The sequence below is a fragment of the Lissotriton helveticus genome, chromosome 10, assembly GCF_964261635.1.
Source record: "Lissotriton helveticus chromosome 10, aLisHel1.1, whole genome shotgun sequence".
Lineage (NCBI taxonomy): Eukaryota > Metazoa > Chordata > Amphibia > Caudata > Salamandridae > Lissotriton > Lissotriton helveticus.
The window spans coordinates 261,449,237-261,521,325 of NC_136071.1; the positions used below are offsets into that span (position 1 = coordinate 261,449,237).

Here is a 72,089-nt window from a genome sequence, read left to right on the forward strand (position 1 = left end):
TGTTTATTTATTTATTTATTTTTAAATAATTTTAGATACCCCTGAAGAAGGTCAACATGACCGAAATGCATTGGGTGAAGTGAAATAATGGATTAACAAAGTTTCTACACGTGCCTGAGGATAGGCCCGGATGGGCAATTCGAGAGCAATTAATATGCGTGAAAATTTGGAAACTTATTTTCTGTGACGCGACGGACTAACATGAATAGAACATTGAATAAAAATTGGATGAACCAGAGTTTACTATGGAGTACGTGTTTAAATTTGAAACAAATGCGCATGGGGCTGTGCAACTCCTTTGTGACACGGAAGTCACGTGTCACAACTTCCTACACATAAACAATCACTGGCGTTTAGCTGTTTTCAAGTGTGCTGCACAATGCAGGCAATGGCTATTGAAAGAAACACATACTCATGGACAACTCATTAAAAAAGCAATGGACTGTAATGATATCAAAAGGGTTGATTTTTAATATAATTATAAAAGATATGTGGATACATCTGATTCAATAAAAAGATAATTGCATGATATGAATAAACATGAATTATTCGAACAATAGATATCAAACAAACATATCAGTATACATAAAAAGTGGAATAGAAGACTTTTTCTTAAAAATAATTTCTCCAATGCAGGAAGTATCTAAGGCTGTATGTCTACGCGTTTCGACAAAAACATTTGTCTTCCTCAGGACAGTTCGATATCAGCCATTATTTCTAAAATAGAGAAGTTATAGATTATTGGGTACGTGGTAGATGGGGTGGGTAAGGCACCTCTCCTTTTATATCTGGAGACGGTATGTGATGGCTGTTTAGACAGTAATCACTGCTGTCTTCCTACCACTGCCCACAAATACTCTTCACGCTTTTTTTAATAAAAAATAAAGGACAGAATTCCTCGTTGTTTTCTTTAAAAGAACGATGTTTCAATTTAGGCTTTTAACCGGTGATCAGAAGAACGCTAGGAGTAAAGAGAAACAGTGGTATGCGTTTCCTTTGTTGTTCTCTCAAACAGGCGGCTATATCTCGTACATCAGCTGTCGTGTAATACTATATGAGAGGTGAAAGGTAACAGACGCCGGGCTGTAAAACGCAGTCTCCCTCCGTTCCGCTTGTTTTTCAAAAGATGAAAGTGATTCAAAATGATTGCAGGTTCCAAGTAAATACCTGTCTTGCAGTGATCACTGGAACACGAGCAAGGCGGAAAGCATGGTGGTTCTCAGCTCCGCTTGCGTTCCAAAGGGCGGTTACAGCTCAAAGGAAAAAGCCGATGTATGAGACGCGGATTTCGAAGTAGCTCTGTCCTCCTCAGCAGTTCGTGCAGGAAACAATCGTCTGTTACCTTTCACCTCTCATATAGTATTACACGACAGCTGATGTACGAGATATAGCCGCCTGTTTGAGAGAACAACAAAGGAAACGCATACCACTGTTTCTCTTTACTCCTAGCGTTCTTCTGATCACCGGTTAAAAGCCTAAATTGAAACATCGTTCTTTTAAAGAAAACAATGAGGAATTCTGTCCTTTATTTTTTATTAAAAAAAGCGTGAAGAGTATTTGTGGGCAGTGGTAGGAAGACAGCAGTGATTACTGTCTAAACAGCCATCACATACCGTCTCCAGATATAAAAGGAGAGGTGCCTTACCCACCCCATCTACCACGTACCCAATAATCTATAACTTCTCTATTTTAGAAATAATGGCTGATATCGAACTGTCCTGAGGAAGACAAATGTTTTTGTCGAAACGCGTAGACATACAGCCTTAGATACTTCCTGCATTGGAGAAATTATTTTTAAGAAAAAGTCTTCTATTCCACTTTTTATGTATACTGATATGTTTGTTTGATATCTATTGTTCGAATAATTCATGTTTATTCATATCATGCAATTATCTTTTTATTGAATCAGATGTATCCACATATCTTTTATAATTATATTAAAAATCAACCCTTTTGATATCATTACTGTCCATTGCTTTTTTAATGAGTTGTCCATGAGTATGTGTTTCTTTCAATAGCCATTGCTTGTTCCTATTTGTCTGCCTGGGTAGATACCTTTGCACAAAAACTGTTTTCCCTGACCCAGGAGTACGATCCAAATCAGGGGGTCCTTGTTACCCACAAAAAAAAAAAAAAAAAAAAAATGCTGCACAATGCAGCACACATGGAAACAACAAAAACAAGGCAAAATTAAACATTTATTCTCATTGCGAAAGGTTTTCCCTGGTCTTAATTTTGGTGCTGCCCCATATTAACATCACCCTTGTAAATATGGGGCAGCATCAAAATCAATGGGTGTTGCGGAGGAACGCTCACTGCTACACCCATTGCCCTCCCCTTTCACGCTAAGCATAGCATGAAAGGGTGCCTTATTTACAAGGCAGCGTTAAGCCACACTAAGTGGCTTAATGCTGCCTTGTAAATAAGCTGAAGCCCCTATCGCCACCACAGGATTGGGAAAAGTGATATTGTGGTGCAATAGGGGCTTGGAAATATGCCTCTCAGTTTGTTGTGTATCAAAGGGGGGATCTTTGGGCAGGTTATCAAAATGGAGTCTGACAATGGATGGCACAAAATGGTACCATGCACCAGGCCATGTGCCCGATTTGCCCCCCCAAAATCGTCAGTGCACACACACAGAAAAGTTGGAGCACACAGGCACACAGAGACAGATTAGCTGCTACGTAATGCTTATGTCCAAGCTCCACCAAACTTTAAAGGTGGTTCTTTAGGGTTCAAAAATGTTGACTATTGTGCTCAACTGCATATATCTTTGTTTGGCTTCAAGACCACCATCAATCATAATATAGCCCAATGCTTATCCACAGATGCTGATAATGGCGCCACTGTGCACCCTTAGTGCCCCAGAGTTAGGGCCCACCTGAATTTATAATGCGATTTAGGACCACCTGAACTGTGGGTAGTCTGTAACTGTTTCCTCCTGTACTACAGTTTCTGGAGAGTCCACACAACCCCGTGTCGCCCTTCCAAAGGGCACCTTGGAGGCCATGCAAAAGGTGTTCCACATCTTCAGTGGTGCACATTTGGTGGCCCTCTTTAGTACTTTTGGCCCCAGTGCCTGTTTTAGTAATATTAGGACGGCATACAGACAAATGTATTCCCTTGGTTTCATTGGTCACTCCCCTCTGTCACTCACGGAAAGCCGACATATGAATATGCATTCACTGCTGAAGCTGGTACTCATTCACGTTTCAGAAAAGATCATAAGGTCTCTTCTGGAATACAACAATTTAGTGCATCTATCTTGCAGAACACGTGTTGGTAGTACTAGGACCCCATTTCTGTAATATGACCCCTCTTTAGAGTTGCAGGAAATGAACGTCAATGTTATGGCAATGGTTGGATGTCAAGCAGTAAAACAGAGAATAAACAGAGGCAAATTTGCTGCTCTGTAATATAGCTTGACTTTGGAGAAAGTAATAATGGATAGTGGAGGCCTGCAACATGCTGTGAGTAATGACGTTTAGTACCTTCTCAATGAGTAGAAAATATTAGTAGAGCGAAAGCACGTAGTATTATGCCTTCCAATGGTGGGTCTGCCGGTGTTGCCGCCTACAGTTAATAGATGTGTGACACTGCCGATTATGCCCTCCCGGGGGAGAGCGAGTGGGGGGGGGGGGTGACTAGCTTCACAAGGTTTCAAACTTCTGGTTAGCCAATCTTTATTGATAGCAAGTGGCTGTTGGGTCAGTGCTCTTGATTCATCGTTTCAGTGGGATGTGCTTAGATTTTAACAAATGATCTGTGGTTATCATTTGATATGGATGCAAAACATTCCATTTGCTCAGGTGAAAGAGCAGTTCTGAGCTATGAAGTCCTGGCTCTTTCGATCTCTAAGATGGGTTCAGTCTTCCATTTCCATATAGCATTTTCGATGCCCCAGGAGGACTGCTTAGTAGATTGAGATGAAAAAGTTGCACACACTTGATATTTTGGGTGTTAATCACCGGTTCCTTTGCAGACTAAGGGCCTGATTTCGATTGTGGGGTACCTGGTCCAGCTGTCGCTTTTTCGACAGTTTGTCCACCTTCTGTATTTAGATGCTGGTGATTTGATGGATGAAAGACTGTCGGAGTGCCACCAACTCTGCTAGGTCTGTTCACCAGCGTCGATGGCGCAATAGGCAAAAGCAGCTGTCGGAGGGAGTATCACCAGTTTGTCCACTGAGCAATTCATGATGTGCCTTCCCACCGACGTGACAGTGGCGGTAAACTTCAATAACTGAGTTAGCAGATTGGAAGGAATATATGTCTGAAACTCACTTTTTAACACTTCCTTTTCCGCCAAGGACCTGATATTCCAAGTTCTGCCACTGCTAGTGCTGCATGATGACAAACAAAATCAACACCGCCGTGGACGGAATTGACGGTAAGCTCTACTTTTACCTGTTACCTTTTGATTTGTCTGTTAACATTTGCACTGGATTTGGACATTTTTAAATCTCTCTTGCAAGCAAATGCATACCAATGTACAATGCATATGTTTGTGATGTTGATGTATATGAAATGTAAAGAAATGTAATGTAATGTGCATTTATATAGCGCAGCTGTCACCCCAAGGGTATCCTGGCGCTTAGATTACTGAGCAGCGAGTAGAAAGGCTGAGAAGGCACGGTCTACTCTGTAGGGAACAATCTGGTTTACAATTCCTTCCTGAAGCATGACAGGGAGTTCAATTGTCTAAGCTCCAGGGGAAGTGCGTTCCAAAGTCGAGATGCTGTGAAACTAAAGGATCTGCCTCCAATTCGGACTTTCTTAACATGGGGAACACAGACCAAATTTGCAGAAGAGGAGCGCAGGGATCTAACAGGAGAGTACCATACAAATTTCCTTTGTAGTACTTTAGGTCCGATTTTGTTTACTGCCCTGTAGACAAACAGAGTGCCTTAAACTGCACTCTTTGTGCAACAGGCAGCCTTTGAAGGTCCTTGAGGGCCAGAGAGGCCGAGGCACCACCTGCCCAGTTTAATGCCAGCTTAGCCACCATAGTCTGTAATCTTTGTAATTTCTCGGTCAGAGAGGCTGGGGCACCTAAAAGAAGTGCATTACAATAGTCTATTCTGCTTAAGACAATGCTCCAAACCACTTGAGGTCTGGTGATAGTGGGCAAAAACTGAAGTATCTTTCGCAAGGCTCGAAGCAGAGATAGACAGGTGCTCACCATTCTATTCACATGGGAGTCCAGTTGTAAATTGCTATCCATCAGTACTCCTAAATTGCTCTCTGTGTTAGCGGACATTAAGGAGTTATTGGCCGAGCCAGGTCAAAAGTCTGCTGGAAGAGGACGCTGAATTCTACCTGCCGTACAGCATAGTACTTCAGTTTTTTCCTCATTAAATTGTAAAGAATTCTGTTTCAGCCAGTCTGCCATTTGATGCAGACAGTTGTGGAACTTTTCCAGAGACACTGCGTTATTGCCCTCAACAGTGAAGACAAGCTGAGTGTCATCGCATAATTGATGACATTGATGTTTAACATCTCTGTGCTGGGAGAAAAATGGCGACATAGTCACCGCCTGCTGCCTATTGAAGAGATAGGAATGTAACCAGTCTCGCGCCCTGCCTGCATCCCCCAATTCCTCCAATCTCCTAATCAGGATCTGGTGGTTAACCGTGTCGAACGCGGCCGACATGTCAAGCAGCACTAAAAAGGCTGTCTGACCGCTGTCGGCCCACATTCTCAGGTCATCCAAGACTGCCACCAAGGCAGTCTCGGTCCTGTGTCCAGGGCGAAACCCAAATTGGACTTCATCCAGCAACTCATTATACTCAACATACTTTGAGAGAGATTTGGTCACTACCCTCTCCAGAATCTTGATTGGGTAGGGTAGCAGGGAAATGGGTCTATAGTTAGAGGGACACTAGGGATCCAGTGTGGCCTTTTTTAGCAGTGGGGAGAAAACTGCCCTTTTCCAGCGATCCGGAACTACAGCTGTAGTTAGAGATTGACCACAGATGTGATATAAAAGCGGGAAGAGTTCACCTCTGAACAATTTCCAAAACTTGTGTGGGAGTGGGTCCATAGGGGAACCTGAGGAAACGCCGGCAGCAATTGCATAAAAATCCTCTCGTGAGGGCATCGGAAAATGGTCCAGAACAGTCATGTGTTCCTTATCAATTATACCATAACTTAATGAGGTGTCATTCTCTGTATGTTGGTACCCATCCCCATCCACCGGGGATTTAAGTCCTGTTAAAATTTTACTGATTTTTTCCTCGAAGAAAATTGCCAAATTATCACAAAGTTCTTGTGAAGCTGGAATGTTAGATTTAGCACAATCTGAGTTGGACAGGCCTCTAACTAAGTTAAATAAAGTTTGTGATTTGTTAGCTGAGTGAAGAATAGTCTCCTCAAGGTATTTAGCCTTGGCTTTGCCTATTGACTCTTTATAGGTATGAAGCAGATTTTTTAGAGCTGCCTTATCTGTCTCTAAGTAGTTCTTCCTCCACTTCCTTTCAGCTTATTTACAGCTAGTCTTCATCAGCCTCAGCTCTTCATTATACCATGGGGCAGAAGGCTTTTTACAGCTTTTAGCTTTTCTCAACGGCGCTAGTTGGTCTAGCGAGTTAGAAATCTGATGACATGGTTTCAAATAATTCACTTCCGCCGAGTTGTGCATGACATAGCTGTCATTAACAAGCCGGGGGAGGTCTGCTAGTTTGAGTATTTTAGACCACTCTCTACTAGCTCAAGTGGCTGACCTGTAACCATCTTTTTGATGGTGGTTGGCTGCTTTCAAGGAAAAAAGAACCAAGAAATGGTCGGTCCAACATTGTGGGAGTATTTCTTGTACAACTATATCATTTTCATCTGCAAAGACTAGATCAAGCACTTGGCCTTTCTGGTGAGTAGGATATAATACCAGTTGTTGAAGACTGACATTCTTACAGGCCTGACAAAGCTTTTTAAAAGCAGTGTCAAGAGTGCCATTCTCCAAGAGATTAAAATCTCCGATGATCAATAGCTTAGAATTTGAATTCGCTAAGCTATATATCGCATCAATCAGTACTTGATAGGCATGAGCATCTCCCCCTGGTAGTCTATAGCAAAGTAAGCCAGTACATAAAACACCACTGGTGTCTTTAAGTAAGAACCCTAGTGACTCAATCCCCGGGATGTCCTCTACGCAAAGAGGGGTGAAGTTCCAGGTTTGCTTATATATAAATCCTACTCCTCCCCAGTTCCATCCCATCTAGGTTTATGGCAGATTTTATAGCCTGGAGGGCAGGCAAAGCAAAGCTCGATTTCACTATCCACTTGCGTCCAGGTCTCAGTAAGAAAGAGTGTGTCGAGGTTATAGTCCTCCAGTAGATTAAAAATCTACGTGTGATGTTTGACCAAAGATCTAGCATTAATCAGCCCACAGTTAAGAGTCCCTACTGTAGTTTTCTTTGGGGTGGTTCATACCTGACCCAATGCCTGTATAGCTAGTCATGGTCCTATCCCTCTGGTTGTCAAGCCGAACAAGCTCATTTCTGGAATAGACCAATCGAAGGGTATGTCTGGAGCACAGACGGGCGCAGACGGGTTTGCCTTTGGTGCGCGCACGGCGCGCTTGCACCACCTCCATTAAATAGGGAGAGTGCAAACAATAACTAGAGCGCTAGCCAAGATGGCCGTGCTCCAGTGACTCGCTCTCACAAACGAGTACACCGGCACATCGAGGGAGCATAAGCAGCAGCAGAAGAGGTAAATAGTGCTGTTAAAGAATAGTTTTAAAAACGTACAGTGCCCACTAAAAAGAATTAAGCAGCTTTGATGTCAAAATCACAATATAACTGTTGCATTTAGAACAATGGATTGAACGCAATGCGAAGTAATCATAAACTAACCACGCGCTTGCACCACCTCCAATAAATAGGGAGAGTGCAAACAACAACTAGAGCGCTACCCAAGATGGCCGTGCTCCGGTGACTCGCTCTTACAGACGAGTACACCAGCACATCGAGGGAGCGTGAGCAGCAGCAGCAGAAGAGGTAAATAGTGCAGTTATTAAAAGTGTCTGTTAAAGAATAAATTTAAAATCGCACAGTGCCCACTAAAAAGAATTAAGCAGCTTTAATGTCAAAATCACAATATAACTGTCGCATTTAGAACAATACATTGAACGCACTGCGGAGTAATCATAAAATGGAAATACACCTTTATGATCACATTGTATGTGTAAATGTGGTGCAAGCTGCCTTAAAAAATGGACACTTGCACAAAAAAAGGATATAAATTCCAAAAATCACCATACAGATGTGTTTAACTACATTTCGAAAATTGTCACATTAAAAAGAAATGCAGGACTCATAATTGGGATAAGTGCAATGTAACATGATGTAGAAATTGCAGTACACAAGGTGTAACCTTTACCTTATAAATTATCGGGACACTCTCGTAGTAGTTGTGTGCTTTATACATCTCACAATTCATTCATTCAAATTACCAGTAAAATCTATGTCAGTCCCAAATTTGAAGTATTCAATGTCTACATCCTTGTAACATTTACCCTTTTCTAGTGCAAGTATTGTACTGTATCTAATTTCAATTGTCACAATATTTTTTAAGGGATAAAGCATATGTGTTCAGTAATCAAAGCGAAACAAACACACCTGTAGTAACACATCCCCAAAAAATTGCAAACATTAATTGGTGCAAGTGGCCATTACTATGATGAATGCCTGCACCCAAATTCAAATGACCATCACAAACAATGTTAAACAATGTATGCACTTAACAAAGAAGACATTAAATAATCTGTTGTATGACCTGCCAGCATGGTAAAGAAAAATAAGTACTTCACATTTTCGTCAGAAACATTACAAGAAATGAAACAGTTGCAAATGAAAATTAATGACGGGACTAACATGATGAAATCAAAATTATGGATTTATTCCAAACAATGAGATACGTTTCTCAATATACATCAAATGCCAAATGGCAGACCATAACTTTTCAACAAAGTCCAGTGCACTGTTGTGCGGTGGCACAAAGCTTGCCTCCTGATTCACATCCAATGGGAACCTCCTCAGGAAAGGGCATCTAGAGGTCAGAGCAGGCACCTCAAAGATCCTACTTGGGAGGTGGTTTGGGTTTTGGAGGGTTGGTCTTGAGTTTGAGAGGGGAGGTTGCATTTCGGAGGGGTACTTCTGGCTTTAATAGGGGTTGTTTCTGGTTTGGGAGGGGTGGGTTGGGAGTTGTACGGGTAGCTTTGCATATGGTAGGGGGCCTGGGGCTTGGAATGGTTCAGGGCAAGGGCAAAAAGGACATCTTTTATCAGCAAATGGGTAGGATGTTTGACAGGGAGTTGGAGTTGGGAGGGAGAGGGAGTGGCAGTGTCTGATGTGAATGTTGTGAGGTGACACAAAGCTTGCCTCCAAATTCACAGTCAATGGGAACCTCCTCAAGAAGGTGCATCTAGCAGAGCAGGCACCTCAAAGATATTACTTGGGAGGGGTTTGGGTTTTGGAGTGGTGGTCTTGAGTTTGAAAGGGGAGTTTGCAATTTGGAGGGGTACTTATGGTTTTAGTAGGGGTTGTTTCTGGTTTGGAAGAAGGTAGGTTGGGATTTTGTAGGGGTAGCTTTGCATTTGGTAGGGTGTTGGGGTGTTGTTGGGGTAGCTTTGCATTCAGTAGGGAGGTTAGGGCTTGGAAGGGCAAAAAGGACATCTTTTATCGGCAAATGGGTAGGATGTTTGACAGGGAGTTGGGTTTGGGAGATAGAGGGAGTGACAGTGTCTGATGTGAATGTATCTGTTGAGAGTGCAGGTGCCTTTGAGTCTGGTGTATGTCATGCACATTTGGGTGTGTGTTGCTTCCTAGGTGTCTGTGAGAACGTGGGCGTTTGTGTTTTCCGGGTGTGGATTCTAGTGTGTGTGTGTGGATGGGAGTTCTGTGGAGGTGCTGGGTGTGGTTGTGGTGACTGTGGGTGTGCTGATGGTGGTGCATGTGGGTGTGACGATGAGTAAAGTGTCTGGGTGTGCCCGTAGTGGTTTAGGTGGGTGCAGTGTCTGTGGGTGTGCTGGTGGTGGTTCAGGTAGGTGAGGTTTATAGGTGTGCTGGTGGTGGGGGCTGTGCATGTGTGTAGTGATGGGTGCGGTGTCTATGGGTGTGCTGGTGGTGGTGCATGTGGGTGTGGTGGTGGGTGTGATGCGGTATCTGTAGGTGTGTTGGTGGTGGTGCATGTGGATGTGGTGGCTGTATGTTTGGGTGTGTGCCTGTGTTTTTTCTGTCTCTGTGTATAGGTGTGTGTGTGCTGCTTGTATGTGTTGAAGTGGGTGTGTGCAAAGGTGTGGGTGTGCTTGGGACAGGGCTGGGAACGGGGAATGGGGAATTGGAATGGGTGGGAGGTGGGGCACAAGATTGGGGTGGTTGGAAGCCTGCGGTCAGTGAGGAGGCTGGACCTTGAAAAGATCGCTGTAGGCCAGACAAACCACTGTGAATGCTTTCCAGGTGAGCTAACATTTGTTGCATATGGCAACTAAGCCCCTGCATAGGATTCAGGAGTGCTGTCTGGCCTGCAGCAAAGCTGCAGAGAAGGTCAATAGACTCCTCAGTCAGCGTAGGAGGGGGGCATTGGAGGGTTGAGGCGCCTGTGACAAAGGAGACCCCAGCCCTTTTAAGGGGGAGAGATTGGCCAACTGGGGGGCGAGAGAGGTCAGATAGAAATGAATATTTGAGTGGCAGACATGGATGCAGGTGTAACTGGAGCAGTAGCGTCCGCCATCAATAGGTGCTCGTCGCTTGGGGAGGCGCCAAAAGGAGATATCGATCTGGTGGACTCTATACTAGTCCCCTCATCCTTTGTGCCACTATTTCCCTCGGTGTCGTGCCTCTCAATAGTTGAGACACAGTTGCTAGCTGCTGCCCCACCTACGTGGCCAATATATCCTTTGCCTGCTCTGGATGATGCTCAAAAGACATATGCAATACCTTTATTATAGCTATGTGAATAGAACTGATCAATAACGTTGAACTCAAAATATTTTCCTAGGTTTCCATATTGCACCTGCTACAAAGCTCACAAACTTTTTCTTTACATCCTCATCTAATGCATCTAGGGAACATCTTCTGAAACCATTTGGTCACAATTATGAAATTCCCTATGATAGCTCCGACATCATATATTATCTTGTCTCTTAACCATATTCAAATCTCTAAATGAACTGTTGAACACCTCTGAATTGTTGGCCTTTCTTTACAGGATAGTGAACTAATGTTAACAATAAGGATATATGCCCAAACTACCTTTGGACACTGTGTCTACAATTTAAAAAAAGCTGCATGACATACACTAAAAGTAAAATATGAATCCATGTGAGTCAACAAATAGTGCAATGTTGTACCAATATTTGTAGACACTGAAAACCTGTCTCCTTTGTTTGACAATTTCCCCATGGTAATACTTACCTCAAATAACTCAAGTACAGTACAAATGAACAACGCATTATGTAATTTCCATACTGAAGTAGCTCATCAATGTATCACACACTATATATTTACCTATGATGTTTAAAAAATGTAGACATCTTGTTACTGTGGATTTACAAGTGACTCCAATAGCATGAGTTAATAAATAGGGCTTGATACATTTCTAATCCACTTTAGTACAGCACAATTACTTATTCACATTTGACTCCAAAATATAACAATTTATTTCAAGGTTGTCTCACTATTGTGAAATGTTTTAACAAGATATGGTGGCTTTCACCTTAGGCGAAAAGTGGTACCATATCACAGTAATATGACATATGCTGCTTCACGTATGATACCCACATCAAAGAATCAAATACAAGTCACAAGATGAAACAGATCACACCTTGATGCATTTCATCATTTTCCAAATGAGTCATCAAGATCAGACACTACAACATCAGTCAGAATACTCTTTATTCGATTTTTGTTAAAATCATAAAAGACATAAAACAAACACAAATACAATTACTATTATAACATTACACAATCATAGTAAAAAACAGATTTCTACATATTGATTACATTTCCTCAGGTTATTTCTCCCTAATACAAATATATTTACAAATTTTAAAAAGTATCCTTTAAGAACAATTTTAAGTTTAAAAATGGTCTATCCGGGGTAATCTTTTTTTCCTCGATCTAAATGCAGCAGTTAAAAAACTCGCAACACTAAACATAGTGTAAGTATCCGCTAGCATTTGGAGAAAGATTAACGCTGGCCTAACTTGAGAAAAGCCCGCCGCTTTCAACACAGGGAATAGATATTTTTTCCTTTCACTACTAAAAAAGTCACAAAAAAATAAAAAATGGAGGGTGTCTTGGACTGAAAATTGATCACATCCGCATGGTGGGCCATCATCAGGTTTTGACCACACCGGAAAGTTTCCTAGGGAGTACGGAATTAAGTTCATCCTAAATTTAGTTAAGAGAAGTCTATGGAGAGGATTAGTCACAATTTTTAAATAGGGTTCCATGGTGGGCGAAATAGTTAGGGCAATGTGTGCCCTCACCATGGGTTTCCTCAATTCCAATTCTTCTCTATCCATACAAGCCCTTTCCAGAAACATCTGCTTAATCAAACTGACATCCTCCCTCCTAATACTAGTTGGGTCATTAAAAAGTTCCGGCCTCCCCAGCATAAATAATGTAGATTTAATATATTTTAGCCAGGGGATTCTCATGGCGTTATCCCTTGCGATGACGTCCTTAAGGATGGCGTGGTTTAAAGTTAGCTCGGGGTTCAACCATGTTTTGACCCAAAAAAGGAGGGGGGCTAATTTTAATTTGTCAGAGATATATGGTAAGCCTATTTCCTCATGAATAGAAAAAATCGGTGTGGAGTCAGGGACAAATAAGATGTTCCTAATGATGCCATTTTCTATCCTTTGTAACTTAGCCGTCTCTACATAGCCCCAAATAGCAGATCCATACATAGCAATTGGGACGCACTTACTATTATATATTTTGATTAGCGCCTCCAATGGTTTGGCTCCCAGTCTTTTTGCAAAAGCCAACACAGCTGATGTGGATCGTGCTAGACTAAGACTTTTTGCTTTAATCTGGGGGGCCCAAGACCCTCTTTGGTCAAAAAGGACTCCCAGATAAGGAAAGACTGGAACCCTAGAAAGAATCTCCCCTTTGCAAATAAAAGATTTTTTCTGGCACATATTCACTTTGCGACCAATAATCATAGTATGGGACTTGGAGACGTTAATTTTCAAATCTAGGTTCTCCATGAAAGAACCAAAACGGTCCAGAAGGATCTGTAAACTAATCCCTGTGCGGGCTATCAGGACGGCATCGTCCGCGTATAGGAGGGCTGGGATCTGCACTCCTCCTACACGTGGGACATCCGCCGATCCTGTTTCTAAGTGTTTCTCCAGGCCATTTATATAAATAGTAAAAAGAAGGGGGGCCAAGATACAGCCCTGGCGCACCCCTTTTTCAGATTTAAAACTTTCCGTGCACCTTCCATCCCTGGTGACTCTTATTTTTGCCTCAAGATCTTGGTGTAGCCTTGCCATAAATGCCACCAAGGACTCCTCTATACCTAGCTCCAAGAGAATAGACCATAACTTACTCCTATTCACCAGATCGAAGGCCGAGGAAAGGTCCATAAATGCCAGGTAAACTGACCCCTCCCCGGCCACCGTGTACCTGGAGACTAGAAGATGGAGATTGGAGCATTGTTCCAATGTCCCTCTATTCTCACGAAAGCCGTATTGAATATTCGAGAGTCCCCCATTCAGATCTAAATTTTCCCTTAGTTGAACCAATAGGACTCTACCTAAGATTTTAAAAGTAGAGTCAATAAGGGAAATTGGGCGATAACACCCAGGGTCCTCTCGGTTTCCCTTCTTAAAGATGGGAACTATTATGGATGTTGCCCATGTTTGAGGTAGGAATCCTTCGGCTGCTGCTCTAAACACTCTGGACAGGACTTTACTCCAGATTACTGGGCAGAATTTAAAAAAGTCTGCCGGAACACCGTCAGGGCCAGGGGCCTTATTTTTTGTGGTATCCATAATGGCCTTTAGGACACGCTCTTCCGTAAATGCCACCCTGATTGCACCATGGGCAGTTTCACTAGCAGTTAGGCAAGTTGAAGGTTCACCCCCATAAATATTGCTAAAATGCTGTACCCATCTCTCATCAGGGATGACACAGTCTGTGTTCAGATTGTTCTCCCCTGTAAAAAAAGGATGATTAATAATTTCCCAGAAATGTTTACTATCTTTTAAAACATCAACGTTGAGTAAATCATTCCAAGCATTATTCTTAATCTCATCTTTCCTTGCCCTCACGTTGGCTTTATAAGCCCGTCTCAGATGAGAGATTAGCTCTTTGTCCCTTTCTTTAGCCTTAAGAGCCAATTTCAATTCTCTGTATGACCTTGAGCATTTGTTATCGAACCATTTGTGGGGCATTGTAGGGTACTTTGGTTTAGGTTTTAAAAGGTCCTTGACGGTTTGAGCACAGATACTATTAAAAGCTGTAATAACCTGAAGATTCGAAGCAGTCTGATCAAGACAAGTTTCTATCGGCTGCTCAATTTTAGGGAGTAGGGTTTCCATAAACCGTTCCTCCATAGCCCTACCCCATCTAAGCCGTCTGCCCTGATCACTGGGCACCGCCATGGCACAAACCCGGGGCTGATCCACCTGTCTGCGCCATAAGTCACTCCAGTGAACTACAGTTGACAGAGGGTTGTGATCACTATGGGGTGAGACAGTAGCCTTATATTCACTTGTCTTGGCGATTAATCCTATGGACATAAATATGTAATCAATAATCGTCCCCTTAGTCGTTCCTTTAAAAGTGGGGACCTTCTCATTAGAAACAGTTTTATACGGTTCATATATATTAAAATTAGCACACAGTAAATCAAGAGACTCCCCCATTTTAGTGTGTTCGAAGTGGGGGATGCAGGCTCCAGCCGGGGTATCTGCATCTATTGAATGACATAACAAATCACATTTGTGGCTATTAAAATCGCCCATTAAGAAAATTTCGAATGGAGTATTTGAATTTTGACTGTATTTATTTACCAGGTTCTCCAAGCGGTGAACATGTTCCAATTCATTTAGTCCACCCCAGGCATTGTAAAAATTAATTACTAATATAATGCAGCTAGGTGAGACTAACCATTCTATCGCTAAAATATTTGGAGAACCTGAGTTTAATAAATTAAAAGAACCTACTAAATCTAAAGAAAAAAGTGTGATAAGCCCCCCTTTTGCTCTCCCCGCATTACTACTGCTAGCAGGTACTGTGAAACTACAACATGTATGTGGTGGAACATGCAATCAACCAAACTCACTTCAAGTATTCCATTTTTCTCCATCATTGTGTTCACACAAGGACATAGAAAAATAGTTCATTCTGTATTGCTGTCTGTGTTTCTACAAAAACTTGTATGACTATCACAAGGATTTGTACAAAACCACACTGGCTTACATACACATTTGTGAAGAAGGACACCATGCACATCTGTCATTTTTAACATGTATGAAACAGTATATCTGATGCAAAACACAATTGGGATGCATGTAGACTCCAAAATGTAACCATTCGTTCTGATGTGACTAGTGATTTTGGCTCACATGCTCACTCTTGTTTGTGTAAAATCCCAGCTTACCAATGTGACTGTTAGACTTGGCATCTTTTAGCATGTTTCCCATGGACGACTCCTCCGCTAAGGCGGAGGAGGATCGCCCCACTGGTCAAAATGAAAAATACAATGATAATAACGTATTGTTATTATCGTTTTATTTTCTCTATTGCAGTCAGTGGTGGGGCGGGGCTGGCAATAGCAGGGGAGGAGTGGTGTGCACCATGAACTGTTTGGCCGGCCTCTTTGGCTGACCAAACAGTTCATGCGTACTTTGCATGTTCCTACCAGGCTGCTTTACAAAGCCTAATCAGGAACATACATAGGTGCCCTATTTCAGTGTGAGTGCCGATCCACGGCACTCAGACCAACACCAAACCCTGCATTGAAGCATTGTGATTGGCTCAGGGGAGCCTATCTGCCCAGGTGCTTCCTGCTGTCGCTGGCCAGGACAGTAAAATGAAGAGGATGAGGAGGAAGGATGGAGGAGAGGTGGCGGCTGGCCAGCGGTTAAAGGCAAATTCTTTTTTTATTACATTTCTCCACCAATCACCCCCATCTGGTAGCAGCTGCTACTGGTGTTTTCCCTGAAATTGTGCTCTCTGACCTCCTGTTTTGATAGCATGCTGGACTTTGTTTGTGCTGGTTTAGTGCCTCTGCACACTTTTTCACTACTTTTCAGTGCTAAACTGCAAGTGCTACAACTGTAAATTGTATTATGATTGATTTGCCATGATTGGCATATTCAATGTACTCTTAAATCCCTAGTACAGTGCACTGTGTGTATCCAGGACCTGCTAATCAAATTCTACTAGTGGGCCTGCAGCACTGGTTGTGTGTGCCACCCATACACGTAGCCTTTCAAGTGTGTCTCAGACCTGCCTCTACAGTGTCTGCGCGCAGTATTAACTGCCATTTTGACCTGGCACCCACTTGCCAGGTCCTAACCTTCCCTTTTACTACATGAAAGGCACCCCTAAGGTAGGCCCAAGGTACACCCAAGGGCAGGGTGCAGTGTATGTGAAAGGTAGTACATGTAGTAGTTTGTTTTATATGTCCTGATAGTAAGATACAGCCAGTTTCATGTTTCTCTATTGAAAGGCTGTCTTTGCCATAGATGATCATTGGAGCTGCCCTGTAACCTTTCACAAGTGTAACTTTCAATTGGGAAAAGATAGAGAAATTGAGTTTAGGCTCCCTGAGCTCATAATTTAATAACAATTTTTTTAATAAAGGTGGTTTTTAGATTGTGTCTCTGAAAATGCCACTTTTAGAATAGGGTATTTTCTTGCTTAACCACCCTGTGTACTTCAGCCTGTTTGTCTATTTACAGTCTGAATTGGGAGTGACAGGAGTTGGGAATGTGCATTCACTATAGACAGTTACAAGGGGGTTGAGGTGTGTGTCCTGCCTTTCCTGGGTAACTCATAGCCAGGCTGTACAGACTTTTCTGCATTTAGAGTAGTGGGTAGAGTTTTCACTAGCACCATAATAGACTGTGTCTGCTCTGCACACATTTTGTCTCCAAATATTGAAGTGAAGCTGGACTAGTGAGGACAGAACTGGTTTTTACTGAGCAAGAAGGACTTGCTGTCAAAACCTCAAAGGGAAACGTAGTATAAATATTGGGGTCCTGACCCTAGAACTTTAGAACACTTTTGAACTAATGACCCTGCCAAGAAGAAGAGCTGGAAGGTGCTGCCAGGAAGATTACTGCCCCTATGCTGTTTGTTGCTTTGTCTGGTTTGAGTGCAGTTGCTGCTTCTGTCTTGGGCTGTAAAAGGACTGAGCTGAATTGTCTTGAAGGTAAAGTTTCCCCAAGGGCTTGAAGTAGAACTTGCCTCCTTTTGGAAGTCTCAGGCACACCAAAGATGTCACACTCCTCTGGGTACCCGCATCTGGAACTTCAAGTTTCAGCTGCCAAAGGAAAAAGCAACCCAATGTCATCAACTATGTGGCTGCCGGCTCCGTGACCTGTTAGCACTCCAGAGAGCACCGCCCCACTTTGCATCACAGCCCTGATCTCACTGATGATCCCACCCAACGTCACCACTGAGCCACTGCTTGCACCATGGCACAGCAAATCGCACCAACTCGCTTCACTTCTCCGCCATGGTATCCCCCGATGATGCTTGCACTTGTAAGTTACATAACACACTGCCCCATCCCACACCACAGACTTGGACCACCGATGCTGGCCCCATCGACTCCTGCTGTATGTTGGATTTTCATATTTTTGATCTGCTTTTGCACAGATAAATATTGGCTATTTTTCTAAAACTGATGTGGTGTCTTTTTGTAGTGTTTAAACTGAATTACTGTCTGTTATTTGCAAATGCTTTACACATTGCCTCTGAGATAAGGCTGACTGCTCGTGCCAAGCTACCAAGGGGGTCAGCAGGGATTATTTTAGAGGTGTAATCCCCCTTACCCTGACTAGAAGGAAGGGTCCCTACTTGGACAGAATGCAAACCTGCCAATCAGGGTACCCAATTTCTAACAGTGATGTTTGGACCATTCACTGTATCATAAGTGCAGAGTATGCCATGTCATATCATCCACAATAGGGAAGGAGTATCACACCTGACACAACAAAGACTAGTAGTCTGTTTGGTACAGCTGTCCCTCATGACATCAAACAACCTGATGTATATGTGCAGTTTAGGCAACCATGTGTCTGTTCAGAACAGTCCTTTGGCTGTAAACTGAAATCAGGTGGGATCCTTTCCAACAAATTATTAGACAAAGCATACCATCATACACACTGTGTAGAATGTACACCTTCAAGAACTATTCTTGTGCATTGGTCATTCTTAATGTTGATGTGGAAATCCTGGCTGTAACAAATTTTTTTTATGTATCATGTAAAACTCAAATACAAACTTATCTCTGTTGCTGCTGCTGTGCTCTCAACTGCCCATCAAGCTTGGGATAGACCACCGCAAGAATACGGGCCATTAGGGGGGTCAGGGTATAGCATATGCGCTTCCCATGGAGGGAAAACTGCCGGAGCTGGACTTAGGCTGATTTTCAGGTCTAATGTAGTAGGTCCTCCCACCTCTCCCTGCAACAGAAGCTTCATCACTTGTAGATACCCAGGGTCTGCACGTTCCTGGTGATGGCCTTCCAGATACCCTGCTTCTGATGGGCATTGACCTGTATGGACACAAGAAATGAACTAAAAAAATGGTTTGGGGAATTTTTGTTTGTCTGTATTGATGTCACAATTTTTTTACATCTATCATAAACATGACTCATAAGTTACCATACAACATGCGTATTTTACCATGCTGACCAAAACAAATATATTAATATACACTTTTGTAGTATGCTGTTGACTAACCTTGTCCCTTGTCATGGCTTAAACTCACTAATCAAGTCCAGTGACATTATCTAGCCCAGGGGCATCCTTCATTTTGTTGGTTGGTTGGTTGATAGCTTTATTTCGATATGCATATATCATAAAAGCATTTACATAACAAATTTAAAACAGCACGTCGATAGGGGAAAAGACTGAACATTAAGAACAGCATATAAAAATAGCAATTGATCAGAATAATTTAGTTAAAAAGGGATTAAATTGAAATAGACAGTCTTTTTAAGCGGATCAACCAAGCCCATTTTAAAAATTTGGATACTGCACAAACAATAGGAGGGGTGGTGTCCGTTAATAGAATCCGTAGAGCCACCAAACACTGTCGAGTGCCCAATTCTCTACAAAGTGGTTTGAGCCAGTGGGATCTAGGACGCACGTAGTCCGGGCATTCGAAGAGAAAGTGTGCCACAGTTTCGGGTCTATCGGTACATAAGGCGCAGTGGCGTGATGCCTGCTTTGGTGTGTTCCATCTGGAGAGGAGATCGGCTAGGGGTAGAGTCCCTAGTCTAAATTTAATGTAGAGAGCCCGATCCATGGGGATGGTAATAATGTCTAAGTATGGCTCAAGGGCAACAACGTCTTTAATTTTCAAAAAGGCTGCGGTAGAGTTGCAGTGTCGCTGGTTGCTAATAAGCTTGGCTGAAACCCATTCCCAATAAAGTTTTTTCAGGGTCTCTTTTGGGGGTGATGAGTGTGTAGGCCAACAAGAGCCCAATCCCAGGTCCCCGAGCAGATGTTTAATGTCCCTAAGCCATTTAATCTTTTGCCAGCCATCTGAGTGCATCCCCTCTGTCAGCCCATCTGCGTAAGATTTTAGTTCAGGGACCCTCCACAAGCGAGCCCAGAGCAGGAGTGGTCGAAGGCGGGCCTGGTCCTTGATTGACTTACAGCCTGCGTCCAGGAGCACCGGAACTGTCGGGGTGCTTATCGGGATAGCCAAAAGGTCCTTGAGAAATTTGTTTTCTGCCTTAGACAGAGACTCCATGTTGCCTAGGCCCCATAACTCAGCTCCATAGAGTGATGCGGATACTGCACGAGCTTTGTAGATATCTATTATCGGAGCTACACAATGTTTTGATGAGTTGTTGTACTCCTTTAACAGAGCTCCCCCCACCCTTTTGTGACCTACAGTCATTTTGTTAATGTGGGGGGTCCAGCTCATCGCATCGCTCAAACGGATTCCCAAATAGTCAAATTCTGACACTCTTTCAAGGGGGATTGAGTTCAGGATGGGTGGGCGGCCAAGTTTGCGGGGGGGGGTGCATGATTAGATACTTCGTTTTGTCCACATTGATGACAAGTCCTCTGTTTACGCAGAAATCCTGGAAGCGGTTTAGGAGCTTTTGTAGGCCTTGGGGGGTTTTCGAAATGATGAGGGTGTCGTCGGCAAACAACAGGGTTGGGATCTTTACGCCACCCAATGTGCGGGGGTCTGCTGGTTCTTCAAGCAGGTGCTCTACCACCCCATTCACATAGAGGGAGAATAGGGTGGGGGCTAGAACGCAGCCCTGCCGGACACCCCTAGCAACCGAGATCTTATCGGTCTTTTCCCCGTTCAAACCCCATCTGACCTGGGCATAGTTGGCATTATGCAGTTTGATGAGGAGATTTAGAATATAGGGGGGCATTCCGAGACCATACAACACCCTCCAAAGTTCCTCCCTAGGAACCAGGTCAAAGGCAGTCTTCAAGTCTATGAAGGCCAGGTAAAGACTGCCCTTGCCCAGTTCCACCACCTTCCAGTATAGTAACAAGAGTCTAAAAACCTGTTCGATGGTTCCTGTGCCTGAGCGAAACCCAGCTTGCATCTCAGACAGTATGTGGTTATCATCCACCCATTGGAGGATCCTCCCCAAGATAGCTTTCCCCGCCACCTTCTGGGTAGAGTCTATGAGGCTTATTGGCCTGTAGTTCCCTGGTAGGTCCCGACTACCCTTTTTAAAAATTGGAACTACCTCTGCCCCTTTCCAGGACTCTGGCACTGATCCTCCCTCGATAATAGCATTCAGGAGTGCAGAGATCAGCAACCCCCATTCACCTGGATAAGCTCGAAGAAGGTCCCCAGGTAACCCATCCGGGCCAGCTGCTTTTAGTGGTGTGAGAGATTTTATCAAGTTTGTGACCTCCCGTGCGGAGAAAAGGTCCATGTCTCTGTCCAAGGTATAGGGGGGAAGAATAAAGGGGTCATTTAGCGTGCCTTCTACGGTGGAATAAAGAGCCATAAAATGATTAAACCACGACTGGGCAGTAATTGTGCAGGTCCTCAAGGTGTCATCAGGACGGTTCCTACTGCCCACCAGGTCCCAGAACCCTTTTGCATCTCTCCCTCGACTAGCAGCTAAGAGGTCCTGCCAAAAATTGTCCTCCCACTCCTTCTTGGTGTTTTTTTGGCAGTGAGAATATAACCTTCTGGCCTCCCTGGTCCTAATTTGAGATTTAGATTTGACTGCTTCAACAAGCAGTTTCTTCGCTTCCCTACACTTGCAATTAGACCACCCTTGTCTGGCCCGGGAACATGGTTTCTTCCTATTAGCGCTTCCTCGGACAATAAAAAGATCACTAAGAGCCTGGGTTAGGTTACAGAACCTGGCAGGCACATCCACCAACCCACCCTCAGGAGAGACAAGGTTTTCCAGGGCTGTAGCTAAGAGGTGCGTTATGGAAGAAATCTTCTCCACTGAGAGCGATAGCTTAGTCCACTTTAGCCGTCGACCACAGTTAGAGACCACTGACCTATCCGTGGCGGGGGAACAAGCGGTTCTGCTCCCTAAACCGTTTAACCACCTATTGGTCAGGGTAAGCGAGAGGAGATTGTGATCACTCTCGACAGAGGGTATGATCACCATATCCTTTACCAAGCTCCATAGATGGACGTCAAGAAGAAAATAATCGATTCTTGACGTATGCTCGGGCCTATTGTAAGTATGGGCTCCCTCTTTGTCGGAACTAGTCCTGCCATTAAGAGCCCTCAGGTCAAATTCCATTGTTAGGGAACTGACCTGGAGCACCACTTCTGTCCATTTTTTAATTGGTCTAAGTTCTAGAGCTGGGATCCCCCACCTATTATCGTCTTCCTCTTGGTCCTGTGAGACTTTAGGGCCAAGAGGCTCGAAGGTGCAATTTGAGTCACCCGCAACCAGGGTGCGGTGCTTGTATGGGGAGGATCGGAGCATGGCCTCCAAACAGGCTATGGTGGGCGATTCTCTACCCCCCTTCATACCTCGGGTATAGATGTTGAAGATATTAGCGATAACATGCCCCTTGGCGTTTTTCAGGGTGATGTTAAGAAGATCCGGGCAATGAGTATCATGCTCCTCCACCCTACAATTAAGTGCGGAGGCTACCCAGACAATGAGGCCACCCGAAGGGCGACCCCTGCCTGTCTCAGAATGGACAGCTGGTAGATGGTGAGTAGAATATCCTGCCTTATGTAGGGGCTCTTTTCTCCAGGTTTCCTGGAACAGACAAATGGAGTATTGCTCCACCAGTGCGTTCCAGTCAGGCAGGGCCAGCTTCCTGTCCAGACCAGCAACATTCCAGCTGAGAACCCTAATAGGTGGGTCCGCCACAGCCGAAATGCTGCAGGGCTCGACAAGGCCAGATGGATCTGTCTCTCCCGCAGTAGGGCAAATGGTGGCAGGCTCAAATGGAGTCCTCCCCACCCTAAATTCCCCTGTATATACTAGTGCAGCCTGCTCATCTAAGGTAGTCAAGGGATCTTTGGGTTTAACAGTTATCAAGGGGTGGGCGTCTGAAAGCCAAATCGTCCGAGCCTCCTCTGGGGAGTCAAGAAGTCAATAACCCCTGGCACCCCAGCTTGGCAATGGCAAAGCTGCATGTGGTTGCACAACAGTTGTTGCTGGGTGCCATTGACCATAAGCATAGTTTGGGGTCGGTATCACAGGGAAACTATTTATAGGATTCAAGACCGGCCGCGGGTAGAAGAATGTTAAATCTACTGCTTCAACTCCGGAACCGGTCGTGGCCTGTCCAAGGCTACATATTGAGTGGGCAGCTCTTGTGTCTTGGAAATTGACCACCACACAATCCCCCTCAACCACTTTCTTCCTCTGGCCAATCCAACCCACCCTGCGCACACCAAGAATCAGGCCATCCACACCCACGGGAAGGGGTCTGTTGGCTTCCAGCCAATGGATGACCTTATTCTTTAGAGCCTGGTGGGTTTCCTGCTGATTGTCCCTCAGGGCAGGAACCCTGGTAAGGACAACAACATATGGATGGCACTCGGGGGGGAGATTAACTGGGGGACACTTGCGTACCACCTTTTGAGGGATAGGCACTGGATTTGGATTTTTAGGTGAACTTGTAGTTATTTTTGCCTTTGGAGCCGAGGCTACTCCCCTGGCAACAGTGGGTGGAGCGGAAGGTGGTTTAGAATTGTGACCAGCCCCTCCATCTTGCCGCTTCTTTTGAGCAGGATTAGGTTTAGCTGTTCTCGCTGCCGGGGGGGTACTAGCATGAACCTGGACAACATGGGTAGTAGCGGTCGGCTTGGCCGGTTTTGCGACTGCCAGTGGTGCAGGTGTTGGAGCCTTCCCACTGGCTTGTGCAAGCACGGGTGATGCCGGTGAGTGTCCCTGTGTTGGGCCTGCTAAATTTACTTTCCCCTCGATCCCAATTGCAGTGTCCTCCCTAAGCCTTGACTGCAATTTGATAAGTGATTTCAAGGAGAAGAAATTATCCCGGGTGGTCTGTTCAAATCTGTCAAGCCTATCCCCCAGACTCTTGACTTGGTCAATAAGCGGTACCAGCAGAGCCTTAACCAATTTATCGAAGTGCTCTAGGGAGGACCCCTCATTTAAGGATGTAGGTAATGCCTTAACCGGGTGCAAGGGCGATGGCATTTCTGTTACTGGCCCCGGAGGGGTAGTATTCCCTAATGGTACTAGTCCTCCAGCTTCTAGGAGCGTAGGGCCTTTATGGGGCTGTGTCCTTGGGCGCTTGTGGAACAATGAATAGCTTCCTTTCCTAGTGCTGATAACCCTTTTCCTTTTCTTGTGAGCCCGACAAACTCGTGCCGGAGGCGGCGGTTTAAGGCTTGGAGTGGGAGCCTCGTTGGGAGGTAGGGAATTGTAACCAGGAGGGGTAGCCATTGGTGGTGTAGGTCTAGGACCCGCGGCAGTTGGGCTGGGACTGGGATGGGGTGGATTAGAAATTAGACTCTCTATCCTATCAATGCTAGCCTCTATAGCTACAATCCGTGTCTCTGCGGACAGAATCTCCGTCAAGGGGGAGATAGGGTAGTTGGAGATTGGGGACAGGGCATGTGCAACTGCTCCCAAGGAGGAGCATTTGGAAGGAAAGGAGTCTTGTGAGAGGCGACGTTCCGTCATCACAATCTCCTTTTCAATTACCGCAGCTACCCTTGTGATACATTTGTCCATTGTGCCAATTATTGTGTTCCCTGTCGCACTTTCTCCCCCACTCCTCAGAGCTTTACCAGAGCGAGTTGACATGGTGGCCTCGAGGCCCGTAATTATTAACCGAGCCCTTGACCCAAGAACGATGGATGTAAGAGGGGTGGCCCAGCCCAGCCTCTGTCAGCCCCTGACTGCCACAGACTGCCCGCCCTGTGCTCGGGCTTCGCTCGCGTCCCGCTGAGCGGACAACCGTTATTTATAAAGGGGCGTTGCAGTCGGGGAGCGTGTCTTGCTGGGGGCGCGGCCGTGCACACCTGTGCAGCGCAGGGACTCCTGGTCTTCAGAGTCCCTGCGGCGCGCGCCCTCGTTAGCCTCGCGGTGCTCCCTCCTCCTTCCTGTAATTGGCAAGCCCTCCTGCAGCCTCGACCGCACGCCTCACGCCGCGCAGCGGCACCCGCGAAGCGGGTGCTGCAAGCTGTTGACTGGCGGCAGGGTGGTCAATCCCTCCAGGGATACGGGGAGGCTGGATGGCAGGGGAGTTGGCGTTTTCAGCGGCAGCCGACAGCACCCAAGTAAGCTTCCTCTGCAAAGACGGGTCCCGCTACAAGTTGGGAGACTTCCCGCTTTTAGTTCCTGGTCAGCCGGGGGGCGTGTCTTGCTGGGGGCGCGGCCATGCACACCTGTGCAGCGCAGGGACTCCTGGTCTTCAGAGTCCCTGCGGCGCGCGCCCTTGTTAGCCTCGCGGTGCTCCCTCCTCCTTCCTGTAATTGGCAAGCCCTCCTGCAGCCTCGACCCCACGCCTCACGCCGCGCAGCGGCACCCGCAAAGCGGGTGCTGCAAGCTGTTGACTGGCGGCAGGGCGGTCAATCCCTCCAGGGATACGGGGAGGCTGGATGGCAAGGGAGTTGGCGTTTTCAGCGGCAGCCGACAGCACCCAAGTAAGCTTCCTCTGCTGAACTGCGACTCATGCGTTTCTCCTACCCAGACGGCAGCTTCTCATCGTCAGCCTTCATTTTGTATGATGTGAGCTACTTCAGATCAGTGCAAAACATTGTGAACTACTGAAGGTTAAACAACCTGCGCATTGTTACCAGACACCGTCACAGCCAGTTTCATTGACTTGATGCCTAAAGTCAATAGTGCCAGATACTGTGGTTTGAACTACCTACTACAACTAAGAGCACTATGAAAGGGCTGCCATGTGTGTCAGTGATAGTGTACTCCTTGGTTATGTATGAACATGTGTAGGTATGAATGGGATCTAATGGAGAGTGTGACAGAGTCTGTGTGGTATGTACTTGTAGCACAGGCCAAACCTTTTACCAAATGTGACATCGTTACATGAATGACACAAACATACAATTGTATGTACTTTTAAATTGGTGTAATTTAAAAGTGCTGAGAAATATTCCACAAAACACTTCAAATCATAGAACATTTTTTCTGCTCTTTAAAATTCTCACATCTAAAAAAAAGGACTGTATCTTGCATAAATACTTATGACACAATGAATACTGGCCTGTGGGAGCAGGAGGCCTGCAGTGTGGAGATGAAAAACTTAGAAATGGCAGTAAATTAAATGAAATGTTCACTCAATAAGTTAGCTAACTCTCCACTTCAATTGTTGTCCATTTAAAATCATTCAGGGACATATTTATGTGCAAAGCTCCAAATTTGAGTTGACAAGGAAATATTTGTATGACAGATATACCTCAGTGCTTCAGTTGTTTGTCCCTTTGACTTAGCCCTGCCTAGCTCATGATTCTGCTATCTGCAGCCTGATGATCATGGTGTCAAATGAACACAACCCTCCCCTAAATTGTATATGAAAAAATGATCTCGTGCCCATCTAATAACTGCCCTGAAGGCTGTGTGCTACTCTGAAGGGGTCTGGGAGCAACTGGCAGCTCCCAGTCAACTTTTTGGAGACCCCTGATCTCGGCCGAGGGATAACACATAGCAAACATCATTTTGGTTATATAGTCTGTTTTCGAATTTACATGATGTGAGATTTCTACGTTTCACATGCAATTCAAAAATATACATAGATATAGCTCTACATACAGACATAGTAGTATCTAGGGCTTTGCTCACACAATACATACTAATATTGTTTTTTTCTTTTTGCAAAGTGTAAAGTGCTTACAAATCCCCAACATTGTCCTCTGTAAGGAACAAACTATATGACACTTCACATCAATCACTTCACTTCACTCAGGAATTCAAAGGATCGTTGTAGCAGTGTAAATAGAAAAAACAGTAAGACAGATTTACAGATACATTTCAAACATATACCTGTTCCTTTGGTGAGCCACAGAGCTGGTTATAGAAGGACAGGACCTCCTTTGCCAGCAACTCACCCCGTCTGATGAGACAGTAGGGGCCCTGTCACCTGCTTGACCTGGCATCATTGTTCCACGAGGTCATAAACAGCAGCAAAAGTGGAGGAGGTCTTGATGGCTGCAGTCTTAGGAGGCAAGTGAGCTTTTATCGAACCGCCGTGTACATGTATGGGATGTACATGATTGTCAGAAGACACAGCCATTGCCTTCATACGTTGCTTTCGCACGTTAGCCTATGGCTGTGTCTGTTGTAGAGTTGAAGACTCACTGCGCAGTGTGTGCATATCTTGTACTGAGACACCCTGTACAGTGATTGGATGGAAGTTTTTAAGATTGCATTTGACTAATTTCATGTTGAATGGTGGCACCAAGCCAATATGTGCTTCTTGATTTTTCTCTAACCGCATGTGGCAGTCAACCAAAAGCGTATCTATCTACCTTCACATTACACATTTTGTGTTAAGTGTATGAATCTGTTGATATCTCTCATCATTGTAGAAATAACTTCTTGTAGCAGACCACTTAAAGTTGATTGTGACATTCGCCCAGATAATGCAACAGTGTATTGGGCTGTGTCCTGTGACCACAAAATTGAGTACTGCCAGTATTTAGGACTATTGGTTTTATTGTTGTGCAATTCCAATTGTGAGGCAGAAGATCTGGCTCTAGCTGATGACATAATCCGTTAATATTTTGTCTGTTGAATCTGATTCTTTTGATTATATCACCTTCTTCCATGGTGGCAAGGTGTGGAACTGTAAATGTTAAAATGGCACTAAATACTTGTGTTATGCATGGTTCGTTATGTTTAATAAACATTTGATAGAACACTATTTCAAATTTAATGAAATACTAGTTGATGAGTTTTTGGTATTTGTATTTTGTTTACAAGGTGGGAATTATCGAGAAACATTACCCACTTGCAATTCATTTATGAATAAACAAGCCTGTGGATGGAAGGGGAAGAAATTTAATGAATATAGAAAATAACTACAACACCAGTCTTTGTCTTTATTTTGCTTTTAGTAAACAAAAGCAAATAACGTAAAAATGGATGTAAGCCAAAAAACAAACACAATAAGAAATAGTCAGTCATGGATTACGCCAGTTACCTCTTAGTGGGCCTGAATCAAGCGGAAATTAGCCGCCTCCAGCGCATTCAGAATGCCGCAGCGAGAGCGGTGGTGGGATTACCTAGATTTTGTTCCACTACTAACACCCTACGTTCGCTGCATTGGCTTCCGATTGCACAAAGGATCCGGTTCAAGGCCCTTTGTGTTGCCTACAAAATCCTCAAGGGATCCCCGGCTACGATCCTCTCCAAGCTCTTGTCTCGATATGTTCCTGTTCGGTCTTTAAGATCTTCAGACCTAGAACTGGCGGTTGTCCCCCGCTTTAAGCGTAGCAGGGCTGGCGGACGCTCTTTTCAAGTCCGCGCTGCAGTGCTATGGAATGCCCTTCCCCCGGCGATTCGTGCCCTTAGGGACTTGTTCTCTTTTCGCCGAGCTGTTAAAACCTTCTTGTTCCCTTAGTACTCTGTCTCTTCCGTTTTGTGCTGTTTAGTTGTGTTGTGCTGCTACCTTGTCGGGCGCCAGGATGCTCCTTCGCTGGAGCATCTGTGCGCTTAATAAATACGCATAACATAACATAACATGGTGAATGAAACCATAATTGTTGAGGCAAAATTGTTTGAAGTCCAATGTCCAAAATACAACTGGGCTCAGAAAGGTAAATGTTATCCTAAAATCGTCCACAGAGTAAATGGTAGTCACACACTGGAGGAAATTAGGTTCAGCATCTCTTGGTGGTGGTGGTGGTGGTGGTGGGGGGGTCTTTTCATCATCTCCTGGTGGTCCAGATGAACTTGTGCTCCTGCAGGGGGCTGGTGGATTCGCAGTTGCAGGGACTGAGGTGGATGCAGGCATTGCCTCTTATGGCAGGACTTCCCTTGCTGTGGCTGAGTCAGATCTAGTATGGCCGGATAGAGTTGGACCACAGGAAGGGGAAGATGGTGCAGGAAAAGCCCTAATTGGAGTTCAGATTTTTGATCTGAATATTGTGCTCTCTCTGCAACTGCTTCATGTACTGGAGCTCTACAAGGACTTGTCCCATCATGTCTTGGGAGTGATCGAGGGCTCCCAAGACTTGGTTGATGTGGCCAGGGTGACAGTGACCCCTAGTGGTCTCACTTTGCTGCCCCACAAATCACTCCCACAATTCCTACCCCATTAACCTGTGACCTAAAGCCAGTGTGCCCCGTCACACTGGTTCTTGGCAGAGCTTTAGGTGGTGGTTTTGTCTCACCACCAGCCAAAACTGGGGAACAGAAGATAGATGCTATGTTTCTTTGGACACAGGAAGTGGAGGTATCCATTTAATGAGGTGTTGTAACAGCTGGGGTGTGAGATGTAAGTGTGGGCCGAGGAAGACTCACTGGAGCCATCTGCCCAGGCAGTCCAGATGGACCAGGCCACTCCTCTGTATCTGCACTTCGAGGAGTGGAGTACTCCCTGGAGGCTTGACCCTGTGCTGGAGTGGAGGTATCCTTAGATACAGATGTTTTGTCACATGCTATGGCTTCTGGAACTATAATGAATGTAACAAAATAATATTGCACATCCAATGGGTTTTAAGAATATATAATATAGCAACTTAAACAGTAAAAGGAATTGAATATCATGATTAGACCTTTCAGTGGAACTTTAATTAATTACACAAACTGTTTATGTTTCATGCAAACTACTTTAAATAAACAGGTAAGAAGATGTCCTGAAAGGAAAAAAGATAAAGCAGTAAGTATACATTAAATCTACTGACCATTCAACACAACACAGTCAAAAGGAGAAATGTGAAATTAACCATTCGGAGGCCTACACCAGACATTTACACAACTTTGAGAGATGTTTAGCATTAGTTATCATATGAACAGTGCAGAGTCCAGTTTTCACATATGCCACTTTGATTTAGCATATAGTTTTACAGCCTTAAATGTGTAAGGTCAACAAACCTTGATTTGTGAAACTAATGACAAAAATTCAATTACATGACAGGAAAAGGACAACATACACAATTCAACACACACAATTTTTAAAAGAGAGCCTTAAATAGAGATTGATCGGGAGTCCCTTTTGAGCCTTTGCCTCAGTTGTCCGTGGAGACGCTGCTTTCCTGCCACCCACCGCCGGAAGAGTCATTCGGGCACCTTGTGTTGCACCGACCAGCGGAGATACCATTTCTTTGCCGCCCACCGCCGAAAGAGTCATCTGGGCAGCCTTGTTGTGCCGGGACTGCATGTCCCAGAGGTCCTAGCGGCACTACTTGGAAATGCCGCCCACGCTACGCCATAGCGCCAGGAGGCACTTGAAAACGACGCAGGGCTCCCACAGCACGGGACGCGCGTGGGCCAAGGGCGGACCCGTCTGCGCCCGTCATCGCCAGGAAGAGGCAGGGCAGGGCCACCTCTCTAACCCCTAGGTCCCTGAATCAAACCTGGCCCGATGAGCAAGGTACTGTGACTAACTTATTTTTGGGCTCCTCTAACTGTAAGTGGCTTAAGACTCTGAAGTTTGATTTACCCTTGGAACAGCAAAACAAATTGTTACTTGTACCCCAGAGACTTTCGGTGCTAGCATATTTTGGACTCTGTACTTTTCTCAATAGTATTCTAAGAGCTGCTTTACGTGATTTTACATTTCTGCAATGAGTAAGCGGAAAGCAGGACAGGGTGTTGTCCGGACCCTTGACGCTTTCCTATTAAGGGCAAAATCAGTGCTAATTAAATAGATTCAACTTACAGAGTATAGGCTATCACTTGAACCCCTCCCTTTTCAGAATAGACTTTCTCTGACCCCAGAGCTAGTGATAGAGGATACTCCTTCTATCCTTTCATCTGACACTGAGCATAGTCCCATTAGGTCCATGGTCAATACTAGAGGCAAATAAGCCAAAGTAGGTACAGACCATATTGCGGAACCACCTCATAAAAAAATGAAGAGCCGTGGAACATACAAACAGAATAAATCAGGACAACGAGTAACTGGGAAGAAAGTAAGAACTATCATAGATGTAACAGAATCTAACCAAGGTCCCCCCCATACTACTACTATCACCCCACTTACTGTCACAGCGAAAACGGTGGGCAGTATTCAAGAGGAGAATTTCTGGGGTAGATTGGAAACAATGATGACAGTATTGCTGGATCCAATTGTAAAAAAATTTCTCAATGGTAGAAACTAGGCTGACCAAGGTGGAGGGGATGATAAGTCATAAACCCCCGGTCCCACTGGTTCCTAACTCTGAGTCCAACCCATGCCCGTCAAATAATGGGGTGAAGGGCAGGGAGGATGGTCAAGTTGTTAACACTCCAGTATTTAGGCAAGTGCAGACCAGGAGTTTTGTTAATGATACTACTTTAAATAGCCTACATATCCCTACTCGAAGTGGGGACCATCTCCCTTAAGCAGGATCTTCACTAGCAGAAGTTAGCAATATAGTTAATGCAGAAAGGGGAACATTAGGCCCTAAACCGGCTGGACAGCCTGACGATGAAGACTTAGAGAGAGAAAGAAATATTCAAGATCATCGAGGCAACCCCACGAAATCACCACAAAATCTTAACTTGCCCCCTGAAGCAACCCTGTATACGGTTATTCTGACAAATGTACCCCCCTTACCACATAATAGCTTTGAACACTGGTCGACCCTGAGGAACAAGGCACTACATCCCCTTGGTTTAAGGACCGGTATTAAAAATTCCCTCTTCTCAGAATTGAAAATGGTACGGAGAATAGGGTGGGTAGGTACCTCTAGAAAAACTCTCCGTGGGGACTGTGTGGTACTAACGTTTGGTTCGCCATCTTTAGTGCGCGCAATCCTGGATAGGGGAAACACGGGCCTGTTAACTCTAATGATATAACCATTCTCCCTCTTGGTTATTTCTACCAACCACCAACATACTTTAAATTCTGCTGGAGGAGATTTCATAGGGAATAGGGAGCCTAGATTTCTGGTTCCTGTGAGTAATCGTTTTGATGCCCTGAATCTATTGGAAGATGTCGACTGACTGACTCTGGGGACTTACAGTCAACCTAACCCTGTACCTGCAAGTCCCGAAAGTAAGAGTAAGTCTAGATCGGCCTGGGTAGGAAATGACTCTCGATCTAGCCCCATTAATGGTCACGAGATGGAAGAGGACATAGGCCCGAGAGCTCTTACTGCGGAAACATCCTCTAACCCTATGGGCTGCCTAAATGCATCCCAGCCACATGGTGAGGTACTGGCGGACCCATTAGGGATAGTAATTCCTATTTCTACCTTAGAGAATGACTAAGTAGATCTTTGTACTATTGCCTCATGGAATATTGCGGGCATCCGCTCTAAATTATGTAACCAGCTGTGGTGGGATTTTGTATTGCAAATTGACATACTATGCCTTCAAGAAACATGGTCGAAAGAGGCAGTCCATATGAATGGGTATATGATCTACCATGCGCCAGCTATAGACGGTTTGAGTGGAAGGGCCAAGGGTGGTCTTTGCACCTATATATCTATTTCTAATTCAATGCTTTATTTGGTTGGTATATCACAACCATACAAGCAAACATTAAAAAACATTACTAGTTACATTTATCCTTATAAAATTCACAGGATATCATAATAGTCACACAAAATACGTGCAGGGATTATAAATAGGTTAACAAATGATCACTGAATTACAAAATATACAAATGCCATATTATGTGCAAAACTCGCAATAAAGTGCAATGATCCACAAATATGCACTTTGTGCAATTTTCACTACATTACTCAGTCATCACTAAATCACACTACACAACCAAAATAACAACCTGATGAAAATGCCATTAGCTTCCCGTATACATAATGTGCAAATAATGCAACACAGTACTTTATAAGAAGAGAGGTATACGTTTTTCTCCATACAACTGGTGCTAATAATTAATACATCATGTGCAAAGCTTCGCAATAAAGTGTCATGTGTCAGCAGCATGTATTTTGTGCAAAATTTGCCAAAAGTGCCTTGTGCAACTGGTACTGGAAACCATAAAATATTAATAAAACTAACATTTGCCATATTGAGAATTGCCATATACATACTCAAGGATTTATGATGGATGTCCTAGCAGCTATACATTTTAAAATATATGATGCAACATAAAAACAGACATCTGTGCCTTCCAAAGAAGATATCAACTTCATAGCACTTTAGTGATTCGAACATTATATTTTAAAAAGATAGGTTTCAAATAAAACTTTCTTAACAATGAATACAATTTACAAAACATTAAAAAATGGCAGCAGCTTTGTTTTGATATATCATCACATGGACATGCAGAGTTAGTACTTTTTTTCATAGATGGAAAGGCCACAAGATGATGGACAATTCCTAGCCAAAGCGATGGAGTTTCTTGTTACTTCAGTTATATATGACTGGAAACCGGTTCTGAGATTTAATTCTTGATAAAATACAAAAGTAGGTTGTTTCACAGTCAAACTCTCCCTGGCCTCAATGACACGGGCCAAAAAGGTTACTTTAAGCTCTTTTTTTTGATATTGAGGCTGCATATTCTGGCTCCACAAAAATATTACAATTAAGCTGAAGATTATACCAGCGATGAATATAACTAAGCCAGGGTATCCGGGAACAGTAATCGAGCTTCATACAATCTCTTATAATGGATTGCGTGAATTAGGTTTTGTTTTTCGACCATATTGAACGCCATAGAAGCAGGGAGCGTAGTGCTGCTAGTTCAGTGATATAGTTAACTCCCACTTTCTGATGTATTAGTTCTGTGGCGGCTGATGTTGGTACACACAGCAAGCGTTTAAGAAACTTATTTTCATCTTGTTGAAGTGACTTACCACTGCCATAGCCCCATACCCCTGCCCCATATACCGCAGAGGATACACACCTCGCATTGTAAATGGCCCACATGTCTTTTATTCTTCGGTCCCCTAGCTTGGTAGAAAATCTGAATATACTATTAGCAGTCCTACTCATCTTATAATGTATATTTTCATGTTCGTGGGACCATTTCCCATCCCCTGCAAACGTTATACCAAGATAACAAAACATTTTGACTGATTGAACTTTGGTATTATCTATGTAAAAAGTCCTAGTTGACTTAACTTTCTTCCCACATGTCATAATGAACGTCTTCGTCTTATTAATTAAAAGTTTTCTCCCGTTAATAAATATTGCAAAATTATCAATAAGTTGATGGAGGCCAATTTGTGTACGTGATAATAAAACAGCATCATCTGCATATAGCAGAATTGGAACTGCTTTCCCATCTATTAATGGGGCATCCGCAGGAACTTCTTTTAGTGTTCTGTCGACTTGATTAATAAATAAAGAAAATAAAAGTGGAGCCAAAACACAACCCTGACGGATGCCTCTTTTCACATTAAAAAAGGGGGTACATTCACCAACAGGCCCATATCGCACTTTACAAGATAACCTCTCATATAATCTAGCCAAAAAATATACAATTTCCTTAGGGGCACCAGAATCGAGTAGTGTAGACCACAAAATGGAGTGGTCTACAAGATCAAAGGCACTACTCAAGTCTGCAAAACATAAAAACAGATTCCCGTTTTTCACTGATGTAAATTCAAGATTAACACACTGCTCCAGTGTTCCTAAACCCTTTCTAAAACCATATTGGTCTTGTGATAAAATATCGTTTTCTGAAGCCCAAATTTCCAGCCTTTGTAATAAAATCCGGCTCATAACTTTAAAAGATGAGTCCAGCAAAGAAATTGGGCGATAATTACATGCCTCAGATTTTGAACTTTTTTAAAAAAGGGGAATAATAATTGATTGGCCCCAGGACAAAGGGAGATAACCTTCTGCAGCAGCATTAAAAAACCTTAATAAGATTGGAGCCCACAAATTCATTTCATTTTTATATAGGTCCACCCGGGGCTTTACCTCCTTTGCTGCTTACTAGCCCTTCATACACTTCATCTAAATTTATTTGTAGGGGTAGTATTGGCCAAATTGAATCTTTGCTCACTAAAAAATCTGTAACCAACCTATCTGGATTAAAAATCGATGTAAAATGTTCGATCCAAGCATTACAGTTTACATATGAAGTTATTTCAGGTACATAATCATTTTTTAAAAAGGGACTATTTACAGTCTCCCAAAACAATTTACTTTTGTTTGTGTCTGCTGCTAGGCTAAGTTTATTCCAAGCTTCTGTTTGGAGTTCTTTTTTCCGTGCCGACAACGTTACTTTATAATTATAACGTTGTGCCTGAATATGTATGGTATTTTGTAGCTTAGTACATAATGTCTGTTTCAGGTTATGTAAGGCTTGAGAACAATTTTTATCAAACCATGCGCAATTAACCTGCTTAGTTACCCTATTACTTTTGATTAATAGACCTTCTACAGTTTTGTTTATTTTATGGAGACAGGAAAGCAATTTATGTGGATGATCCTCAGTACTTAGACAATAATCTAATTCTTTACTGCATTTTCGTACCACATCCCTTTGTATCTTCTGGGGATCAATGCCAGCCCATTTGATCCTCATACCATTAGGTCTTATAGCGTCCATATCAGTAGTGCAAGTACTAGTGGGGTGATGTTTATCACCCCAGCATAACAACGATATTGAAATACTGTTATGGTCGCTTACGACCTGTTCAGTAATCCATAAATTCGAATAACCAGTAATATAGGAAATCAGGATGTGGTCAATGTTAGTATTAGCATTCTTGCCTTTGAATGTTGAAAATTTAATATTTCCCCTCCTCTTAGTACAATCCAGAAGTTCTAGATCTAGTCCCGCTATTAGGTTATTTAAGGCTGTGCCATAATCACAATGGGGATAATATATATGTTCAGTATGATCATCCTTACCAGACTCGCTCATAAATCCACATGTCTTGCTTTGGGCCAAGGGCAAACTTGGATGTTAAAATCGCCAACCCAAAGTGTAGTGACTTGTTTGCTTGACAGTGCCATCATTCTCACAATTTACATCCCCAATGCCGGCACTATGCGCCCCCTACTATTATCGAAAATATTATTATAGTAGTTGATTAAAATCAAATCATTTCCCCTATAGAACTCAAGCCACATTACCTGACTGTATGTATCAACTGTTATGCAACTCTTAATTTTGAACATGGTTAATCTATTTGATACAAGGATAAAGAGGCCACCCTTTGCTCTGCCAGCTACAGAATTAACGGCATTTAGCCAATAAGATGTATATCCTTCAACGAAAATAGACTCTATGCACCAAGTTTCTTGTAGGCAAATAATATCATGGCCTAAGGAAATAAAATCCTTCCAGAATAGTGTATCTAATTTCCTGCTGAGACCTGCGATATTCCATGTTACAATGTTTTATCCTTCCTCTGGAATAACAGTTACAGACCTGCATGCAGGGGTAGCTAAACTCACTATTTCAGGTGCAACAGACATCACCATAGGTGTTATTGGGGGGATTTTGACTACTACACCCGGGGCCAAGCTATTTCTGCCTCCTAGCTCATTGATATCTATTTCACCGTCATGCAATTGCAGAGTAGTTGGTAATGGGGCCTCGGGTACTATACCGAATACTTCTTCCTGGTGGGACTCTACAGGGGCATAGTCAAACATTTTCTTCTAATGAATCTAGAGCCTGAAATCTATTGCAAGTTGGGACAGTAAAACGGGGCCATGGTTTTGGGAGTGATAATATTTTATTGGAATTGGTATTATAATTACAACAAAAATTTTCATAGCTTTTAGCTGCCATCAAATGCCTGTAAAAATATCCTAAGGGAAGGAGGGTTGTATTGTACTCCCATTGGGGGGCATTGGCAAGTGTATTCCGTGCCCATCCTGTAGATCTAAAATGTATAATTATACAGTCACCCCCGAAACACTTCTTGACGGGACCAACCCATCCCACCCTTTGTGTTAGCAGTATCTGATTCGCTCCTTCCAATGGGAAACCACAATTATTGGATAACCAACGCAAAGTTTTATTTTTAAGTGTTTCATGGTTTTCCAATTGTTCTTCCCTTAATTTTGGCGCATTTACAAGGACCGCTACATAGGCGCCACATTCAGGTGGCAGATTAATGAATGACGGAACCTTATTTGTAGCAAAAGGCTTGGAACCTAAATGCCCTATCTTAGCAGCTTCCATAGGAGCCAACCTTTCCTTATCACTCAAGTCAGGAATAAGGGCAGGAGTATGTCTTTTCTCATAGGAATAGAAATGGCCTTAGGTATTTCCCTGGGGTCTGTGTTTACTTTTTGTGACCTCACTTTGATAGTTTTACTAGGATTCGGGGCCATTGAAGGGCTTCTACCACCCATGGTATTATCTTCCATCCTTTTGCCATTGTTTTCTTTCGGCCTAAGGTTGTCTCGCTGTATCCCCATACATTTCCAGATTGCTACTTAATTTATGTACCTCCCTGGATAAGTTATCAACCTTTTCGTGGAGAGGCCTAATCAGCTCAATTAATTTATCATATATGGCTTCCATGTTGGGAATATTTTGGGCCGCTACTAGATTTTGTTTGGACCTCGTGGTGACCATATTCCCCTTTGTAAGAGTTCTTTTGTCCTTTTTTACTTTCAGATTGCCCTGCCCTAATGTTTTCTTTTTAGGACCCTTAGTTGTGTTTGAGGGGGCAGGTGAAATATATGGGGAAATGTCCACTTCCGATAGCCATGGGGTAGTAGGGATACGGGAGTCATTAATATTGATAAGGTTTTCAGTTAATCTTGTATCCGGGATGTCTTCATTAGTTAGACTCAACACTGTACTCAAATTACCCTGGTCACCTAACATGATACTTGACACCATTGAAAGGCGTCTCTCCGTGCAGTCAATTTCTTCAGTGAGGGCACTAACTGCCTTTACCAGGCATGTATCTATTGTATTACAGGCATTTTTTGCACGTCTCCTTGCCATTATTAATACCTATCACTATACACTCCTCAATATAAAGCTCCATTAGACCAAATTAAGCAGTTATATAGTACACGAGAAAAGAAAAGCCAGAAGGCAATATGCCTTACCCCAACAGCTTATCCACAGTACTTTATATTACATACAGCGTTCGTTGTTTGTGCAAGTTGTAATATCCGCAGGTCGGTTTTTGGTGGAGGGGCCCAGCCCGGCCTCTTCCAGCCCCTGACGGCCACAGACGGCCCGCCCTTTGCCCGGGCTTAGCCCTGCGCATGCCCGCACGCGTCCCGCAGGACGGAAGAGGCTTGTTAGTTAAGTACCACTGGATGTCAGGGGGGAGGGGCTAGATTGCCGCTGGTCGCCCTGCAGCCTCCTGGGGCGGTGAGTTCTTCCTTGCTTTGCCCCCGCTGCCTCCTGCCAGCAACTCCACTCACGATGCGTCTCCCGTGGAGCGGGAGGTGCAAAAAGCTTTTCAAATCCCCAGTGTCAAGGGGGAGGGGCTAGATTGCCGCTGGTCACCCTGCAGCCTCCTGGGGCGGTGAGTTCTTCCTTGCTTTGCCCCCGCTGGCACCTGCCAGCAACTCCACTCACGATGCGTCTCCCGTGGAGCGGGAGGTGCGAAAAGCTTTTCAAATCCCCGGTGTCAAGGGGGAGGTGCTAGATTGCTGCTGGTCGCCCTGCAGCCTCCTGGGGCGGTAAGTTCATCCTTGCTTTGCCCCCGCTGGCTCCTGCCAGCAACTCCACTCACGATGCGTCTCCCACGGAGCGGGAGGCACGTGAAGCTTTTCAAATCCCCCGGTGTCAAGGGGGAGGGGCTAGATTGCCGCTGCTCACCCTGCAGCCTTCTGGGACAGTGAGTGAGTTCTTCCTTGCTTTGCCCCCGCTGGCTCCTGCCAGCAACTCCACTCACGATGCGTCTCCCGTGGAGCGGGAGGTGCGAAAAGCTTTTCAAATCCCCGGTGTCAAGGGGGAGGGGCTAGATTGCTGCTGGTCGCCCTGCAGCCTCCTGGGGCGGTGAGTTCATCCTTGCTTTGCCCCCCCTGGCTCCTGCCAGCAACTCCACTCACGATGCGTCTCCCGCGGAGCGGGAGGCGCTAGAAGCTTTTCAAATCCCCCGGTATCAAGAGAGAGGGGCTAGATTGCCGCTGGTCACCCTGCAGCCTCCTGGGGCGGTGAGTTCTTCCTTGCTTTGCCCCCGCTGGCTCCTGCCAGCAACTCCACTCACGATGCGTCTCCCACGGAGCGGGAGGCACGTGAAGCTTTTCAAATCCCCCGGTGTCAAGAGGAGGGGCTAGATTGCCGCTGGTCACCCTGCACCCTTCTGGGACAGTGAGTGAGTTCTTCCTTGCTTTGCCCCCGCTGGCTCCTGCCAGCAACTCCACTCATGATGCGTCTCCCGTGGAGCGGGAGGTGCGAAAAGCTTTTCAAATCCCCGGTGTCAAGGGGGAGGGGCTAGATTGCTGCTGGTCGCCCTGCAGCCTCCTGGGGCGGTGAGTTCATCCTTGCTTTGCCCCCCCTGGCTCCTGCCAGCAACTCCACTCACGATGCGTCTCCCGCGGAGCGGGAGGCACTAGAAGTTTTTCAAATACCCCGGTGTCAAGGGAGAGGGGCTAGATTGCCGCTTGTCGCCCTGCAGCCTCCTGGGGCGGTGAGTTCTTCCTTGCTTTGCCCCCGCTGGCTCCTGCCAGCAACTCCACTCACGATGCGTCTCCCACAGAGCGGGAGGCACGTGAAGCTTTTCAAATCCCCCGGTGTCAAGGGGGAGGGGCTAGATTGCAGCTTGTCGCCCTGCAGCCTCCTGGGGCGGTGAGGTCTTCCTTGCTTTGCCCCCGCTGGCTCCTGCCAGCAACTCCCCTCACATGCGTCTCCCGCGGAGCAGGAGGTGCAGGAAGCTTTTCAAATCCCCCGGTGTCAAGGGGGAGGGGCTAGATTGCCACTGGTCGCCCTGCAGCCTCCTGGGGCGGTGAGTTCTTCCTTGCTTTGCCCCGGCTGGCCCCAGCCAGCAACTCCACTCACGATGCGTCTCCCCTATATATCAAGTGCTCTGAAGATCAATGAAATAACTATGTGTGCAAACAACCCTTATTATCAAATACTCATACTGGATATAGATGTAAAACACTGTATTGCTTTAACTAATTTTTATAATAATATTCCTAAAGCGGAAGTAGCAACTGTTATAAAGAGTATTACAAAACTGTTGAAATCCATTGGGGGGAACAAGACGAAAGATATGATGATATTATTGGCAGGCGATTTTAACTGTGTGTTATGTCCCAATGCTGAGGATAATCTATGTGGGATTTTAATTGAAGAGGGGGTATGTTCCTCCCATTTCCGACATTCTATCTTAGTGGAACATCATAACAAATTAATTTATTCCCTTGATTTGGGCTTTGTTAATGATTTGTGCCCAGTACCCATTCCTATGCCCTGGACCTTTAGTGGTAGGGGCTTGTGTACCACTATAGATTACGTCTTAATGTCAAGTAACTATGCACATAGCCTCTACTCATTTCATGTTTCAGATATTTCCCTAAGCGATCACTTTCCTCTGTGCTTGTCACTCATGTTTCCATCAGGCAAACTGGCCAAATCAAGTACTAATGATCATCTGTTAGAAAACATAGCCATTGGGAATGTAAATGGTATTTCTTTGCGCTGGTGTATGGTGAATCAGGCAGTTATAACAAAGACAGTGGTGTGTAGATGCAAATTTGCCATTGAGACACGTCCGTCCGAAATAGCCGCTCCAGATAACATCTTAGCCTCATTACTGCCGATATCCAATACTATAAAAGAATCCCTTCACAGAAGCAAAAGTAGTAATCCACATAGGAATGGATGGTTTGATTCCAGGTGCACTCATACTCATTCTCACCTAAAAAAGGAGCTACATAAATCCCAAAGAAATTTGGTCGATCTGAGGACTGCTAGACGGGATTATAAACAAGCAATTAAGGCCAGGAAAAATGCTTTGAAGAAGAAGGCCTGGGAGGCATTACACACGGCCTCATTGGCGAATGATAGCTTGGCATTCTGGAAGGCGGTTAAAATGCCTTTTCTGTTATGTGAGGCTGGCCCAACCATTGAAATAGCTATTAGCAAGGCCCAATGGATTTAGCACTTTTCAAAAGTATATAATGGTGAGGTCAATCTGACATGATGGACAGTAATGTCCAGGAGGATTATAACCTGAACCCATCCCATCATTACTCTGACCTGTTGTTCACTCTAGATGAAGTGGAACGGGCACTTTCTAAAAGTCAGGGAGGGAAGGCCCCTGGACCTCATGGGGTTCCCGTAGATCTTTTTAAATCAAATATTTCTCTGTGGGGGCCCATTTTAGTCCAGGTGATCACTGCCAGTTGCAGTACCTAATTTCCTCCTACCTGGGTAAAGTCTACCATTGTGAGATCCAGATTATTTATTTTCTTAAGCGTTTTTATAGTGATGCCAAGGCACGTGTGCGCTGCGGACTGAAGGGGGAGTGCTCTGCTGCTTTCTCGATTAAGAGCGGAGTCAGGCAAGGTTGTGTCCTGGCTCCGTTTCTTTTTAATCTTTATATTAACGGTCTGGGGGATGCTCTCCTTCAAGATAATAAAGATTTCCTACAAGTGGCCGGACACCCAATACCAGCGCTCTTATACGCGGATGACGCCGTACTGCTGTCCCGCACACAGGTTGGCCTTCAGAGGGTGTTAAATAGTTTCTCTCACTTTATGGAAAATCTAGGCCAGTGAGTAAATTCCTCCAAGACCTTTATCATGCACTGCGGCCTTGGTATTAAGAGATTTAAAGACATATTTGTTGCAGGGCAGAAGATCGGGGCATCTAAAAGGTTCTCCTACCTGGGAATTCTTTTTTCCCACAAGGACACTTGGGTACAAGCAGTTACAGCTAAAAAGTTGGTACTCCTAAGGACTACATCTGCCCTTACCACCTTTGCCAGAAATCTGGGAAAAAGGCCACCAGAGGAGCCTATTAAGATTTATAAGGCAAGGTGTTTTTCATCTGCAGTATATGGGGCAGGAGTCTGGGGGTTTGCTGACTTGCTTCCAATTCAACGCATGGAAAATTCTTTCTTAAGATATATTTTATCAGTCCCAAATAGCACTTCAGCCTGCATATGTCATGCAGAGCTGGGACTCCCATTCATTTCTGACTTAATAAAGCTCGAACCTGTACTTCTTTGGCATAGGTTGTGGACCAAAGAAGAGGCGAAGTTAAACAGGGATATTTTACTAGATGCTTTAAAATTGGAAGGCGTTTTGAAAATTCCATGGATAAAATATGTCCGAAATTTTCTAAAGGACCTTGGTCACCCTGAGTATTTCACTAACCCTTTTTTTACTCTGCAAACATCAAGGAAAGAATTGAGAAAGGAGGGTCTGGTGTTGCTGGATTCTATTAGAATGTCATCGGAGACATTAAAACCTAATGTACTCCACAATCAAATGATTTTAACAACTTTTAATATCCAACCCTATTTAACTTTTGTACCTGGACATTATGACAGATTTTTACTAACCAGATTTACGTTGGAGGTATTTCACAGACTAGTTACTTTGCCTAAAATGAACGACTGGTCCCTAAACCTCCAATTATGCCCCTGTGATAATAATTCCAACCAATCAACGATCCATGTAATATTGTTCTGCAAATTTTATACTTGCTTTAGGAGACTCTACCTGGTACCGGTTTTAAAAATGAATCGGCTCTGACAATGCCGACCCGCCTTACTTGCACTACAACAGCTTGAAGATGTGCATAGCACTTTTAAAGTAGCGACGTACTTGAAGAAAGTGTTGAGACATAGGAAAATTCTGTCCACTTAAAGATTTATTCGGGATAAACTATAGATGAATTTAATAACGTTTTAAGCTTATAAAGTACCATTTTGTTTACATTAAGATATTAAGATTACATTTTATGTTTCAGGTCATGTATTGATGTATTTTTACTTTCATTTGATTTTTTTTTTTATCCTTTAAATTGTATATCATATATTGATGTGTTTATCTCTTCTGTGCTGTTATGATTGTTTTTATGAAGCAACCGAATAAAGCTTTCTTGAATTGAATTGAGATTGATCGAAAATTACACTTTACTACAGGTGAAAACATGATAGAAAAGGGAGAATGAGCAAAATTAAATGGAAGTATTATCAGAAAACTGAAACAAGGCATATTGGTAGTTGTATTTATTTTAATGAAACATTCACAACACTTGCTAAATTGTGACTTAAATGCACCTTGTGCAAATCTGAAGTAGAAGGAGAACAGACATTTAATATGTGAAACACATTTATAATATCTGTATTTGGAGTACAAACACTTACAAGCACCATAACTTCATGTGAAATATGATGGCTATTGAAACCTGTTAAATACAATTCAATACATTAAAAAACAAGCCAAACAAGATGTTACTGGTATATTTAGGTTTCTATGTAAAATAAATTGTGCTGAACACATCAGCAACAACTAACTTCAAAGCAAACAGGAATTTTGATTTTGTGACACATTGTAAAGTATACCTTTTCAGTCTCCACTCCACCATGGAATCCTGTCAAGCCTTTAGGATGTTAGATCTGCAAGACCTTCTCCCCCAGGGCATGGCACGCAAGGGGGACCGGGAAGACCCACCACCAGTCCTTTGGGCTTTCAGATGACGCTTGAAGGCCAGGGAACGCAAACTCCCCTGCAGTTCATTCTACATATTCCTAATTTCCTCCTGTGTGCACAGGTTGTTTGCTACAGCATTTACTCTTTCGACTATTCTGGGCCAAATCTCCCTTTTCTGAGATAGGGAAGCATTTTGGACCTGTATGGTGGAAGTATTTTGGCCCTGGGCTCCAAACAATTGTGGCTCTACTCTTATGATTTCATCCACAATGACTGAGAATTCTCCTTCAGTGAAACATGGATATTTGTGCCCTGGCAATATTCAAATAAACAGGATTAAATCAAATTAATTAAGCACAAAGAAATAAATGAAAGAAGAAAAAAGGGACAAGAAACAGGGAAAAGCAACAAAATAACCTGACTTCAGTGACCAAATTTTGCTTTTCAAATGTTGTACTGTGGAATGACAAAGGATCACAGTCTGAAATGGAGTGTGTTTTATAATGTGGTATGCAGGTGCAAACAGTTATCCAAAACACATCAGGTGTGTGAAGCTAGCATCCAGCCTACAGCGACAAGAATATGATCACCTGTGCACACACTCTGGTAGCTTGGGACAAAGCAGTCAGGCTTATCTAAAGAGTAAATGTGTAAAGTATTTGTGCAACAAACACACAGTAACACAATGAAGACACCACAATAGGCTCAGCACAGGCTTTGTAAAATAGAATAGAATATTCTGAACAAAACAAGACCACAATGACAAAAATCCAATGTCTAGAAGTTGAGATACTGAATTTTAAATGAATAAATGCAGCAAAGCGCTTAGGAGCAAGTAACGTTAAAAAGGTTTCTTTATGGTCTGCTGGACTGAGGCAAAGTCAAAGTTTAGACCAACCATGATGGAGTGCCAGCTGGCTACAGGACCCAAGGATGCTCTGGTGAACAGAGCACCTTTCCTGGTTGCAAACAGCGAGATGGGTCGATCTTCTCCACGCAGTGAAGGCAATGCATCAGTTCTGCCGGGGGTGCCAGAGTGGAAGGCATCGAGTGATGTGCCAGTTTCTGCCACGCAGTCAAGTAGATGCCTCAATTTCACCAAGCTGCAGAGGCAGCAATACACTGTCCGATAAGTCGATCTCTGGAGGCAAAGCGCTGGTTGTGATGCGATGCACCAATTTTACTCCCGCAACCAGGTCAATGTGCCAGTTCTCTTACACACAGAATGGAGATGCATTTAATCTGTGTTGAATGTATTTGTGCCACTTCAAGTGAGCCAGACACAGGAGCAGGGGTAGAAACCTTGATATTCCTGAATCTCAAGCAATAGGAGACAAGCCAACAAGCCCTTGGGGATCACTTGGAGGGAAGGCAGAGTCCAGCTCTCCTTCAGCAGACTCAGAGAGAAGTGGGCAGCAGGGAAACAAACAGAAAAGCAGGTTCTACAGATCAGCAGTTCAGTTAAGTCCTTTAAGCAGCACAGCAGTTCTTCTGGCAGAGTTTCAGTTACAAGCCTAGTATTGCCTGATTTTAGGAGTTCAGAGACCCAGTACGTATACCCAAAGGTACCTTTGATATTGGGGCTGTCTTCAAAGTAGCTCTATGTAATGCATCAGCATCCCTTTCAACCCAGTCCTGTCTGCCAGGTTATCTGTGGGGGTAATCAGGCCTTTGTGTGGAGACAGGACACTGCCTATTCCAGTGAAATTGTATCCCCTCTTTTCCATCCTGCCCAGGCAAGGTCATCAGAATAGAAAGGTATGTAGATGGGTAATGAGACACATCTATGCTTCCTGTGTTGTGGCTGTCTAAATGAAATTCACAAAGTGTAGCTCTCACCCACCACAGACTCGTATTAAAGAGAAGCTGTCAGGCACACAGAGCAGTAAGTGCAGATTAATGTCCCCCTTCTAAAAGTAGCATTTCTCATTTAGTAAAGTTAAATCTGACTTCACCAGTAAGGAGAATATCACTACAATACCAAACATATGAAATATAAAATCTACTCCTCTCTGATCAGGAGTTGTAGCTTGAAAGTATATTAAGGAATTCCCAATGCTAGCCTATGAGAGGAGTATGCCTTGCAGTAGTGAAAAACAAAATAGACTGTTTGTCACTACCAAGACCTTTAAAGAATAAAGGTACTTGTCCTACCTTTTACTTACATAGCACCCTGCCCTTAGGGACACTTTGGGCCTAACTTAGGAGTGACTTATATGTAATGAAAGGGGAGTTTCAGGCTTGACATTTGGCCTGGGCGGTAAATTCTGTTCCGCTTGCAGAATTTGTGGAATTTGGGTAATTTCACGTTCCGCGGAGAACGCAAAATTGCCAAAAATTCCGCGATCCGTGGCTTCGCGGAATTTTTTGCTTGTTTGCGCTTTCAAAATGCGAGGTGGCTAGATATTTCACCCCGAGCACGCAAAAAGCATATAAGAACAAGAAAAAAGCATCGCGAACGGGCGGAACAAGCAACTCCACGTGTTCGTGGAACATTTGCGTGCTTGTGGTGATTTTTTATCATTTTGCTGAGGTTTGCGTAGTGCGACTACACAAATTTCGCCCACCCCTAGACAAGTAGTTTTAAATGGCAAATCGAAGTGGCAGTAAACTGCACACACAGACACTGCAGTGACATGCCTTTGACAGTTTTGAAAGGCTACTAATGTGGATGGCACAATTAGTGCTGCAGGCCCACTGGTAGCATTTAAAGTCCAGGCCCAGGGTATATTGTATACCAATTTTCAAGGGACTACCCAGTACATCAGATATGCCAATCAGGTATACACCAATGTTATGTTTAGGGGAGAAGCACATGCACTTTAGCACTGGCTAGCAGTGTTAAAGTGCTCAGAGTACTAAGGCCAACAACAAGAATAAGCAAAAGGTGGAAGCAAAAGGCAAAAAGTCTGGGGACAGATCACCCTATGAATGGCAGGTATAACAAAGAGAAAGGTGGAAAAACAGTCTCAATCAGAGAAATCAGGGAAAGAGAGAGAAAAATGGGCAAGGGGTGTCTGGCAGTGGGTTAAAGAGTGGGAGGGTAGATTTGAAACTAAGGTCCTGATTTAGATTTTGGCGGGACTCCCGTGTTCCCTCCGTGGCTGCATTAAGTACTCTGATTCCCGCCCTATTTAGAAATAGGCTAGCTGATCCTCCATCTGCATTGACAGATTTTTTTCCGTCTCGCCAGCTGCTAACCTCTGTCTACGCTGCGGATGACTCTGCTGGCTAACATTACTCCATTACCACCGGGGTGGTGGGATTGCACCAAACTTATTTAGATTTTTCATTTGTGCTGGCGTTGTCCTATCGGCGGGTTCCTGATGGAGGGATTCCATTGCAATACATGTTGAAAATTGTACTACCCCTGTGGCTTTTTGATGGATGCTAGCATCTAGCCTGATGTGTTTTGGGTAATTGTTTTCACCTGCATACCACACTATAAAACACACTTCATTTCAGACCAAGGTCCATTTTCATTCCACTGCAGCAGAACTTTATTCATGAGAACTTTTTCTGCGAAGTCAGATTTTTTTTTACATTTTCTCTATTTCTTGTTAATTTTTTCTTTTGTTTCTTTTGTTCTTTTCTTCTTGTGGATTATTACATTTATTTAAGTTTATTATTTGATAATGGCAGGTAGGAGAAATCCCCTTTTTACTGAGGGAGAATTGTTAGTCATGGTGGATGAAATTATTAGAGTAGAGCCACAATTGTTTGGATTGCAAATACAAACTACAAACATAGCTCAGAAAAGATAAATGTGGGCCAGAATAGTTGATAGATTAAGGGAATAAAACTAATGCCCTATTCACAAGTAGGAGATAACAGCCCATATCAACATTTTAACCGCAACTTCAGCCGCAAAAAACATCGCCACAGATGACCCCGGAAACTATCACTAATGAGATACAGAGTAGGAGTTCCCGTGTCAAAAGCCGCAACAGCACCACTCTGCAACATTCTCAACAACTAGCCAGATCTGTGAAAAGACCACAAAACATATGATAAGGTGCATTAGCCGCAGGAAATTAACACCTGCTCCGACCTGGTGTAAAGTTGGACGACAGCCTGCACCACAAAAGGGAGCCCAGCCCAGAGCTACACCTGAAGGGGAACAGATGCCATGGAGCCACTGATCATGTAGCCCCGGACACCCAAGAGGGCCACAACACCCACTGCCACTACCCCCAGAACAACACCCCACCCCCTGGATCACCACCACCCCCCCGGACCAACACTGACGCACCGCAGCCAAAGACAGCGACCCCCTGAAAATGTACCAACCTCACACACCCAACGCCAGAGAAAGAAATTACACTCTACAGGCTCAAAGGGACAACCAACATCCCACCTCAGACAAAGCTGCTGGCCGAGCTGCACCTGTTGGCCTCTGGTACCAACCAACCAACAACTGCCAGAGTCAGAGGAGCCCTATCAAAGTTCCTCAACTAAGCTTGGTACCCCAGTACCTATACTTCCCCCCCCACTGCGCAGGAACAGCTGGAGATCAAGCAAGGCGCCTATGCCATAGCTGGCTTCCCGCACGTTGTGGGTGCAATTGACTGCACACATGTCCTACTGGTGCACCCTGGCAACACTGCACACAATAACCGCAACAGAAAGCACACGCATCCCATCGATCTGCAGGCAAAAGCGGTCCCCCGGGAAATCTCCACATCGTCAACGACAACCACCCAGGCAGTGTGCATGATTCTTACATCTCCCGACAGTCCATCAGCAACCAACACTACCAGGATGGCACCTAAGGAAATGCACTGCTCATTGGCAAGTACCAAATGAACCCAACACACACAATCATGCAACTCACAGCACTGGTAATGCACATGTTACAAACTCACATACAACATGCCAAACAACATGCCCACCTACCAGACATGACAGCACAACTTACTGTGGGAACCTGGGCCAGCCATGTACATGAGCCATCAACGTCATGGCACTTCAGCCACACAATAGCTGAATGTGGGGAGAGGTGGGAACCAGACATGTGCGAAGGAGGCAAGTGACCCATTGCCAAGTGTGGCGAGGATGTAATGGCCAGACTGCAGTATGCACACAACACACAGGTGTATGGAGTGTAGTGGTGAGTGGACGCAACCATGTCACCCCATCCCCTGGGGAAGCTCGCAGAAATGTAGCTTGCTACATTCCGCGTGAGCGGAAAGGGCTGGCCCGGTGTACGCCAGGCCAGCGTAGGGATGTGAATAAAAAGCACGTAGCTCTGGGCGTGGTCCTCTTCCGGAATGCTTAACATCTCTGCCAGGGTGGCACCCCTCAGCCCCCCACAAGGTCGACGCCGTTGCCTTGAGCAGATTGGCCTGCGATCCTGTGTGCCTGCAGCACCCTGGGCCGCTGGTTTCTGAACTCGACTTGCCAGCCCCTGCGCACCCAGGCCTCACTGCTCACCTGCCGACACTGGCGTGTGTCAAAGAGGGCCCATCACGTGCTGGTGGAAGCTCCAAGCCTGAGGCCCGTGACCTTGGCAGCCTCCTCCGACCATCACGGCCTCCGTGAACAAGGGCACCAGTACTCCTTTCTCATTGACGTACTCTACCACGATACACAGCGGACTAGTAAGTCACACATTTGGAAATTATTCTTGATTACACTATGGCAGAGAACAATATTTATGGTTGATTTTATGTCACTATACTCCCTTCGATGTGGTGCCACCAGGTCTTAGTAGTGCATCACAACCGCACGTTTCTCTGGGCCCACGTGGACTACTGTCCTCGACCTACGCTGTACTTGAGTAGGTCACACAATTGGAACTGAGCATTGATTTTTCAATGGCAGAGTTCAGATTATTGCATGCAAGGAGAGGTGTAGGAGGATGACGCGTTGCAGTCAGGAGTGAAAAAGGATCATCATTACGGAGGTGATCGAACACTACTAACAAATGCCCTGGTGTCCATAACTCTGTGCATCGCAAGCCAACGACACGTGGCTGTGGGCCACTGCTGATCGCTGCCTCCGGCCTACACTGTGGTCAAGTAGGTCACACATTTGGGACCGAGTCTTGATTTAGCAATGGCGGAATTCATATCATTGCACCGGCATCATCGCAGACTGCATCCCCTCTCAGCCCCGGTGCCCCCTGGTTGAACTTTGGTGGCATCTGAGTAAATGGACTGGGGGTTGTCTTCATACTCAAGTAGCTAATACCGAAATGTTTGTGGAAACGAGGCTGAAGCACTCCACTCCTCCGTTTTCTGCTTCCGGATGGCTTATGCCCTCTGCATCATGCCTTGGGGGATACCTTCCACTGTCCCCTGCAACCCTCTGCCACATTCACCTCGGACATTGATGAGGACCTGCTTAGTCCGTGTGGCCCTGCCTCAGTGCACCACAAGCTACCGTCCCGTGGTGGGGTGCCTGTGCCGGCTGCTGTGCATCCGGGGCCACTAACTCTGTGCTAGTCAAGTCAGTAACCCTTTCTTCTGAGATATTGGATGACCTCTGAGATGATGGCCTTGGGGTCATCGATGCCATGTGTATGTGGCCCTGCCCTGTCCGCTGCCTCTGGCCTCAATTGCGGTCCACCAGGTCTCACACATCAAATCGAGTCCTGCCGGCCCAGACGTCGCATCACCGCAGGAGGCACATGCCACCATCGCCAGGCGTAGCACCATGGATGCACCCAGACCGAGTGCAGAGGGCAACTCGAGCCCCGCAGAGGACCAGCTAGGAACCCCGTGGTTGTGAAAAGCCAAACTAAGAAGAAATTTGCTGCCAACAGGAAGGCAGCAACGACGACTGGAGGTGGGAGTCCTGCTTCATAGGAGGAGCTGGATGAGCAGGAGGAAATGGTGACCACAGTCATCAGTGTGGAGACGGTACAAGATGTTGGAAGTCCGGACACAGCTCAATATGACCTGACCCAATAGCAGCAGGGTAACAACCAGAGACTGGGGGGAATGGGGGGACATGGGCACAATGGCACACATGCACAATTATGTGTAGCACACTGCACACCCACAATGAGGCGCATGAGGTAGAACCAATTGCAAGTTCAAAAACAACTCTGCAGGAAGTTGGAGAGAATCTGGCGTCTCTCTAATAGTGAGATGGACAGAGAGCAGTTTCAGTCTGCTCTGTCCAGTTATCATAAAAACATAAAAATATCACGGAAAACTTATATAACGTCTCAGTTAGCCCAGGCTGGTAATTCCTCCAAAACCCTGTACCAAATTCTTCAATCCTAAGGCCTGTGAAAGCCTAAAGGCTCCCTCCCAATCACTATACAATGATATTGCTCTCTACTTTGCTCAAAAGATAGAGCTTATCTATGAAAAAATCACTGGAGCAGGATGTCTGCCACAGAACCATATGGCCTGACCAACTTAATCCTACTGATCCTCAGACGTTAGAGAACTTCCCTGTAATTTCTTTAATGGAGGTTGAATTACTGATTAATGAGATAAAGTCTGGCTCCCCTGCTGATTACATTCCTGCTAAAGTCCTCCCATCTTTGGCTAAAAATATGTCTCCTTCTATGCAATCTCTCATCAATCTCTCCCTAAAAGATGGCCATGTACCCCTAGAGTGGAAAGTTGCTCAGGTTAGGCCAATCTGTAAGAACAATGAATATGGCCTGGGATCACTAGATCGCCAGGACTCTAGTGCGCACTTACTAAATGAAATTTTTCAAATTTTTCAAATATGCAAAATTTTAATGCATATTCTTTGTTTTTCGATTCATTTCATGATAAACAAATGAAATATATTTCAATGCAATTTATACATAAATAGTACACAATTTGTATTGTCATCATACACTTTCCACAATTCAATTTGTACAAAACACAGTTATATTTACAACCCAATGCATTTCGGGGTTTGAACCCCTTCGTCAGGGGCCTAAATAACTGGTTGTAGAGTAGTTGCGTGTACTACATGATTTTAGAAGTATCTTGATTCCCGGTAGACGAAAAAACTGTCTGAAGTTCTATGTTATTTTAACTGGGGAGTTCGGGGATCTGCGAGCCTTTTTTACTTTCTCACGGTCTCGCTAAGGTTCAGCATACTCCCATGCGGGGGTATAGGAGAAGCGGCGTGGTAACGGCGTCTTCCCTCACTGCTTGCGCTGTGACGCTTGTTCTATTGGGGTTCAGCAGGCACCAATCTAGTGCAGCACACGTACCGTGCAAGTGGTTTAGTTTGACAACAGAGTGCAATACCTCCAACCATTTATTCAATCTGTAAGAACGCCAAACTACCATGGACAGATCTTTCCAACCTATGTCCTATCTCACTTCTTCCGCTTACAAGCAAACTAATGGAAAAACATGTAAATACCCACCTCTCCAATTTTGTCGAACAAACTGGATGCCTAGATACTTCCCAGTCTGATTTTAGGCCCAAATACAGCACTGAATCAGCATTTCTAGCGGTCACAGATAACATCAGGATGACCCTAGATAATTAACATTCTATGATTCTGGTGCTGTTGGACCTATCCGCGGCGTTTGACACAGTCTCCCATAACATCTTGACTAAAATATTGGAAGAGGTTAGGCTAAGAAAATCGGCCTTGCAATCAATGAGGAGCTTTCTATCTGATCGCTCCCAGATTGTCAACCTGGGCCAGTACCGCTTGGCCCCCGTAGAATTGTCCAAGGGAGTACCTCAAGGCTCATGTCTGAGCCCTACATTATTTAACATCTATATTGCTCCCCTGGCCAATCTCCTGAGGTCCCATGGGTTCATCCCCATGTCACATGCCGATGATACCCAATTACTCTTTCCATTCAGCAAGTTCACCTCAGCGGTACGGTCGGCCTTCTCCAATGGGATGAGAGCAATAGCACACTGGATGAGGAATAATTACCTCCAGTGTAATGTGGGAAAAACAGAGATCATGCTCTTTGGAGAGGCCCCCTTCCTATGGACAGCCGACTGGTGGCCGATAGACCTAGGTCCCCATCCTGCCCCCAAGTTGTCAGTCACAAATCTGGGGATCAGGCTGGATCAGGCACTTATTTTGAAGGAGCATCCTGCTCAGACTGCTGGGTCTTTTTTCCATGTAATAGGCCTACTCCGCCGAGTTTTCCCTTTGCTTCCTGACTCCTCCCGGAAAACCCTCATCCAGGCGCTTGTACTATGTAGCCTTGATTACTGTAACGGCCTGCTAGTTATTTCCAATGATGGCTCACTCGTCAGACTGCAGGTAGTTCAGAACATGGTGGCACGGCTGGTCCTTATTGCTCCCTCTAGGACTCCCTCCAGCCCTCTTCTAATGAAACTGCATTGGCTCCCCATCCGTCAACGGGTCAAGTTTAAAATCTGCTGCACCATCCATAAGGCATTGCTTAATTTAGGCCCTTCTTACCTCTCCGAGAGATTCATGCCTTATGCTCCCTCGAGAGATCTCCGCTCGAGTACCAAACACCTGTTGGTGGTGCCGCGAGTAAGAAAAGCAAGATTAGGCGGAAGGGCTCTCTCCCATCTTGGCCCCCCGCTACTGGAATGAGCTGCCTCTACCTTTGAGACAGTGTCCAGACCATCTACAATTCAGGAAGCTGCTTAAAACCACTCTTTTCCACACCTGTTAACTTGCTGGAGCCACACACTACCCTCATTTTCCGTTTAAGTGCAGAGATACCCCTCCGGGGGTCAATTCTAGCGCTATATAAACATATAAATAAATTATACCCTTGGCACACTGCAGCACACATAGAAACACCAAGTAGGCCCCTGTCCACGATGTGCACAAAGGGGTCCCCCTCCCTATCACCAATCCAACAAACTACCCATGCACATGTGCTGAATCCAGCAAAGCAGCGGCTCTATGAGCCACACTGACAATGCAAGTGACACTGCATGACCGATAGCCTGGCTGCAGTCAAAATACATGACATGGTGCACGACACAACACTGAGGTGGCCCAGGGTAGATCACATCCTCAAAGAAGCAGGTCACACTCTGACACATCCACGTGCACATACAACCCCTGACGTCAACAACACATCAGCAGACAAACAATGCACAAGAGTACAAAAAATGTCCAAGAGCACAAATGACCCAAGTCGCAAACATCTCAGCACCATAAAAGCACACGTGAAATGCACACCACCTCAAAGAGATAAGGGGCCGCTAAATTAGAGCTGCAGGGGCGACTCTCCCACAATGCAGCACATACACATAGCAATCACAGTACATCAACATTGACAACAATGTGGTACAAAGTGCAACACTTTCACTACAGGACAGAGGGCACAACTGGTGCCGCTTGTGCATAGAAACTGGCCATTCACATCTCACATAGCAGGAAACTGTTAGATGATAATGTACGAGTACAACCTCACATCCGTCATGTAGTCGAAATGTCCACTGTCTCCCATCAAATAGCCAGCTCCTCCAAAACAGTCACAATGTACATTGTCATGCTGTCTGTCTGTAAACATGTACAATGCTTCAACATACATGGAACACACTGATGATGAAGAGGACCACCTGGCCATCTGCTCTGACACCCTCTAACAGCTCGTGGACAGCCACCGCACCCCACCTCCAGGAGCAGGGCTACCCAACTGCATCCAGGTGACCGCACCCCCTGCACAGACCACACACCTTTAAGAACCCACCACCAAGGCTGGCTCCCACCACCTTACGGAAAGACACATGGCATTCCAACGCCGTGTGTTAGACTGCCAGCAGGAGCTGGCTGAACAGGTTCAGTGGGTTTCTAACTCATGGCAGCCAAACTAGATGCCATACGCGGGTGCATAAGTCCCATCAGGGACCACTTACAGTCCCTAACGGACACCCACAGTCCGTTCCATGCTCTACAACAATCCTTGGCTGACCTCACTGGAGCCATTACTCGGATACAAGAACTGTCAGCTCTCTGTATCATGCCCTTGAACAACACATTCCACTGTCCCCGAAACATTCTGCGGCATTCACCTGGACCCCGACATGGACTGCTATATCTGCTCTGGTTACCAATGAACAGGCCTCCACTGGTCAACCATGTAATGTGGGGTTTGCATGGCCATGTACTGCTCCATCTCCGACACTCCACAGAATGTGAATAAAACATTCCAAATCACACATATGTGTCATGTCTATATTCAATCAAGTATAAAAGTATGGATGAATGGAGGGACATTGATTGATTTCCTGGGAAATTACATCAACGCGTATGTTTGAGCCTGGCCCACATGGCCAATTAGATGACTGTGAAGGTGTGGACCAGCTGTGGCCTCATTGCTCATGAACAACAATCTCTCAACCCCCCCAACGTAGCCCCACGTCCATGTAGTAAATAGGGCTGTGTGTAAAAATGTCAAATTCGGTAGGAGGCCCAAAGTAGTGCTCCCCATCACATGTGACAACAGAACATCTCTTCACATACCAACTCACACTCAACTGTGTGGACACAGCCTGTTTTGATGGATCACATTGATCCACATGGCACGAACTTGGACACCATCTCTTTTTTTTCTGTCTCCCTCTCTCTTCCTCTCTCTCCCTCTTGCTCGCTCTCTCTCCCTCCCTCCCTCTCTCTTTTGCTCTCTCTCCCTCCCTCTCTCTTTCTCTTTCGCTCTCTCCCTCTCTCTCTCTCTCTCCTTCTCTCTCTCTCTCTGTCCTTTGATGAGTGCATGACACACCTTCTTATCTTGAATTTTATCTTGCAGGCTGTGACTTACAGATTGTCGAGGGAAGACTCTTCCAAGTAGTTATTTTGAGGTACATTTGAATGACATATTTTGCTTGGAAATTCAAAGATGAATGAAAGATTCTCCATTTTCTGACCACACATGAATGTTAATTGTTGTAATTGTGCGACATCAGGCGAATTCTTTTGTTCATGATTTCGTAAAGTTGATGTAAATTATCTTTGTCTGAGGGGGGGGGCGTCCGGGGTAGATCGGTGGGTGTTGTGGCCATCTTGGGGCTCCGAGCTGCATGATCAATAGCTCCATGGCATCTGTTGTTCTTCAGGTGTGGCTCTGGGCTGGGCTCACTTTTATGGTGCAGGTTGTCATCCGACTTAACACCAGGTAAGAGCAGGTGTTAAATCCCTTCTGCTAATGCACCTTATCGCCTGTTTTGGGATCTTATCGCGATCTGGCTGGTTGTCGAGAATGTTGCAAAGTGGTGTTGTTGCGGCCTTTTGCACTGGAATGCCTAATCTGCATTTCATTAGCGTTAGTTGCCGGTGTCATATGTGGCGATGTTATTTGCAGCTGCTATCCTAGGAAAACTGGTGGTGTAGGCTGTTAGCACCAGCTTGTGAATGGGGCGATAAATTTAACCCCACTTTGGCTGCGATAGAGTGCAGCTAACTCGGCGATAAGTCCTTGAGAATATGCCCCAATGTATGTTATTTTGTATGTTGAATATAAGTTTTTTTTTATAAATGTACTTTGCAATGTTTAAATGATGACTAATACTATTTATCCTTCTAAGTTGTTTCATTTGCAGAATTTTACCCTGCTAGGCTTTGGAATTGGAATGGTTTATTTCACATTTCTTCTCTTTGCTGTGTTGTGTTAAATGTTTGGTATATTTTATGTATACTTTTAAAAAAGAAAAAATTCACTTCAGGACATCATTTTACCTTTCTTTTTGGGAGTAGGTTTTGGCCAGATATACAAAGCCATTTAACATTTCTTAAAGGACCAAATCGCTATTTCGGCCTATTAAGCATACAGCGAAATGGTGTGAGCTGTGTTACCCACTGTAATCCCCTTATGCCCTTCTTCCTGTCTTATTCTTTGCTATAGGTTGAACCATGAGGATAAAGAGGAGTGGCAAAAAGATGTGAACCCTGCCTTGTGCCTCGCAATACCAGATAGGATTGGAAGATGTGGGGACCTGTTCTCGCTCAGGTCGTAAGGCTGTATATAGTAACTTGACCCATTTGATGCAGTCCTGAGGTATCACAAATCGAGTAAGTGTGCTGAGCATATAATCCCAATTTACGGAGTCAAACCCCTGGTGGATGTTTTATGAAAGACAACCGGCATAGGGGTGGAGATCTCGGCTGGCATCCATGCCCTGGAACAACTGCTATACTTTTAACATGGTGCTTCAGCGCGATAAAAATCCACACTCATCTGTGTGTATCAGTCGGAGAAGCATTGGAAGCAGTGTCCAGGCGAGGGAGGATCTTACTAAGTATCTTATACTCAGTATTTAATATCGAAAGTGGGCGATATGAATTCAATTCTCGTGGGGGCTTCTCAGGTTTCAATAAAGATATTACTAGCACTTCTCTGGTGATGGAGGGAAGTAGGCTGGCATCTAAGGATATGTTATAGTTTTTTGAATGTATTATAATACAACTGAAAGGTATAATAATTTGATTATTTTTATTTTTTATTTTAAGTTGCTTCATTTTTAGTTTTCAAACTCATTTGATGTATAATCCAGACTTAATTTTTGAAATGTTTTTACTTTAGGTCAACAGCCCCAGTACGTGGCCAACCCTCTGCCACTGCTATTGATGATACCGCCACTCCTGACCAAGAACAAGCCTTCAGTTAGGAATCCACTTCTGCAAGTCTGGATGATGAGGAGCAGACTAGTCTATCTTGTCTGCCTGGGCAGACAGCACCAGCGAGTCTCACTTGGCCCACACCTGCACCTCCCACCTCAGTTGTTCCAAGCCTCAGCCTCTGGATACCGCTACTTCTGGTGTCCAAAGAAAATTCACACCAATCTTGTGCTCCCCAGTTCAGGCTGCTGTTGATCCAACACTACTACCAGCTCCAGTTCAGCCAGGACCCAGTGAGATGGGGCACACTGTGTCAAGGGCACAGGGTAGTGGGGTATGCTTTCGTGGGAGGAATCTGTGGGCCAGCAAAGTGACGCCACTGGGTTCATTGTCACCCAGGCCACCATCAGCCAAGTCTTGGGATCCCTCATTCTGTCCCAAGACATGATAAAGACATGATGGGCCAGGTCCTTACAGAGCTCAGGGAGCTCAAGCAATTCAACTCAATTTTAGGTGCCCTGACTGGGGTGCTGCCGGATTGTTTGACCCCTATGTGCAAGGCTTTCCAGCAACACCTTCTCCTTTCTATGGCCCAACAACATCTGGGCCTATTATGCCTGCCTCAGCCACAGAGAGGGAGGACTTGCCACAAGAGAAAACATCTGCACCCACCTCAGTCTCGCCGACTGAATTCACCATTTCCCTCAGGAGGGTACGTTCATCCGGACCAGCAGGAGTGGATGGCAAGACCTCTATCACCACCCGCAAGAGACACAGAACCTAATTTCCTCCAGTGTGTGATTACCATTCGCTCTGTGGACTATGTTCTGAACATATTTGGCTTTTTGATGGCAGTTTTGTACATTAGATTTCAAACAATTTTGCCTGTTCAATAATGGTTTCATTCACCATGATTGACTCTTCTTTGTTTCTTTTTTTAATCTTGTTTTGTGTTTTGTTTTGTTGAATTAAATCAAAAATTACAAATTCAAAGACTGGTGTTGCATTTCTTTTCTCAATGTATGCAAATGTTTTGGTTTCATCATGCATTTAAAAAAATATAAAATGTATTAGATTGTGTATTCATAAATAAATTACATGTAGGAAACGCTATTCACATTCATTAAATGACAAAAAATAACAAAAACAACAAATCAAAAAGTGTTATTTTATTAATTTGGAATAAAGGATTATTTTTCATATTTTTCAAATATGTCACAACCCATGCATACTCCAAATGCTTCATGCTCAAAATTCATTTACAGTTCCAGATGTTGCCGCCATGGACAAACGGGATTTAATAAAAAAATCTGATTAAATAGGCAAGATATTATTGATCTGTCTCATTGGCTGAAGCCAGATCTTCTGCCTCACTATAGGAATCTCACATCAACAACACCAAACATTGTTGCCTTGGATTTTCCTTAACTTGCCCATTCTGAAAAATGTCTAGCACAGACTTTTATACTCATTAGATTAAAAGTTGATTTCAAATGTAATGTTATAATATATAAATATATACTGACAGTCATGTGAAGAAGTTGTCAATAACATCTTGCAGTAAGTCGATTCCTTCCTCTTCACCACTATCATCTTAATTTGGCATTTCAACATCCTCACCTGGTGGCTACTCCGGGTTTCCTTCCTCTGCAATGTACAGGATGTTCAGTCGTATGGCTATGTTATGTAACATGCAGCATGCCAGGGGGATTTTGCACACCTTATCAGGTGAATAGAGGAGGGCTCCACCAGTCTTGTTCAAACCTCAAAATCTGACCTTTATAAGCCCAAAAGCCCACTTCACTGGCCAACGTGTTCTTCTATGGGCCTCATTGAAACAGACTTCCCCTGGCATTGTTGGACTCCTCTACAAAGCTAAGTCTCCTAAATGAAAACAATCCAAAATGAGGCAAAAAATGTAATACTATTTTTGATCATTAAACTTGAAAATACTAAAATATATCTTGACAGATTGCACTTACCAACAAGCCTGACACTCTCAGGTCCAAGTTGTGATATTTGCAGGGGTATGATGCTGTTCCAAAGTACAAAACAATAATGTGTTGATCCTGGAGTATCCGCACACATGCTTGTAATGTACACATCTGGAAAGCACACAATTTGCACATCGATTCAATTGGACTTTTTCATTTGCAGTAGACTTGTTCTCTGTCTTGTGGTAGCACCAAGGCATATGTGTGCCATCAGTAGCTCCAACCACATGTGGTAGGCGAACCAAAGCATAAAAATCTCCCTTCAGATTGGCGAAATCCCAATTTTATGAAAACTGTAGGAAGCTGCTAATGTCTCATCAGTGAAGAAAGAACTTCTTGTAGTACACCACTAAATGTTGTTTGTGACATTCCATAGATGCTACAATAGTGTATTGAAATGATTGTGTGGTCACAAAATGGAGTATAGCCATTATTTTCACTCTTTTTGTTATTGATGTGGGATTCCTATTGTGAGGAAGAAGATCTGGCTCCAGCTGATGACATAATTCAATAATAGTTTGACTATTAGTTCTGTATTTTTGAATAATATCCCATTTCCCTGCGTTCATAAGTCTGCATTTACCATTTTTAAACGTTTTATACATTTTGCAAACATATTTTTTAAATAATTTAGTTTTTTTGACATACTTTTACACATTAATTTGTGATTCTGTTTTTTATTACATTTTTTACTTATTTTCTATGAAAGAAATGTGTAAATAATACATCTTAAATATATTATTTACAAATAAAAATAATCTTATATCTAAAATTCCAATCAGTATAAACAAAACCATGCACCTATTGCATTTAACCATAGTAACGCACTACACAACACATTTGTGGCAAAACAAATAAATAACCTTAACATTTTGTATATTTTTAACAAACTAGCCTCCCTTTGAGTGATGAACTTAACATTAAAAAACACACTATTTACCAGATTTAAAATGGCGGTAGCCTGATTTCACCATAAGGACATTTGCAATTAGACAGAAGTCCGAGGAAGTTGATGGGGTAGTGGGTTTTTAGCTCTGTAGTGTAGTTCCTATATCCCTAACAGGCTCTGCCCATTGGAATAATATATACACTGAAGATTTGACATAGGACTGAGGTCAGTATGTTCCTATCGAGTATATTAAACTTAATTACTTGTGTGTACCAGCTAACTCAGAGGTCACTAGAAACTTTCTCGAATGAACCAGAAGGGATTAGTATCTGTCAACTGCATAAACACGACAACTTTGTTTTCCTTAGAGTCAGAACAATATCTTCAGAGTAGTGGAAACAATAGATAACCGCTTCACTCAGTCAATGATGCATGCTTCGTTTCTACAGAGTTGCATAGAAATAGAGAGACGGGCGTTTCAATAAAAAGGGTTTATGAACAGTCTTCTTTCTCATGCAAGAGATATGAACTGCTACAATCGTAAGACAGAATTCGAAGTATAATACGTACAGCATTAGCAGTAAGATAAAATAATACTGTAATAGCATGTTATATAATACCGAATAATGTAAAAATACCGAATTGCTAAGGGGGACAGGGTGTCACTTTGACACCCTCTTGCACCCCTGTAACTGGCGTTTGCGCCATGTGGCACACCTACATGCCCTTAGGGCATGTCTGTGTGCCACATGGCACAGGTGTACATGCACAGATGTGCATGTACACAAGAATTCGTAATTTACCATGCAATTGTATTGCATGGTAAATACCGAATTCTAAAGGCCCTGTAGCACTGTTAGGAGTGCTACCTACATCCCAAAATACATTTTCGGTATTTTTACCGAATGGTAAATTTACTGAATCAGTAAAATTTACAGAATCGGTAAATTTACCGATTCTGTAATTTTACCGATTCAGTAAAATTACCGAAAATGTCCGTTTTTTGTGCCCCTACATCTCCATAGCCCTTTACCGGTCGGAAACGGCCGAAAATCGGTATTTTCGGCCGATTCCGGCCAGTAAAGGGCTACCTACATCTGGCCCTATGTTCTTTAACTGTATGCCAATGTCGAAAGAACAATTGATGGACAGAATGCAAAACAATGACATCCAAATGATATCACTGATGACATGATGAAATTACTGAAGACATCACCAAAAGAGTGTAAGTGTTTTCAAGAGCTTATGGGTGTTAAACATAAATACTAACCTACTACAAATGGTAAATTAGTATACTAGGGGCCATATTATGCGTGTGCCCCTGGAATGAAACTGGCATTTATGCCATATTTGTGCACCCCCGGATAATTTGTTATTACAGAAGGGGCCACAAATGCTTGTGCAGACTCTTCTGTAATACCTATAGTGCAGGAGGACATATTGTACGGGCGCTATCTTCAGAGGGCATTCCCTCTGTTGCATGGGGGCACGCTCCATGCAAATAAGGGAATTCCTTTGCCTCTGCATTGTATTACAGATGCGGGTGCAGAGGCAAATAAGCTGTCAGGAGGCACTCTGACAGTGCACCAACTAAAAGGTGATGCACTGTCAGTTCACCCCCTGATTGCAGCCCGCCGAAGGGGGTAAAGGGGGTGCAGTTACTTTCTGCACCCGCCTTCAAGGGGGTTCTCTATTCCCCTTCCAAAGAGCAGGCGGGTTGCAGTTGTTTAAATGAATGCGCTGCACTCAGGGCAGCACAATTTCGAGTTCGCAGCAGCCCTGGGGTCAGCAGATTCATCCTAATATGGCGCATTTTCATGGTTTGTGCTGGGCCCAGCTTTTAAAAGGTGTGCTTGGAGCAAACAATTTAAATGTGCCTTTTGTGAAATACCACCCTGGGTGCACTTCTACTGAGTGATACTACTTCTAACATATAGTATATGAGTGGTTATGTGACTGTATGTATCCTTGTATGCATGGGTGTGTAAGTGGCAGTATGGGTGCATAAGTGGGTGTGTGAGTAGCTGTATGGGTGAGTGACATGCTATGTGAGTGGTGCTATTGGTGACTATATGGGTGTGTCAGTGGCTATATGACTGATTAAGTGGCAGTGTGAGTGGCTCTATGAGTTGGTAAGTGGGTGTATAGTGTCTGTATGGGTGAGTGAGTGGGTGTCTAAATGGCTGCAAAAGTGAGTGACTGTAAGTGGCGGTGTGGGTGAGTGACTGGCTGTTTGAGTGGGTGTTTGGTTAAGTAAGTTGGTGTGTGAGTTACTGTATTGGAGAATGTGTGTGAATGGCTGTACAAGTGAATCAGTGGATGTGTGAGTGCTTGTATTGATGTGTGAATTGGTATGTATGTGGTTGTGTTAGTGTGCCAGTGAATTTCGAAGGTTTTTCAAATTTTATTTCCTAACTCCCTGTAACCTTTGGATTTTTAAGTGAATTTATAAGTTTTTTTAAACTAGTAGTTGTGTTGGAGAAAGGGGGGTGGCACCTCCAACCAGCTCTCAAGAGTCCCGCTGCAAGGTACTTACTGGAGGTAACAGGAAGGCTTCTTGGTCCCAAGGTCCCTCGGCAGACAAGGTGACTTCACACCCAGAGCAGGAGTGTGCCAGGAGGCTCGATTGCATGGCCACCGAAGTCCTTACATCAATCGGGCTCTATGGGACTTACTGGCGGTAACAGGAGGGGTAGTTGGACACCAAGGACCCTCTGAAGCCAAGGGGACTTCATCTTCCCTACCAGCAGTGCACCAGGATGTGCGTTTGCTGATTGGTGGCGAAAGGGGGTGTGGCATCCGAAGTCCTCTCAGCAATCAGGCTGTGTGGGGCTTACTGGAGTTAACAAGAGGGCTTGTTGGCCCCCAAGAACCTTCGGCACTCAAGGGGACTTCATCCCCCAACCAGAAGTATGGCAGGAGTTGGATTTGCAGAGTGGTGGCGAAAGGGGGCATGGCCTCCGAAGTCCTCTCAGTAATCAGGCTGTGTGGGACTTACTGAAAGTAACAGGAGGGCTTTGTGGTCCCTAAGCACCCTCAGCACTCAAGGTGACTTCATCCCCACACCAGCAGTGCGCTAGGATGCACATTTGCAGAGTGGTGGAGAACACCTCTCAGCAATTCCACTGTGTGGGACTTACTGGAGGTAACAGAAGGGCTTGTTGGTCCCTAAGGATCCTCTGGATCCAGGGAGACTTTATCCCCCAACCAGCAGGGCTCCGGAAGGTGCTTTTGCAGAGTGGTGGAGAAAGGGGGCGAGGCCTCTAGTGTCTTGCTGGTCTTTTAATTTTTTTGTTTATTCGGGTTGGTGTGGCCCCTTCCCTGGGCCACGCTGTGCCCTGGGAACCCCATCGGCTGGTGCCAGGCCTATATAGAATGGTGGAGGGGGCTGTGTGGCCCTCCTGCCCGGGCCAATTTCGGCCCCGGGGACCCCATCCCCTGAGGCCCGGCCCTTTTTTAAAACATATTTTAGGTAAAAGGGGGGTGAAGGGCCCCCTCCTGGGCTAGTTTCAGCCCTGAGGACCCCACCGCCCAGCCTCCTTTTTTCAGATAAAACATAATGGGATAAGGGCTGTGCGGCCCCCCTCCTGGGCAGATTTCGGCCCCAGGGACTCCATTCCCCTGGGGCCCAGTCTCTAATGCGGGTGCCCTATCAGGGCACCCACTCACTAAAGATGGGGACCGCGGGGAGCCTGAAGGCCCACATGGTCACTGCTGGCTCCCCATTACCTGCGAGAGCAAGCATTGCTTTTACACATGGGAAGCTGCTAACATGCAGCCCCCTGTGTGTAAAAGCAACTGTGCCCCGATTTGAGCAAGAAAGAGTTAAATACTCTTGCTTGCTCAAAACGGAGCACCATTTGCTAAGGCTTGGTGGGAGCGGTTTCACTCCAGCCAAGCCATAGCAAACAGCTATGTGCCAGCAGTGGGCTCCCTGGAACATAGCAAGAGTCACCCCTGGGGGTGGTGGCCCCCAGGGCCATGTACGGCTCTCGGAGGTGGGCCACGTGGCCCCCATCCATTTATTAAAACACACTTTGGTCCCAAGGAGGAGGTGGTCCCCAAGACCTAGGGGGGCACGATGCCCCTGTATCAGAAATTAAAAGTCCCAGGGGTGCAGGGAGTGCCTCAAGGGCATCCCCCTCATATTTTGTTAACCGTGCCCCTGGGATTTGGCACACCTGTGGACTTCTTATAAAGGACACGCAGGAGGAAGCTTGTCTTTTTTCAAAATGTTGCCATGAATCCACAGATCCACCCTTGAATTCACAACAATATTTAAAAAAAAAATGCTTTAACCCCCGGCGGGATCCCTGTGGGATCCCCCACCCTATCTGGGGGGGAGGGGGGCATGGTATTCCTACCCTGCTCCCTTTCTTAATTTTTTACTTCTTTTGTGGTGATTGGCTTTAAGCTGAGTTTCAAAATATTTGCCAACACTTCCTGGTTGAAGTGTTGGAAGCCAATCAAACTTTAGCAGGATCCACGAATCCACTGCAAGGACTTGCGTTCCCTCATATCTACATTTCCTAAATTTAAATATCTATGAAACTACTGAATGGATTCACATGAAATCTCAAAAAGCATGCTTTCCGGACCAACATCTAGCTTTCTGCCAAATATGGTGTAATTCCGTTCAGCGGATCGGGCTCTAGTCGTGTTAAAAAAAATGAGAAATCCCCATGGATATAACCATGGGGAAAACGTATTTTGGGTCCCCCTTTTTTCCTCGCACCTACTTGACAGATCTCCTGGAAACATTCAACACAGCAGCTGAACCACAAAGGGGAAGTTTTGTGAAATCTTCATGAAGATTCGTCGAGCAGCGCCAAAGTTATTGGCAAAACAAAAAACACTTTTCCTATGAAAACTTTGATTCTAACTATGACTACCTGCTGGTGATCGGCAGTAGGTAATATATATATATATATATATATATTCACTGAAAAAACCATAGGTTTTAAACACGTTGTAGTTTAAACACGTTGTAGTTAGGAATTAGCATTTAAAAAACCTAGCAAATTCATTGAAAAAACCATAGGTTTTATATCAGTTATAGTTAGCTGGACAATTTACTCATACAAAACCATTGAAATTCCCACGTTATAGTTAGTTGTACTCACTATAACTGGCGTGCCCGCAAAGCACTGCTAATGACGTCACATATTACATCACTCATGACATAGTCAGTGACATCACTCATGACATCACTGATGACATCTTTAATGACATCACTGATGACATCATCCTTGTGAAAAAATGGCAGACTCTCTCTCAGTGTAATATAAGTTTTGATACAGACATTAACAAATAGAATCAAATAATTACAAAACAATGGAGAAACTAATTCCACTTACAACAATCTATTCAGAAATTGCAAAATCTACATACACATTCGCTCATTCACCAACATATCTATATAGTTACTCATACACATACTCAATCATCATAAATACTCATTCATCTATACATTTTGTTACACAACGACACTCATCCTTAGAGTTACTCACACACATACTCACACAAGGAAATAAATTATAAAACAACCATACACTTGCTTATACAGCTATACATACACCACTGCTCTTACTTCTACAGAAACGTACACATACTTTTTTACTAAAACTATCTCTTATAGGAACAAAAAAGTATTTATAAAGAAACTCTTACAATTTCCCTCTCTCACACATACTTACCTATATGCATCAATTCTTACTTATAGTAATTTAAAGCATATGTAGTTACTCATAAAGAAGTGATTCTGACAGTCATTCACTCACTAACACACCCATACACACACTCATCCATCCATACAGTCGTGCACACATACTGTCTTCAAAACATATGCAAACAGTAAGGCACTCATTCATTCATATATGCACAAAGTAATACCTGCCACCAAACTTAACAGGCACTCATACTAATACTCAAAAAACTAACTAATAACCCATATAGACAATCATGTAGCTACTCACCAACCTAAGCATCCGTCTATAGATAAAGGGAGACAGTGATACAGATATTTACAACTTTAAACAATAATTGGTAATACATATATTTAGTAACATACACTTAATAAGTTAGTTATACAATCAATTAAAAAAAACATCCATTTAAACTCTAATTTAATCGTTTGTTCTTCTATCGATGTTTAGGTACACATATATAAAATATATATTTTTTATCAGAAAGATACACATTCACTGGATGATATCATCAGTGATGTCATTTGAGATGTCATCAGTGATGTCATGAGTGATGTCACTGACTATGGCATGAGTGATGTAATGTGTGACGTCATTAGCAGTGCTTTGCGGGCGCGCCAGTTATAGTGAGTACAACTAACTTTAACGTGGGAATTTCAATGGTTTTGTATGAGTATATTGTCCAGCTAACTATAACTGATATAAAACCTATGTTTTTTTCAATGAATTTGCTAGGTTTCTTTAAATGCTAAATCCTAACTATAACGTGTGTAAAACCTATGGTTTTTTCAGTGAATCTGCAAGGTTTTTTAAATGCTAATTCCTAACTATAACGTGTGTAAAACCTATGGTTTTCTCAGTGAATTTGCAAGGTTTTTTAAATTCTAATTCCTAACGATAACGTGGCTGAAACCTATGGTTTTTTCAGTGAATTTGTAAGGTTTTTTAAATGCTAATTCCTAACTGTAACGTGGCTGAAAGCTATGGTATTTCCTTTGAATTTCAAAGGAGGATTGAGAAGTCACCAATTGATACCATTGGTAAAATCCTTTATGCATTTACCACACCCTGACCTTATAATTGTGCACTGTGGTGGCAATGACCTGGGCACTTTGAGTGAGGTAGGTCTGGAAATGCTTTTAAAGGACATCTTTGGGCAATTGATGACACTTTTTCCAAAAACTGCCTTGGTATATTCTAATATATACCAAAGGCAAAAATGGAACTGGTCCAACCAATTTTGTCCACAGATTGAGAAAGCAAGGAAACATGTAAATAAATCTGTTTCTGCGTACATGAGAGACTATGGAATGGGTAGTATATACCACAACAACTTGCGTTACAACATGCAAGGCATCTATAGGAGAGATGGTGTACATTTCACCGATGAGGGGAATAGAGTCTTCCTCTGTAACATAAGACTCTGCATCGGTACTTACTTGTAAGCACCAAAAACACCCAATAAACACAACGGCTCTTTTTAGAGCCATCTAACATCTAAACACTCAAACTTGTAATTTAACTCCATTTTTTTATTTTTTTTGTCGCCGTGCGCGCACCGTGCGCGCTCCTCGCAACTTTTTTGCGAGTAGAAAACACAAAAAAAGTTTCTTTTTGCCTTTGGGGGTCCTTAATGCACCCCCTGAGAAAACCTAGGGGGTCAGGGAGTATCCACCCTGCCCCCTTTCCACGATCTCTGCTATAGTTTTTAACAGTCTTGTAAATCGAGGTGCGATACCGGGTGCGCGCACCTCGCATCTTTTTAGAAACAAAAAAGATTTTTTGGGGCCTTGGGGGTCCTTAATGGACCCCCTGACAATACCTAGGGGGCCAGGGACTGCCTACCAAGCCTCCTTCTCACGTTTTGAAACTTTTATTTAAATCGAGTAAAATGCCATTTTGAGACGGGGTGCGCGATCGGGTGCGCGCACCTCGCAACTTTTTAGGAAAAAAAAGATTTTTTTTGGCCTTGGGGGTCCTTAATGGACCCCCTGAAAATACCTAGGGGGTCAGGGAGTCTCCACCCTGCCCCCTTTCTATGTTCTGCCCCTTTGTTCTCCACAATATGTGGACTCGCACTGACAAAATGGCGGTCAACACTTCCTGATTTCCTTCAAATCGAATGTTGACAGACGTCAAACAGCAAATCAGAATTCCGCTCGCGCACGGGAAGGTGCGCGCTTATAGATATATAATTGATTTTAACTTTAATTTTCTTAGCAACTACTGGAGGGATTTACACCATTTAAACAAAAGCGTAATCTGCGAGCCAGACTCTACCTTTTTGCCGAATTTCTTATAATTCCATTCAGCCGTTCGGGCTGTAGCCGTGTCTAAAGGTCCTTTGGAAAATAACATGGAGAAAACACGTTTTGGGACCCCCCTTTTTTCTCAGCCCCCACTTCACGAATCCCCCTGAAACTTTCAGGTAAGGAGCGGAGCTGGCCAAAAGTTTGGAAAATTACACCCAAATTCCTCCACCAGCGCCAGAGTTATTCCCAATAGAATGTTGCGGATTTCATATGGAAACTAGGTCCTAACTATAACTACCTACTGGCGGCCGCCAGTAGGTAATATATATATATATATATATATTCACTGAAAAAACCATAGGTTATAGACCATATATAGTTAGGAATTAGCATTTACAAAACCTTGAAAATTCACTGAAAAAACCATAGGTTATAGACCATATATAGTTAGGAATTAGCATTTACAAAACCTTGAAAATTCACTGAAAAAACCATAGGTTAGAGACCATATATAGTTAGCTGGACATTTTATTGACATAAAACCAATGAAATTCCATATATAGTTAGTTGCACTAACTATATATCGCGCACCCGCAATCCACTGCTGATGATGTCACATATTACATCATTCATGACATGGTCAGTGACATCACTGATGACATCACTGATGACATCTCAAATGACATCACTGATGACATCACTGATGACATCTCAAATGACATCACTGATGACTACATCCAGTGACTGTATAAGTCTGTAAAGTTAAAATATGTCTTACATATTGAAGAATTAGTGGATGTATAAGTGTCTGGACGAAGGATTTAGTAGGTGCATGACTGAATGTATGAGTGAGTGATTAAATGTGTCTCACTGAGTGCATGGGTTAGTGACTAAACTGTCTTAATTTGTGCATCATTATGTCTGTTGTTCTGTAAACTGCTGCATGTGTTGATCAGTAGCTATATGAGTAACTATATGGGTTATTGATTGATTGCCCAAGTATTTGTATGGGAGACTGAGTGTGTGTGTGGCTAGCTGGGAGGTGTGTGACTCTGTGCAGATCAATCTGTACTTGTATCAATGATTGTATAAGAAACTAAGTATGTGTTAGTACATGTTTGAAAATGTAAGGTGCTCTATGTTTAACTGTATAGACAAGAAAATGGAAGTCTCATTGATTCTTTACAGGACTGACTAGGTGTGTAAGTAACTCCATGGATGAGTGGCAGACTGTGAGTGTCTGTATAGGTGTATGAGTGCATATGATAGTGTTGTAAAGATGAGTGATTGTATGTATGAATGATTGTATGGGTGAATGAGTGAAGGTGTGTGTAGACGTAGCAATCAGTGAGTGCGTATGTAGTAACTAGTATTGGTGTGTCAATGGTTTCAAAAATTATACTCTTTTTAACACTGGGTGAAACAGAGGTTATATTAAAATGTGAGGAGATGCATTGTATTGTCACATGAATGATATCATCAGTGATGTGGTCATTGATGTCAAATGAGATGTCATCAGTGATGTCATCAGTGATGTCATTTGAGATGTCATCAGTGATGTCATCAGTGATGTCACTGACCATGTCATGAATGATGTAATATGTGACATCATCAGCAGTGGATTGCGGGTGCGCGATATATAGTTAGTGCAACTAACTATATATGGAATTTCATTGGTTTTATGTCAATAAAATGTCCAGCTAACTATATATGGTCTCTAACCTATGGTTTTTTCAGTGAATTTTCAAGGTTTTGTAAATGCTAATTCCTAACTATATATGGTCTATAACCTATGGTTTTTTCAGTGAATTTTCAAGGTTTTGTAAATGCTAATTCCTAACTATATATGGTCTATAACCTATGGTTTTTTCAGTGAATTTCAATGGTTTTTTAATAGCAAATATCATAAGCTGTCGAATGTCAAGTACGTGGTAAGTAAAAACATTTTCGTGTTTATGCACACTGATCTGCTTTGAATGCTGCCCCCCACCCCTCATTTCTATTAGGAGTACTCTCTCTTTGCAGATAGTGAAGGGTAGTTAACGCAGCCCTTTGCCCCCTTTGTAATCCGTCGTGCCTGCTTCTCTCTCCATTTGATTGATTGTTCTCTTTGGTTCATTCTCTATTTACAAACAAGCACAGAGTCGCAATACTCTGTTTAGTCTTTGCAGATAGCGAAAAACCGTGTAAAAAAACAAAAGGAATCGAGCAAAATCAGTAGGCCACTAATGGGATCTCTTTTTGACCTCGCTAAAATAGAAACATTAGGAACAACCTGTTGAAAATAGCAATGCGTATGTACATAAGCGGCGTTCATTTGTGTTCACAGTACCCCTTGTTGATTGTTTGAATCGAGCATTGAATTGTTCGAAGTTGGTTCTCTTAAGGATCTTCTCTGCCTGCAAACGAGGAAGAATAGGAATATTCTCTCTCCCTTTGCAGATAGTGAAGGGTAGGTAACGCAAGCCTTTAACACGTCGTACCTATTTCATTCCTCATTGATTGATTGATTGTCCGAACATTGACATTAGTTCTTTTTGGAGGTATTCCCTGTTTGCAAATAAACGTAGGAAAATCTTTGCAAGTAGTGAAAGGGTACGTAATGCGGACCTTTCTCCCCCGTTGTAATCTGTCATGCCTATCTACTCCCCACTGATTGATGCACCTGTTTCACCCGGACCATTTACTAGACATACGTCATCTGGCCCGACCAGAGAGCACCCCTAGTGAAAAGGACATATGCAATAATAACGAAGTGATCACTGTATCCTGTTAACAGAAACTTTAGCATGAAACAACCTGGAAAGAAAAGAATAGGAAAACGAAAATCAGTAGGCCACTGATGAACATGAACTTTTATTAAACAACGAACAAAGAAACGATAACATAACGTAATGATAAAACCTGTTAATGTCCTAGAAACAAGAAAACGTTAAAATATGCCATTGGTGAGAGACCAGAAAAACAGTAAGAGAATCCAAATCACCCCTCGCTGTCCCACCGCCTGCCACACCAAAAAAATCGATAGACTAGGGAAAATGCAAGTCAGTAGAACATCCGCCCCCACTCTGGAAACTTCCAAGGTGGAGCAGAGTTCCGGCTACGCCCAGCCGGGAGCAGCCCATATAAGGCAGGTCCTGCTGCCACGCCTCGGCCAGGAGATCCTAACGTAGGGTGTAGCCGGAGGAGAGGCCGAGACCAGCGGGACCCGGCCAGGGGATTGCCTTTACAACGCTGAACAGTTGCAGGGGGGGGGAATGTCTCCTCGACCCTCCCCTCTCTCTCCCAGTCCGGCCGCGGTGGCCCTTGAGAGTTGCAGGTAGTCCCGCCACATGCTCTTCCGGTCCGGCCACCAACGGTCGGGGGGCCGAGGCCGACGGGATCCGGCTGCAGCCGATAAACCAAGAAACCCGTTCATGGGACCAGAGCCAGGGGCGTCCGGCCGACATCTACCGGAAGCCCGGCCCGAAGACGGACGGGACACTTCTTCTTTCTTGTATAATTGCTGCAACAACCCTGGGGGGGGGATGTCTTGCACATCCCTCCGACCCCCCCCCCCTCGTCCTCATCGCCTGGTCCGGCCATAACAAATATCAAGCGAGACGCCGTGGGGTGCACTGGGAGGGAGAGACGGTGCGAACAGGCCTCTCCCGCCTCCCCAGTGGAGGCTTCCCAGCTGCACCCTCAGCGCTCCAGGCGCCCGGAAAAGAGTTCTTCCACTGTGGCCATGCTGCAACGTCTCGCCCGGCAGGGTGGAGCCCGTCCGCTCATTTGACCCCGCGATCGCCAGTAGCTACCGAACTCTCAAAATGGTGGTCGACCTGCCAAGAGCGGGCCCAGCATAAAGAAATGGCCCGGTCACTGGTTGACTCCACCACCGTAGTCCTCCACGACCTTGAAGATTCTAGAGGAGCCGCGGGAGTCTCCGACCCCCGATGGGGAATGACTGCCATGATCACCCGTGGAGTGACGAAACTGTATTCGCGGGACGTCGGCGCCAGCCTCACTTTGAATTACTAGAATCCTGCAGACCTCACTTCCGGTAAAAGCACAGTGTGACCCGGTAGGAAAAATTGTTGCACCCCCTCCCCTTTTTGACTGATAGTTCAAACCACCGATCCTTTCCTTTGCCCTTTTAACGGAACTTTGGACTGCCTCCCCCTCTTTTACATATTCTAGAGAAAACAAAACATTAACCACTACATTAGCATAGCAGTTGACACCAGAACTGTTTTCAAATTGAAAACCAACAACATCTTCAACAGAATCCTTTTTGTTTCTGCTGTGACCCTGCTACAGCACAGGCATTGTCCCCAGCAGTAATTCTGCAATGCCGATAAGAATACCTGTGGTGCCTACTGGACTCACTCACCCCCGCGGCGCCCCACGCCGTTATGTGCTGGGCGGCAACTTGCTAGACATCACTTTAGTGCCATCTAGATTTCAGCGCGTTCTGCTGCCTTGGAACTATTCGCACAACAGACCGCTACTGACAAGAATATTTCATTAT

At 44.2% G+C, this 72,089-nt stretch overlaps 1 long non-coding RNA gene across 1 annotated transcript; it reads left to right on the forward strand.

The window, feature by feature from the left end:
• The first annotated feature begins 4,308 nt into the window (after positions 1 to 4,308).
• On the forward strand, positions 4,309 to 57,619 carry LOC144785150 (uncharacterized). The gene is made up of 4 exons (XR_013601782.1): positions 4,309 to 4,389; positions 54,935 to 54,986; positions 56,027 to 56,193; positions 56,705 to 57,619. It is a non-coding gene; the product is annotated as an uncharacterized LOC144785150 (long non-coding RNA).
• The last annotated feature ends 14,470 nt before the right edge of the window (positions 57,620 to 72,089 follow it).